General features: G+C 39.3%; 1 protein-coding gene across 2 annotated transcripts; it reads left to right on the top strand.

Moving 5' to 3' along the window:
• Nucleotides 1–24,665: 24,665 nt before the first annotated feature.
• Nucleotides 24,666–62,927, top strand: Vom2r52 (vomeronasal 2 receptor, 52). 2 transcript variants are annotated; one of them, XM_087656993.1, is made up of 6 exons: nt 24,666–24,877; nt 26,026–26,323; nt 35,583–36,392; nt 44,013–44,237; nt 47,320–47,443; nt 61,978–62,927. In XM_087656993.1, exons 1-6 carry the CDS (start codon nt 24,666–24,668, stop codon nt 62,868–62,870), a joined length of 2,562 nt encoding a protein of 853 aa, XP_087513119.1. In that variant the 3' UTR covers nt 62,871–62,927.
• The last annotated feature ends 9,162 nt before the right edge of the window (nt 62,928–72,089 follow it).

The following is a 72,089-nucleotide window of genomic DNA, read 5'->3' as shown; positions in this document are numbered from 1 at the left end:
TTCAATCTTTGTGTTGGGAAACTCAAACTAAAATATGCTTAGGGATTTGGTCTCTGTATAACTCTCTGACATTACCTCAAACATAAATGTTTTAATTCAACATATATTTTAAAATCTGAGTAGACTATTTTTAACACACACACGCACACACACACACACATGTTTGAAGTGTGACAAAGCACATCCAAAAATAAGGCAATGGTCTGTAGTGGAGAGACCTGTTGATAGGACAAGCCCAGGGTTCTTTCAGGTCTTTAATCTAGGTGTTGCTCTCAGGAAGACAGCTGTTCCTCCAGAGAGATGGTCTGACCAAGCACAAGGATACTAGTTTGTCACTCACTATGACTCAGAAGGCTGTGGCAAGCTACCATCTCAGAAGAGAACAGGTCTTCTAACACTGACCCACTGTGGGGGGCTGAGAATGGGGAGTAGCAGCACCTCACATAGTCTGCATGCAAGTGATCAGGCCTGGATGAGGCTGCCTTAGGAGTAAGGTCACAATGGCAACAAACTGAATTGTTCAATAGGAGAAGGCTTGGCTCAGGCAGTTTGTGGAGGGAGAGATAGTTCACTGTCTTGCTGACTAGGATCTGACCTCATAATCAGACAATAACAGTAGAGCCTGAAAGGATAAAGCCTGAGGGAACTGAAAAACAATGTATAATGCTATATACAAACATTATAGAAGACAAGCACACAAACATAGTCTCACCTTCAAATACCAATATAACAGGAAGCAACAATCACTATTCCTTAATATCTCTCAACATCAATGGACTCAATTCCCCAATAAAAAGACACAGATTAGCAAACTGGATACACAATGAGGACCCAACATTTTGCTGCCTATAGGAAACACACCTCAGAGACAAAGACAGACCTACCTCAGAGTAAAAGGCTGGAAAATAACTTTCTAAGCAAATGGTCTGAAGAAGCAAGCTGGAGTAGCCATTCTAATATCAAATAAAATCAATTTTCAACAAAAAGTCATCAAAAAAAGATAAGGAAGGATACTTCATATTCATCGAAAAATCCACCAAGATGAGCTCTCAATCCTAAATATCTATGCTCCAAATACAAGGGCACCTACATACATAAAAGAAACCTTACTAAAGCTCAAAGCACACATTGTACCTCACACAATAATAGTAGGAGATTTCAACACCCAACTCACATCAATGGACAGATCATGGAAACAGAAATTAAACAGAGACATAGACAGACTAAGAGAAGTCATGAACCAAATGGACTTACAAGATATTTATAGAAAATTCTATCCTAAAGCAAAAGGATATACCTTCTTCTCACCACCTCATGGTACTTTCTCTAAAATTGACCATATAATAGGTCATAAAACAGGCCTCAAACACAAGTGACCACAAACCCTTTTGCTCTATCTACAGTGGTGGCTTGCCTGTAAGATATGTTATGGCAATTCTGGCACAAAACTTAGAGTAACCAACTAAAAATGATTTGATTTAATGCCCACTCCCCAAGATAGAATTCATACCTGATACTTCTGTGACTGAGATCCTGAGACTAGATGGCCCAAGAGACTAAGAAAAAATAAATAATACTGGTCTAGACAAATCTTACTAATGAATGACTCCTATGGATATTCTATCATGCTCATATATCAGTGCCTTATTCAGTCATCATCAGAGATGCTTTCTCCTGCAGCCTATGGGAACAAACACAGAAACTCACAGCCATATGTTATGCAGAGTGAGAGTCCTTGGAGCACTCAGCCCTATATGAAATGTCTCCATAAAATCCCTCGTCTTGGAGCTCAGGAAATACTTCAGGAAGCAGAAAGAATGTAAGAGACAGAGGGTATTAAAAACACAAAGAATACCAGGCCCTCTAAAGCAACTGAGTAAAATTCATATGAACTCACAGAGACTGAAGCAGCATGCACAGGACTTTCATGGGTTAAGACCATATCCTCTGTGTATGTATCATGGCCTCTAGTTTAGTGTTTTTATGGGATTCATGAACATGCAAACTTGATCTCTCTTGGATTCTTTTCTTTTTTCTTTTATTGAATATTTCTTTTTTTTTCTTTTCTTTTTTTTTCGGAGCTAGGGACCAAACTCATGGCCTTGCGCTTGCTAGGCAAGCGCTTTACCACTGAACTAAATCCCCAACCCCTTATTGAATATTTTTTTATTTACATTTTAAATGTTATTCCCTTTCCTGGTTTCCCAGATATAACCCCCATCCCATTCTGCTTCCCTTCACTTTGGTGTTTTATTTTATCTTATTATATTTTATTATGAAAAGAAAAGCAAAAGACATGTATGAAAGAGTGAAGATTAAAAAAAATAAGAAATAAAGCCAAGAAAAACAAAAGAGATAAACAAACATTGTACCACCAGTCAGCATAGTTTTCATAGTGGGATGTTTTTAAATTCCTCACCACATTGTGATGTCTTATACAAAAAGCAGTTCTGATGGGAAAGTGTAGTCTGTGGCTCCAGTTTCAATCTGGAAAATAGGAGTGAAGCTTGGGCAGTGTCCCAGAGAATGTAAACAAATGAATTGAGGTGAGTTGCTGCTTAATCAACAGCAGGTATCTGTCCTTCCTCCAGTTTGCCCAACCCCTTCATGAAATGTTTCTTTAAAAGTTTTGTACCCATTCTTTTTTGAGCATGTTGGAAGTCATGAGTCTTCCCCCTGCTAGGGTGTCTAAGACTGAAGAACAGGTATGACCACACCCATATATGTTCCTATGTCCACACCTATGACCATGCCCATGTTTCGGTTTTGCTGGAAATATTTCTTACCAGGTTTCTGCCTGCCTCTTCAGCAGTCATTGTATCCACTTATTAAGGGTTGGTATTTCTGGAACATTCAGTCCTTTCTCAAACATGTCTTCTTGAAGCTCAGGAAGATTCTGCAGAGCAGAAGCAGAAAGATTGTGAGAGCCAAAGGCAAGGGATGATTCTGAGTAAAAATAGCATTTTCCAGATACAAGGGACTGATGTGCAACACATGAACTCACAGAGACTGTGGCAACATGCAGAAAACCAACAAAAGTTCAAGCCAGATGGAGCCCATTACCAAGGAGAGGAAGTGAAAGTTCAGTCCGACCCCTAACTGAGAAGCCATTTACAATTGATATCTGAAGGCAAAGGGAAACCAGTTTTTTTTCCAAAACAATGTCTCTCAACCACAGAGGTCCCTATGAGTGAAAGTGGTGCTTGGCTGTTGTGTGGCCATCTCATAGGCAATGCATCTAGACATGAGGTTGAGTGTGGCTCTGGTTGAGTCTGCTGGGTTTGTGTCCTAGTATCATGTGCCTTGAAGTAGGGTGTACTTACTGGCAACTCTGTCTGTACAGTTTTCTTGCAAATCCTGCCAAAGGGCAGGTCCTCTGAATAGAGAACTCCAGGGCCTGTCTCTCTACTCCTATTATGTGATAGAGGGAGAATTCAGATTCATATCACTTTACTTTTTTCTGATATACTTTACTTACTATATTCCACTCTAGAGAGCACTCCTTAGAGATTGCCCAGGGCAAGAACAGTAAACAACCACAAACAGCTATAGAATAAAGACTACTGTCTGACTTTCCACCTAACAAAGCTTTGAAAAGAGCATGAAAATCTGGTGGGATAGATTGGTGGCAGAGAGTTTGACTGATTTGTACAGGCCCTGGATCTTATCTTAAGTATGGAAAACAAAATGAACTGGAAAGAGATTTACTGTTTAAAATTTTATTCAACTTCTTTTTTGTTCTACTTAGAGTAGTCTCTATTATAAAGGACAAAAATTGCATCTTGGTTGGTGATAAAAGAAAATAAACACCCAAGGATGAGGTAAGAACACAGATGAGCAGAGACAGAGAGGAGCAGGGACTGAGGGATTGGCCAACCAATGACTGCCCCAAATTGAGACTCATCTCATGGGTAAGAATCAATCCCTGACACTATTAATGGTAGTCCTTTATGATTGCAGTCCGAAACCTATCATAACTGTCCACTGAGAGGTCCCACTCAGCAGCAAATTGAAAGGGATTCAGAGAAAGCTGAACCTGTCTCACAGCTCTCTGTACCCAGATCCCCTGGGGAGAGAGCTGAACTCTAGAAGTGCAGACAGTGCTGAGAACTCAGGGGAGACTTCCAATTCTGCTCACATTTCTGGCCCAAGAGGAACCTGTCTAGTGCCCTCTGGATACAGGAACCAAGGAGCAGTCAGGGGCAGGACACTTCTGGTTTCTGCATGAGCTCATAACTGAAAGCCAGTCACCAGGAACGCTGACATATCTGAGATCAGAGGTAAGACCAACTCTTCTACTCTGAGCAACCTGACTGGTGGCCTCAGAACACACAAAAGCAGGAGCAGTATGAGATAGGACGCTTCTGGTTTCTGCCTGCACCCAGAGCTGACCGAGTCCTACAGCTCTCTGTTTCCAGATCTGGCTGAAAGAAAACAGGTCTACAGAGATGCTGACACACAAGCTTACAGGAGAGTCAAGACACTATCAAAGACAGCAAGACAAGCTAACACCAGAGACAATCTGATGGCGAGGGGCAAGCATAGGCACACAAGCAAGAGAAGCCAAGACTACTTGGTATCATCAGAGCCCAGCTTTCCCACCAAAGCAAATACTGGATATCCAAACACACCAGAAAATTAAGACTTGGATTTAAAACCACATCTCATGAACAACCCAGGAGATAGAAAACCTAGGAAAGAGATCAGCAGTCATAGATACAAGTATTACCAACAGCATACAAGAGTTAGAAGAGATACTCTCAGACATTGACACAACTGTCAAAGATGATAGAGGACATTAAGAAGGACATAAACTCCCTTAAAAAATACAGGGCAACACAGGTAAATAAGTAGAAGCCTTTAATGAGGAAACACAAAAATACCTTAAAGAATTGCAGGAAAACACAACCAAACAGGTGAAGAAATTGAACAAAACCATCCAGGATTTAAAAATAGAAATAGAAATAAAAGAAATAAAGAAATAACAAAGGGAGATAACCCAGGAGATAGAAAACCTAGGAAAGAGATCAGCAGTCATAGATACAGGTATTACCAACAGCATATAAGAGCTAGAAGAGAGACGCTCAGACATTGACACAACTGTCAAAGATAAAGAAAAGCACAAAAAGGTCCTAACCCAAAATACTCAGGAAATCCAGGATACAATGAGAAGATTAAACCTAAGGATAATAGGCATAGAAGAGAGAAGACTCCCAACTTAAAGGGCGAGTAAATAGTTCCCTAACCTAAAGAAAGAGATGCCCATAAGCATACAAGAAACCTACAGAACTCCAAATAGATTGTACCAGAAAAGAAATTTCTCCCATCACATAACAGTCAAGACACAAAATGCACAAAACAAAGAAAATATTAAAGCAGTAAGGGGAAATGTCAAGTAACATATAAAGGCAGACCTATCAGAATTACACCAGACTTCTCACCAGAGACTATGAAATCCAGAAGATCCTAGGCAGATGCATACAGACACTAAGAGAACACAAATGCCAGTCAGGGCTACTATATTCAGCAAAACTGTCAATTACCATAGATGGAGAAACCAAGATATTCCATGAGAAAACCAAATTTACACAATATCTTTCTACAAATCCGGCCCTACAAAGAATAATAGATGGAAAACTCCAACACAAAGAGGGAAACTACACCCTAGAAAAAACAAGAAAGTAATCTCCTTGCAATGAAACCAAAAGAAGAGAGACACACAAACATAATTTCACTTCTAACAACAAGAATAACAGGAAACAACACTCACTATTCCTTAATATCTCTTAACATCAATGGACTCAATTCCTCAATATGAACACATAGACCAACAGACTGGATACATAAAGAAGACCCAGTTTTTTCCTGCATACAGGAAACACACTTCAGTAACAAAGACAGACACTACCTGAGACTAAAAGGCTGGAAACCAATTTTCCAATCAAACAGTCGCAGGAAACGAGCTGAAATAGCCATTCTAATATTGAATAAAATCAACTTTCAACCAAAAGTTATTACAGAAGACAGGAATGGCCACATCAAAAAATATAAGGAAGGACACTTCATATTCATCAAAGGAAAAAAAATCTACCAAGATGAACTCGCCATCCTAAATATCTATGCTTCATATGCAAGGGCACCTACGTTCATAAAATTACCTTACTAATACTCAAACCACACATTGAATCTCACAAAATAATAGTGGGAGATTTCAATACCCCACTCTCATAAATGGATGGATTATGGAGCTTGATCTCTAAGAAAATCAACAGACAGATTAACCAGAGGGCACAGAGAGAGTATCCAAACTACCAAATCAGAAATGAGAAAGGAGACATAACAGAATCTGAGGAAATTTATAAAATCATCAGCTCCTACCACAAAAGACTATACTCAACAAAAATGGAAAATCTGGATGAAATGGGCAATTTTCTAGACAGATACCAGGTACCAAAGTTAAATCAGGATGAGATAAATCATCTAAACAGTCCCATAACTCCTAAAGAAATAGGAGCAGTTATTAAAAAGTCTCTGAACCAAAAAAAGCTCAGGACCAGATGGGTTTATTTCAGAATTCTATCAAATCTTCATAGAATACCTAATACCAAAAGTGTCCAAACTCTCCCACAAAATAGAAACAGAAGAAATACTAAGTAATTCCTTCTATGAAGGCTCAATTATGCTTATACCTAAACCACACAAAGACCCAACAAAGAAAGAAAACTTCACAGCAATTTCCCTTATGAATATCGATGCAAAAATACTCAATAACATTTTCACAAACTGAATCGAAGAACATATCAAAATCATCAACCATAATGACCAAGTAGGCTTCATTCCAGGGATGCAGGGACGGTTCAATATATGGAAATCCATGGACATAATCAACTATATAAACAAACTCAAAGGAAAAAACCCACAATGATCTCATTAGAAAAAGCATTTAATATGAAAATTCAACACCTTTTTATGTTAAAAGTCTTGGAAAGATCAGAAATTCATGGCCCATACCTATACATAGTAAAAGCAATATATAGCAAACCAGTATCCAACATCAAACTAAATGGAGAGAAACTTGAAGCAATCCCACTAAAATCAGGGACTAAACAAGGCTGCCCACTCCCTCCATACTTATTCAATATAGTATTCGAAGTCCTAGCCAGAACAATTGGACAACAAAAGGAGGTCAATTTTGAAAGGAAGAAGTCAAAATATCACTATTTGCAGATGATATGATAGTATACATAAGTGACCCCAAAAGTTCCACCAGAGAACTACTAAACCTGATAAACAACTTCAGCAAAGAGCCAGCTCCTGGTTTTGTTGATTCTTTGTATACTTCTTTTTGTTTCTACTTGGTTGATTTCAGTCCTGAGTTTATTTACTGCCATCTTCTCTTGAGTGTATGTGCTTCTTTTTTTTCTCTTCTTCTTCTTTTTTTTTTTTATTAACTTGAGTATTTCTTATATACATTTCGAGTGTTATTCCCTTTCCCCGTTTCCGGGCAAACATCCCCCTCTCCCCTCCCCTTCCTTATGGGTGTTCCCCTTCCAACCCTTCCCCCATTGCCGCCCTCCCCCCAACAGTCTAATTCACTGGGGGTCTTAGCAGGACCCAGGGCTTCCCCTTCCACTGGTGCTCTTACTAGGATATTCATTGCTACCTATGAGGTCAGAGTCCAGGGTCAGTCCATGTATAGTCTTTAGGTAGTGGCTTAGTCCCTGGAAGCTCTGGTTGCTTGGCATTGTTGTACATATGGGGTCTCGAGCCCCTTCAAGCTCTTCCAGTTCTTTCTCTGATTCCTTCAATGGGGGTCCTATTCTCAGTTCAGTGGTTTGCTGCTGGCATTCGCCTCTATATTTGCTGTATTCTGGCTGTGTCTCTCAGGAGCGATCTACATCCGGCTCCTGTCGGTCTGCACTTCTTTGCTTCATCCATCTTGTCTAATTGGGTGGCTGTATATGTATGGGCCACATGTGGGGCAGGCTCTGAATAGGTGTTCCTTCTGTGTCTGTTTTAATCTTTGCCTCTCTATTCCCTGCCAAGGGTATTCTTGTTCCCCTTTTAAAGAAGGAGTGAAGCATTCACATTTTGATCATCCGTCTTGAGTTTCCTTTGTTCTAGGGATCTAGGGTAATTCAAGCATTTGGGCTAATAGCCACTTATCAATGAGTGCATACCATGTATGTCTTTCTGTGATTGGGTTAGCTCACTCAATGTGCTTCTTTTTGTTCTTGACATTTTAGGTGTGCTCTCAAGCTGTTAATGTATGTTCTCTCCAGTTTTTTTTTAGAGGCACTCATAGCTATGAGTTGTCCTCTTAGCAGTGTTTTCATTGTGTCCCATAATTTTGGGTATGTTGTGCCTTGATTTTCATTAAATTCTAAAAAGTCTAATTTCTTTCTTTAATTCTTCCAGATTATCATTGAGTAGAACATTGTCTAGCAATCATGTGTATTTGGGCTTTTGGTAGTTTTTGTTGTAAATGAAGACCAGCCTTAGTTCATAGTAATCTGGTAGCATGCATGGGATTGTTTCAATCTTCTTGTATCTGTTGAAACCTTTTTTTGTGACAGATTGTATGGTCAGTTTTGGAGAAGGCACCATGAGGTGCTGAGAAGAAGGTGTATTCTTTTGTTTAGCATGAAATGTTCTATAAGTATCTGTTAAATCCATTTAGTTCATAGCTTCTGTTAGTTTCTCCGAGTCTCTATTTACTTTCTGTTTCCATGATCTGTCCATTGATAAGAGTGGGGCATTGACATGTCACATTAATATTGTATGAAGGGCAATGTGTGCTTTGAGATCTAGTAAAGTTTCTTTTTTCAATGTAGGTGCCCTTGTATTTGAAGCATAGATATTCAGGATTGATAGTTCATCAAAATCTTCCATTGATTTTTCCTTTGATGTATATGAAATATCCTTCCATATCTTTTTTGATAACTTTTGGTTGAAAGTCTATTCGATGTTAGAATGGCTACTCCAGCTTGTTTCTTGTGATCATTTGCTTAGAAAATTGTTTTCTAGCCTTTTTCTCTGAGGAAGTGTTTGTCATTGTCACTGAGGTGTGTTTCCTATGTGCAGCAAAATGCTTGGTCCTCTTTATGTATCCAGTCTATTAGTCTATGTCTTTTTATTGTGGAATTGAACCCATTGATGCTGAATCTTATTAGGGACCAATGATTGTTGTTTCCTGTCAATTTTGTTGGTATAGGTGGAATTATGTTTCGCTGGCTATCTTATTTTGTGTTAGTTGAAAGAAGATGACTTTTTTGCTTTTTCTAGGGTATAGTTTCCCTCCTTGTGTTTGAGTTTTCCATCTATTATCCTCTGTAATGCTAAATCTATGGAAAAACATAGTGTATATTTGGTATTGTCATGGTATATCTTGCTTTCTCCATCTATGTTAATTCAGAATTTTGCTGGATATAGTAGCCTAGGCTTTCTCTTAGGATCTGTATGACATCTGCCCAGGATCTTCTACCTTTTTTTTCTATTCTTTTTTTTGGAGCTGGGGATCGAACCCAGGGCCTTGCGCTTGCTAGGCAAGCGCTCTACCACTGAGCCAAATCCCCAACCTGATCTTCTACCTTTTATAGTCTCTGTTGAGAAGTCTGGTGTGATTCTGATAGGTCTGCTTTTATATGTTACTTGACCTTTCCCCCTTATTGCTTTTAATATTGTTTCTTTTTTGGTGCATTTTGTGTTTTGACTATTATGTGACGGGAGGAATTTCTTTTCTGGTCCAATCTATTTGGAGTTCTGTAGGCTTCTTGTACGTTTGTGGGCATCTCTTTCCTTAGGTTAGGGAAGTTTTTTTCTATAATTTTTTGAAGATATTTACTGGCCTTATAAATTGGGAATATCTGCTCTCTTCTATACCTACTATCTTTAGATTTGATCTTCCATTGTGACATGGATTTGCTGGTTATTTTGACTTACAAGCTTTTTATATTTTGTCTTTTTTTTGGATGGTTGTGTCAATGTTTTCTATGTTGTCTTCTGTCCCTAATATTCTCTCTCTCTCTCTCTCTCTCTCTCTCTCTCTCTCTCTCTCTCTCTCTTAATTGGATAGTTTTTTACTTACATTTCAAATGTTATCCCCTTTCCTGGTTTCCTGTCCACAAACCCCTTGTCCCTTCTCCCATTCCCCTTCTCCTATGAGGGTGTCCCTGTACCCAACCACCTACCATTTCCCACCTCCCCACCCTGACATTCCACTACACTTCTTTTTTATTTCTCTGTGTAATGCTTACATCCATGACTCCTGATCTCTTTCCTAGGTTTTCTGCCTACAGGGTTGTCTCCTTTTGTGATTTATTTTTTGCTTCTATTTCCATTTTTAGATCCCAGATAGTTTTGTTCAATTTTTTCACCTGTTTGGTTGATTTACGTGTTTCCTCTTTAAGGGCTTCTACCTGTTTTCCTGTTGTTCTGTAGTTCTTGGAGGGAATTATTTATGTCCTTCTTAAAGTCCTCTAACATCATCGTGAATTGTTATATTAAATCAAAATCTTGCTTTTCTGGTGTGTTGGGGTATCCAGGGCTTGCTGTGGTGGTGAACTGGGTTCTGATGATGCCAAGTTGCCTTAGTTTCTGTTGCTTAGGTTCTTGCCCTTGCCTCTTGCCATCTGTTTATCTCTGGCATTAGCTGATCTTGCTGTCTCTGACATTGGCCTTGTAAGCTTGTGTGTCTGCACTACTGGGAGACCAGTTCTTTCCCAGTGGCATCTGTGTACAGAGAGCTGTGGTACAGTGTCAGCTCTAATTGCCAACAGAAACTGTAAGGATACTATCCCAGACTGTTTCTCAGTTCCTGTGTCCTGAGGGCTCCACCAGGTTCCTTTGGGTCAGGAACGTGAGCAGAAGTGCTTGTCTCACATGTGCTCTCAGGACTGTCAGCAGTTCTGGAAGACTACCTCTCTCCCAGCCAGATCTTTGTACAGAGAGCTGTGGTACAGGGTCAGCACAGGGTACAGACAGAAATTGGAAGGATCCTGTCCAGGACTGCTTCTTGATTCCTGTGATCTGAGGGCTCTTGGCAGGTCCCTTAGAGCAGATGTAGTGGTTTTACCTGTATTTTCAGGTGTGTCAGCACTCCTGGGAGGCCAGCTTTTGCACAGCGGGATCTGGGTACAGAGAGCTGTGGTACAGGGTCAGCCCTGGGCGCAGGTAGAAATCCTGCCATAGCCTTTATCATGCTTAGTTATACACCTTTTGTTCCTATACATTTTTGGGCCTTTAACATAAAGAAACTTTGGGTTTGTCAGAAGCCTTCTCTATATGTATGAAATGATAATGTAATTTCTGTCTTTGTGTACATTTAGGTGACAAATTTCATTTATTGATTTATGCATGTTGATTCATCCCTGAATCTCTACCTCAAGGCCAACTTGATCGCTATGAATGATTTTTTGATATGATCTTAAATTCTGTTTGCAAGTATTTTACTGGCAATTCTTTTATCTGTATTCACCAAGTAGATCAGAGTCTAATTTTCCCTTTTCTGTTGTATTTACCTAGGCTTGTTACCAGGGTAATATGGTCTTCTTAAAAGGCTTTGGAAGGATTCTGTCTCATTTGAAGTAGTTTGAGTAGTATTTGGTATGTTATTCCTTGAAGTTCTGTTAGAATTCACCAATGATCTATATGTTCCAAGACTTGCTTTTGCTTGAAAATTTTGTTGTTGTTTTTATTATTATTGCTTCAATTTTGCTTCTGATTATAGATTTATCTACAGTTTCTTTTTTTTTTTTATTAACTTGAGTATTTCTTATATACATTTCGAGTGTTATTCCCTTTCCCGGTTTCCGGGCAAACATCCCCCTCCCCCCTCCCCTTCCTTATGGGTGTTCCCCTCCCAACCCTCCCCCCATTGCCGCCCTCCCCCCATAGACTAGTTCACTGGGGGTTCAGTCTTAGCAGGACCCAGGGCTTCCCCTTCCACTGGTGCTCTCACTAGGATATTCATTGCTACCTATGGGGTCAGAGTCCAGGGTCAGTCCATGTATAGTCTTTAGGTAGTGGCTTAGTCCCTGGAAGCTCTGGTTGCTTGGCATTGTTGTACTTTTGGGGTCTCGAGCCCCTTCAAGCTCTTTCAGTTCTTTCTCTGATTCCTTCAATAGGGGACCTATTCTCAGTTCAGTGGTTTGCTGCTGGCATTCGCCTCTGTATTTGCTGTATTCTGGCTGTGTCTCTCAGGAGCGATCTACATCCGGCTCCTGTCGGTCTGCACTTCTTTGCTTCATCCATCTTGTCTAATTGGGTGGCTGTATATGTATGGGCCACATGTGGGGCAGGCTCTGAATGGGTGTTCCTTCAGTCTCTGTTTTAATCTTTGCCTCTCTATTCCCTGCCAAGGGTATTCTTTTTCCTCATTTAAAGAAGGAGTGAAGCATTCACATTTTGATCATCAGTCTTGAGTTTCCTTTGTTCTAGGGATCTAGGGTAATTCAAGCATTTGGGCTAATAGCCACTTATCAATGAGTGCATACCATGTATGTCTTTCTGTGATTGGGTTAGCTCACTCAGGATGATATTTTCCAGTTCCAACCATTTGCCTACGAATTTCATAAACTCATTGTTTTTTATAGCTGAGTAATATTCCATTGTGTAGATGTACCACATTTTCTGTATCCATTCCTCTGTTGAAGGGCATCTGGGTTCTTTCCATTTTCTGGCTATTATAAATAAGGCTGCGATGAACATAGTGGAGCATGTGTCTCTTTTATATGTTGAGGCATCTTTTGGGTATATGCCCAAGAGAGGTATAGCTGGATCCTCAGGCAGTTCAATGTCCAATTTTCTGAGGAACCTCCAGACTGATTTCCAGAATGGTTTTACCAGTCTGCAATCCCACCAACAATGGAGGAGTGTTCCTCTTTCTCCACATCCTCGCCAGCATCTGCTGTCACCTGAGTTTTTGATCTTAGCCATTCTCACTGGTGTGAGGTGAAATCTCAGGGTTGTTTTGATTTGCATTTCCCTTATGACTAAAGATGTTGAACATTTCTTTAGGTGTTTCTCAGCCATTCGGCATTCCTCAGCTGTGAATTCTTTGTTTAGCTCTGAACCCCATTTTTTAATAGGGTTATTTGTTTCCCTGCCGTCTAACTTCTTGAGTTCTTTGTATATTTTGGATATAAGGCCTCTATCTGTTGTAGGATTGGTAAAGATCTTTTCCCAATCTGTTGGTTGCCGTTTTGTCCTAACCACAGTGTCCTTTGCCTTACAGAAGCTTTGCAGTTTTATGAGATCCCATTTGTCGATTCTTGATCTTAGAGCATAAGCCATTGGTGTTTTGTTCAAGAAATTTTTTCCAGTGCCCATGTGTTCCAGATGCTTCCCTAGTTTTTCTTCTATTAGTTTGAGTGTGTCTGGTTTGATGTGGAGGTCCTTGATCCACTTGGACTTAAGCTTTGTACAGGGTGATAAGCATGGATCGATCTGCATTCTTCTACATGTTGACCTCCAGTTGAACCAGCACCATTTGCTGAAAATGCTATCTTTTTTCCATTGGATGGTTTTGGCTCCTTTGTCAAAAATCAAGTGACCATAGGTGTGTGGGTTCATTTCTGGGTCTTCAATTCTATTCCATTGGTCTATCTGTCTGTCTCTGTACCAATACCATGCAGTTTTTATCACTATTGCTCTGTAATACTGCTTGAGTTCAGGGATAGTGATTCCCCCTGAAGTCCTTTTATTGTTGAGGATAGCTTTAGCTATCCTGGGTTTTTTGTTATTCCAGATGAATTTGCAAATTGTTCTGTCTAACTCTTTGAAGAATTGGATTGGTATTTTGATGGGGATTGCATTGAATCTGTAGATTGCTTTTGGTAAAATGGCCATTTTTACTATATTAATCCTGCCAATCCATGAGCATGGGAGATCTTTCCATCTTCTGAGGTCTTCTTCAATTTCTTTCCTCAGTGTCTTGAAGTTCTTATTGTACAGATCTTTTACTTGCTTGGTTAAAGTCACACCGAGGTACTTTATATTATTTGGGTCTATTATGAAGGGTGTCGTTTCCCTAATTTCTTTCTCGGCTTGTTTCTCTTTTGTATAGAGGAAGGCAACTGATTTATTTGAGTTAATTTTATACCCAGCCACTTTGCTGAAGTTGTTTATCAGCTTTAGTAGTTCTCTGGTGGAACTTTTGGGATCACTTAAATATACTATCATGTCATCTGCAAATAGTGATATTTTGACCTCTTCTTTTCCGATCTGTATCCCTTTGATCTCCTTTTGTTGTCTGATTGCTCTGACTAGAACTTCAAGAACTATATTGAATAAGTAGGGAGAGAGTGGGCAGCCTTGTCTAGTCCCTGATTTTAGTGGGATTGCTTCAAGTTTCTCTCCATTTAGTTTAATGTTAGCAACTGGTTTGCTGTATATGGCTTTTACTATGTTTAGGTATGGGCCTTGAATTCCTATTCTTTCCAGGACTTTTATCATGAAGGGGTGTTGAATTTTGTCAAATGCTTTCTCAGCATCTAATGAAATGATCATGTGGTTCTGTTCTTTCAGTTTGTTTATATAATGGATCACGTTGATGGTTTTCCGTATATTAAACCATCCCTGCATGTCTGGGATGAAGCCTACTTGGTCATGGTGAATGATTGTTTTGATGTGCTCTTGGATTCGGTTTGCCAGAATTTTATTGAGTATTTTTGCGTCGATATTCATAAGGGAAATTGGTCTAAAGTTCTCTTTCTTTGTTGGGTCTTTGTGTGGTTTAGGTATAAGAGTAATTGTGGCTTCGTAGAAGGAATTCGGTAGTGCTCCATCTGTTTCAATTTTGTGGAATAGTTTGGATAGTATTGGTATGAGGTCTTCTATGAAGGTCTGATAGAATTCTGCACTAAACCCGTCTGGACCTGGGCTCTTTTTGGTTGGGAGAACTTTAATGACTGCTTCTATTTCCTTAGGAGTTATGGGGTTGTTTAACTGGTTTATGTGTTCCTGATTTAACTTCGATACCTGGTATCTGTCTAGGAAATTGTCCATTTCCTGAAGATTTTCAAATGTTGTTGAATATAGGTTTTTATAGTAAGATCTGATGATTTTTTGAATTTCCTCCGAATCTGTAGTTATGTCTCCCTTTTCATTTCTGATTTTGTTAATTTGGACGCACTCTCTGTGTCCTCTCATTAGTCTGGCTAAGGGTTTATCTATCTTGTTGATTTTCTCAAAGAACCAACTTTTGGTTCTGTTGATTCTTTCTATGGTCCTTTTTGTTTCTACTTGGTTGATTTCAGCTCTGAGTTTGATTATTTCCTGCCTTCTACTCCTCCTGGGTGTATTTGCTTCTTTTTGTTCTAGAGCTTTTAGGTGTTCTGTCAAGCTGCTGCCATATGCTCTTTCCTGTTTCTTTCTGCAGGCACTCAGCGCTATGAGTTTTCCTCTTAGCACAGCTTTCATTGTGTCCCATAAGTTTGAGTATGTTGTATCTTCATTTTCATTAAATTCTAAAAAGTTTTTTATTTCTTTCTTTATTTCTTCCTTGACCAGGTTATCATTGAGTAGAGCATTGTTCAATTTCCACGTATATGTGGGCATTCTTCCCTTATTGTTATTGAAGGCCAGTTTTAGGCCGTGGTGGTCCGATAGCACGCATGGGATTATTTCTATCTTTCTGTACCTGTTGAGGCCCGTTTTTTGACCAAATATATGGTCAATTTTGGAGAAAGTACCATGAGGAGCTGAGAAGAAGGTATATCCTTTTGCTTTAGGATAGAATGTTCTATAAATATCCGTTAAGTCCATTTGGCTCATGACTTCTCTTAGTCTGTCGACATCACTGTTTAATTTCTGTTTCCATGATCTGTCCATTGATGAGAGTGGGGTGTTGAAATCTCCCACTATTATTGTGTGAGGTGCAATGTGTGTTTTGAGCTTTAGTAAGGTTTCTTTTACGTATGTAGGTGCCCTTGTATTTGGGGCATAGATATTTAGGATTGAGAGTTCATCTTGGTGGATTTTTCCTTTGATGAATATGAAGTGTCCTTCCTTATCTTTATTGATGACTTTTAATTGAAAATTGATTTTATTTGATATTAGAATGGCTACTCCAGCTTGCTTCTTCTGACCATTTGCTTGGAAATTTGTTTTCCAGCCTTTCACTCTGAGGTAGTGTCTGTCTTTGTCTCTGAGGTGTGTTTCCTGTAGGCAGCAGAATGCAGGGTCCTCGTTGCGTATCCAGTTTGTTAATCTATGTCTTTTTATTGGGGAGTTGAGGCCATTGATATTGAGAGATATTAAGGAATAGTGATTATTGCTTCCCGTTATATTCATATTTGGATGTGAGGTTATGTTTGTGTGCTTTCATTCTCTTTGTTTTGTTGCCAAGATGATTAGTTTCTTGCTTCTTCTAGGGTATAGCTTGCCTCCTTATGTTGGGCTTTACCATTTATTATCCTTTGTAGTGCTGGATTTGTAGAAAGATATTGTGTAAATTTGGTTTTGTCATTGAATATCTTGGTTTCTCCATCAATGTTAATTGAGAGTTTTGCTGGATACAGTAACCTGGGCTGGCATTTGTGTTCCCTTAGGGTCTGTATGACATCAGTCCAGGATCTTCTGGCCTTCATAGTTTCTGGCGAGAAGTCTGGTGTGATTCTGATAGGTCTCCCTTTATATGTTACTTGACCTTTTTCCCTTACTGCTTTTAATATTCTTTCTTTATTTTGTGCGTTTGGTGTTTTGACAATTATGTGACGGGAGGTGTTTCTTTTCTGGTCCAATCTATTTGGAGTTCTGTAGGCTTCTTGTATGTCTATGGGTATCTCTTTTTTTAGGTTAGGAAAGTTTTCTTCTATGATTTTGTTGAAGATATTTACTGGTCCTTTGAGCTGGGAGTCTTCACTCTCTTCTATACCTATTATCCTCAGGTTTGATCTTCTCATTGAGTCCTGGATTTCCTGTATGTTTTGGACCAGTAGCTTTTTCTGCTTTACATTATCTTTGACAGTTGAGTCAATGATTTCTATGGAATCTTCTGCTCCTGAGATTCTCTCTTCCATCTCTTGTATTCTGTTGGTGAAGCTTGTATCTACAGCTCCTTGTCTCTTCTTTTGCTTTTCTATATCCAGGGTTGTTTCCATGTGTTCTTTCTTGATTGCTTCTATTTCCATTTTTAATTCCTTCAACTGTTTGATTGTGTTTTCCTGGAATTCTTTCAGGGATTTTTGCGATTCCTCTCTGTAGGCTTCTACTTGTTTATTAATGTTTTCCTGTGTTTCCCTAAGGGAGTTCATTTCTTTCTTGAAGTCCTCCAGCATCATGATCAAATATGATTTTGAAACTAGATCTTGCTTTTCTGGTGTGTTTGGATATTCCATGTTTGTTTTGGTGGGAGAATTGGGCTCCGATGATGGCATGTAGTCTTGGTTTCTGTTGCTTGGGTTCCTGCGCTTGCCTCTCGCCATCAGATTATCTCTAGTGTTACTTTGTTCTGCTATTTCTGACAGTGGCTAGACTGTCCTATAAGCCTGTGTGTCTGGAGTGCTGTAGACCTGTTTTCCTCTCTTTCAGTCAGTTCTGGGGACAGAGTGTTCTGCTTTCGGGCGTGTAGTTTTTCCTCTCTACAGGTCTTCAGCTGTTCCTGTGGGCCTGTGTCTTGAGTTCACCAGGCAGCTTTCTTGCAGCAGAAAATTTGGTCTTACCTGTGGTCCCGAGGCTCAGGTTCGCTCATGGGGTGCTGCCCAGGGGCTCTCTGCAGCGGCAGCAACCAGGAAGACCTGTGCCGCCCCTTCCAGGAGCTTCAGTGCACCAGGGTTCCAGATGGTCTTTGGCTTTTTCCTCTGGCGTCCGAGATGTGTGTGCAGGGAGCAGTCTCTTCTGGTTTCCCAGGCTTGTCTGCCTCTCTGAAGGTTTAGCTCTCCCTCCCACCGGATTTGGGTGCAGAGAACTGCTTATCCGGTCTGTTTCCTTCAGGGTCCGGCGGTGTCTCTGGCAGGGGTCCTGCCGCTCCTGGGCCCTCCCCCACGGGAGCCCAGAGGCCTTATACAGTTTCCTCTTGGGCCAGGGATGTGGGCAGGGGTGAGCAGTGTTGGTGGTCTCTTCCGCTCTGCAGCCTCAGGAGTGCCCACCTGACCAGGCGTTTGGGTCTCTCTCTCACCGGGTCTGGGAGCAGAGAGCTGCTGCGGGCCGGGATCCGCGGGTGTGGGACTTCCGGTAAACACAGAATGTGCCCGGTCCTGGAGAAATTCTGCTTCCGTGTGTCCCAAGCTCACCAGGCAGCTTTCTTGCAGCAGAAAATTTGGTCTTACCTGTGGTCCCAAGGCTCAGGTTCGCTCGTGGGGTGCTGTCCAGGGGCTCTCTGCAGCGGCAGCAACCAGGAAATTATCTACAGTTTCTTGGTTTAAATTTGAGTATGTCATATACATCTCAAAATTAATCCATTTCTTTTATGTTATTCAATTTAGTGGCATAATGTTTTAGAGTTTGTATGGTGTGGAATTTCATTTGTGACTATCACAATGTCTAGCTTCTCATTTATAATGTTAATTTGAGTCTCCTTTGTCTTTCTTTTTGTTAAACTGGCTAGGAATTTGTCAACCCTAATTTTCTATTCAGTGAAATTTTTTTCTTATAACAATTGTTTCTTATTTTTCACTAATTATCATCCAAGCTAATTTTTGGGTTCTTGTTTGGTTTTGCTTTTCCAATTCCTTAACGATTTTCATTAATTTATTCATTGAGCTCTCTCAAATAATTTTATATGAATATTGTGTGGTATAAGCTTTCTTTAATACTGTCCTCTTTATGTCTCAAAGAATTTTGACTTATTTTCTGTTTTAATCAATTCTGGTAATTTTTAAAAGTTTATTTATTTTATTTTACATGTATGAGTGTTTTGACTGCATGTATATTTACCACTTTTGTGCCCATTGTCCACAGGAGTCAGAAAGAGTGTCAGATACCCTGAAACTGGATAATTTTGTGCTAACCTGTGGGTGCCAGGAAAAAAAAAATCTAGGTCCTCTGAAGGAGCAAAAAGTGCTATTACCTTCTGAGTATTTCTCCAGCCCCAGTTCCAGAAATTTTATAATTTCCTTCTAATTTCTTCAGTGGACCATCCAGTATTCAAAGGTGTGCCCTTTATTAATTACTCTTGACTTTATGCATTGTCTCCAGTTTCTATTGCTCTTGTTTTCTAGCTTTATTACATTGTTGTTAGTGGCTTTTTACAAGTGTGTATCAGTTTTCTTTTTTTTTTTTGAGTTAATTTTTTATTAGACATATTTCTTTATTTACATTTCAAATGTTATTCCCTTTCCCAGTTTCCTGTTCATAAGCCTCCACCCCCTTCTCCTCCTCCATACGGGTGACTACTCTCTCCCAATTAATTGAGACTAGAATATTATATTTGCCACACCCACTCCAGTAGAGTCTGTGTGACATGAAGCTATTGTGCTTCGTTTCTATCCAGAACAGAGGCCTGTGCCTGGAATGGCTTGGCCTCCTGCAGGTCCTGGCCGTCTCCCTACAAATAGATGATGACTGGGGTCTATGCTTGCGGTGGAGGTGCCTTCTGTGTTTTAGCCTTGGTGATCTTAGCAACTTTAAGCCTGTCAACAATATCTGATTTTAAGAATATAATAGTGTGGGAAGATGGTCATGTACTCAGGATGTCTCAGGAACTGAAAATTCAGAGACAGAAACGTCTCACACCATCATGATCCTGATGAACTCAATGGCTGCGATGAATTCAACTGCTGCACCCATTAGTTCCCAGCAAATAGGAGAGAAATTAATTGCAGCTATTAAGAATATGACTGCTCCAGAAAAATCTTTTCCCCCTTTTTAAAAAGTTTTGGTTAGCATGATTTAAAACAGTAATGATTCTTTTAGAAAGATCATAGACAAGTTCCAACAAGTTGAACAAACTTATCAAGAGTTAACTATGGTTACAAAAGTTTCCTTACTATTCTGAGGGGCCATAAATATAGAGTTTAAACTTTATTAAAACAAAGATAAATGATGAATACATACCTGGTGCCCACAAGTCTGGCAGTATAACTGCAGTTTTTTAAACTATTGTTTGCAGTTAAGAATTGTTTCCTAGACTGTACATTCTGCTTTCCTCCTTGCAAGGGACATTTGGTGGGGTGTTGAATAAGAGATGGATGACTGCCAATTATGATGTACCTATTCTAACTGCTTAAATCTATGCCAAGAAGTAAAGCTTTTTGCAGAAACACACACCTCGAGTTTGTTTCTGTCTGTCGTGCCGAATCCATTCTCTACCTGAAATCCAAGCCTTGGTCCCTCTGCTGACACACTCCCCTGGGTGGTCTGCGGCAATATTCACTAAACAAGCTTTAAGTTCATAACAACTGCACAGTATTACTCTGTTTTAATCCTCTAAGTTAGTATGGCTAACTCCCAGTCAAAATCCCAGTGATACTTGCGTTTTAGCACTGATTTGGCCATCTGGGATCCAGGGGTTTTCTCATGGTGACTCCTGGATTCTCTGTGGTTAATCTTTAGTCCCTCTTCCTCTCCCTCTCTCTGTCTTCCTCCTCCTCTTAACTAGATGCAATTCCAGCCCTATTTTCTTGCCTGTTCAATAACTGACTGATCAACTAGCTTTATTGATCAATCAGGGAATAATTAGGGTGCAATGTTTAGACATCATTGAGACAGAAGATTCTCAGGATAAGATTGAAAGCAGACATGGGTCAATGAAATCAGCATTTGAATAATACAATTGAATTTGTCCGTGTCTGTCACAGCTTTTGATGCCCTTTATTTTGTTTTTCCTGTATTTTATCTACAGTATATCATGTGAAGTTTTTGTTCTGGTCCTTTTTACTTGTTTTCTGTATGCCTTTTGTACCTAATTGAACATCTATTTCTGTAGATTTGGGGACCTTTCTACTATGACTTTATTGCAAATATTTTCTGTGCTTTTGTTATGGTTTTTGTTGTGGGAGGTGTCAGGAATGGGTCCCACTGATGGCATAGGTCTTAACCTGGACCAGTCATTGGTTAGCCCCTCCCACAATTTCTGTTCCACCCTTACTTCAGCCCATCTTGTAGGCAGGATAAATTGAAGGCTGAAAGACTTGTGGCTGTACTGGTGTCCCAATCACACCCCTGGAAGTCTTTCCTGGTTACAGGATAGGTCCAGTTCAGGTTCCACATCTTCCAGTTTATAGAAGTCTTAGCTAGGGTAACCCTCATTGAAACCTGGGATTTTCCATTACGCTTGGTTTCCATTTTGTCTCAGGGATACCCCTTCCATTCTCCTTAACTCTCTCTTTTACTCTTTCCCTCTATCCTGTCCACATATGATCTCTCTTATCCCCCTTAAACATGAAATCACCAAATCCCTTTAATATCCAGCAAAATACAAAAAATAGGGGAAGGAAATTAGTAAGACTGTTCAAAGCCTAAAAAAGGAAATAAAACCAATAAAGAAAACACAAACTAGAGGATTTCTGGACATGGAAAATCTAGATAACTGAACAGGAGTTACACATACAAGGAACACCAATAGAGTTCAAGAAATGGAAGGGAGAATCTGAAGCAGAGAAGATATGATAAAAGAAATTGACACATCATTCAAAGAAAATGATGAATCTAAAACGTTTCTGACACAAAACTTCTGTGAAATCTGGGACACTATGAAAAGACAAAACCTAAAAATAATAGGAATAGAACAATGAAAGATTCCCTATCAAAGACCCAGAAAATATTTTCAAAAAATCGTGGAAGAAAATTTCTCTTACATAAAGAGATGTCTAAAAACGTATAAAAACTTACAGAATACCAAGTTGGGCACGAAAGGAAAGTCCTCCTATCTCATAATAATCAAAATACTAAATATACAGAACAAAGAATATTAAAAGCTGCAAAGAAAAATGGTCATGTAACATATAAAGGCAGACCTATTAGAATTACACCTGACTTCTCAACAGAGACTCTAAAAGCCAGAAGGGCCTAGACAGATGTCTTTCGGAGTCTAGGATAACACAGATGTTAGCCAAGACTCCTATACCCAGCAAAAATTTCAATCACCACATAGGGAGAAAACAAAATATTCCATGAGAAAACTAAATTTAAACACTGATTTACAAACCCAGTCCTAAAGAAGGTTCAAGAAGGAAACTCAAATCCTAGGACATTAACTACATGTAAGAAAATACAGGAAATAAATAATTGCACACCAGCAAAGCCAAAAGAAAGAATCATGCATGTACATGCACACGCGCGCGCGCGCGCGCGCGCACACACACACACACACACACACACACACACACACACACACACACACCACCACCACCACCACCACCATCAAAATAAGTATTAACAATAATCGTTCACTAATATCTGTCAACCTTAATGGACATAAATAAAAAACACAGGCTAAGAGAGTGCATGTGAAAATTGTATTAATCATTATGCTGCATACAAAAAGCACACCTCAACATCAAAGGTGGGTATTTCCTTAGAGTACAGGGCTGAAAAAATATTTTCCAAGTAAACAGATATAAGAAGCAAGTTGGTGTAGCTGTTCTAATATCTAACAAAATAAACTTTCATACAAAATTAATCAAAACAGATGGGGAAGGACATTTTATATTTATCAAAGGAAAAATCCACCAGGAGGACATTTACATTCTCAACATCTATGCCCTAAATGCAAGGACTCCCACATTTATAATAGAAACATTACTAAAGTAAAACCACTCATCCATCCTCGCACATTGATAGTGAGATACTTCAACACCACAGTCTCACCAATGGAAATGTCATCCAGAGAGAAAGAAAATGGTGAAATAATAGAGCTAACAGATGTTATGATTCAGATGGACCTAACACATACATACAAAATATTTTACCCAAACGCAAACGAAATAACCTTCTTCTAAGGACATTATGGAAACTTCTCCAAAATTGAGAGGACACAAAGCAAATCTCAACAGATACAAGAAACTTGAAATATAATGGGTCTACCTCAGGATCAAGTTATATTGTTTCTGGGCATATACTAAGAGCATGGTCCACTGTACCACAGGGACACTTGCTCAGCTATGTTCATAGCACCTTTATTCATAATAGCCAAGAATTGGAAACAACATAAATGTCCATCACCTAAAGAATAGATAAAGAAAATATGGTACATCTGCACACTGGAATATTACACAGTTACTAAAAACAATGGCATAAATTTGCAGTCAAGTAGATGGAAGTAGGAAACATCATCCTGAGTGAAGAAACTCAGACCCAGGAAGACAAATGTGGTGTGATATCACTTATATGTGCATATAAGCTGTAAAGGTTAACCATGCTACTATCTACCCAAAGAACTTAGCTGAGGAGAAGGTGTGATTTTCTTCATGTTCTAACCAACAAAGCCTCCGTTAACATTCTTACATAAAGCTTCTTAGCCTCTTAAGGGCTTTGATGAAGTGGATTTTCTATGTGAATGGATTTAATATGATTTGCAGAAAGTGGCATATGTCTTTACACATCTGAATTTATCATTACAATTATGTATTTTTTCACATCAAAATATGTTAACAGGCTTGGTGATGCATACCTGTAATCTTGGCTGATGGGAAGATTGAAAGAGGATGGTCACAAATTCACAGACAACCTGGGAAACTTAGTTCCTTAAAGATTTATAAAGGCTAAGATGTGACACTATGGTAGAGTACTTGCCTTCCGTGTACCATGTTCTAGGTTGAGTATCCTACAGTGCCTGCACCAAAAATGAATGAATGAGTGAGTGAGTGAAATACATACATACATACATACATACATACATACATACATACATACATACATAAATACATAGAAAAAGGTTTAAATGGGCCGAAGGAGGTATGGGATGGGGCGTGGTTGGGGGAAGTCCAGGAGGGGGATGAAATCTGAATTGTAAAACAGGACTAAAGAACAAAAAAGAAGATTAACACATTACACCTCATGCACAATAGACATAATTAAAGCTATTAATATCCTTTGATTTACTTTCTTTGAAGAACATAAATTTGAAATAATGCCAGTGTGGGAAAAAATCTATATGAATTAAAATTATATTTAAATTTTACAAATTATATGCATTCCAAAACATTGTATTCATAAGTATATACAAGGTAAGATATTAAAAAATATACAAGTCAATAACTGACTCTACAAAAGTAATCAGAAATAGTGTTTTCTAATATAAGGCTTTGGCTTTGCCTTACAGAAATAGGTACCTCCTTCAGATGATCCTTCATGACTTAATCATGTTTCCTCTGGTTAGTCTCTCTTTACTTTGGGACCTTGAGAAGTCTCAGCTTGCTGAGTGTACACACCCCACAGGTGTTTTAGAGGACTTCACACTTGTTCATAATTATGTGTTTTCTGCTGAGAATCAGGATTCCCAGGTGCCAAGTGAGAGGTTCCTGGGCCTTTGGAGACTCACAATGACCCTGTGAAGGGGACATGATCTAGGGCTAAGTATGTGCAAAGCAGATTATACTCCCAGGACCTGAGGGAGTGTTTGGACACTGGTGGGCCTGTATCAGGACAAAACAGTGTTTTATAAACTTGCTCCACACTGAGCATTCAGCCACATGTTTTATCAGTTTGTTGATGTGCTTTCAAGGTTGATTAGTTCAAGATTCTCAACAGATATCTGAGTTTTATCAATTATCATCAATGTTAGTATGAAATTATTCATTGCTTTCTCTCTCCTTATTGTTCCCATTGTATTCCAGAAACAAATTTGTTTGGCCTTAAGTATACCTGCTTCTCCTGGCTACTATCAAGATGGGGATTTTGTTATTGGAGGACTCTTTTCCCTTAGAGTGACTTCTGGAGACACTAAAAGTAAATTTGGCTTCAAAGATACAATCTATATACCGGATATCATTTATGCGTAAGTGACTTCTCTCTTTAAAAATGATTGTTTCAGGATTTCATCATGTACAATATGTGTTGATCACACCAATATCTACTGCTTCCCCTGCAATGTCTCTGTCTTCAACTCCATGGAGTCTCTCTGTCTCTATCTCTGCCTCTCTTTGTATGTGTCTGCTTCTGTCTCTGTCTCTCTGTCTCTGTCTGTCTGTCTGTCTGTCTGTCTCTCTCTCTCCCTCTCTCTCTCTCTCTCTCTCTCTCTCTCTCTATCTATCTCACTCACTCACTTTTTAATCTACTGAGTTCATTTAGGCATGCCAGTACTACAGGAGTATAGGACATCATCTGGAATCTCTTCCACAGTATACTAGGGCAACCTCCCTAGGGAAACTGACCCTCCTTTCTCCAGTAGCCACCAAATGCCAGTAGCTACTCATTTTTGTACCTCTCCTCTACTCATACTGAATTCTCTTAATAATGTAACATGTTGAAAGCACTTTGCAGCTGAAAACATGTTTTCTCTGTACTTACTTTGTGTATTGTACTGAGAACACCTTATTTTTCCTGCTTAAATTGACTTGACACTATTTTTTGAAATTTTATGCTTGATATGTACTGTATATCCTGAGGTTTATCCTATTTTTGAAGACCACATGAAATATTAAGTTTTAATGTTTGCTACTTCCTGCATTCTTTACTCCTCCATTTCACTTTCTCACACAAATTGTACAGAAAAAGTGAAAAATTTATATTTGATAGTATGTGGTGGTTCAAACCTTTAGTCCCAGAATTTAAGGAGCAGAGGCAGGTGGATCTGTGTGGGCCTCTGGTTAATATATTCTACATAGTGAGTTTCAGTCTAGCCTGGGGTGAATGATGTGACTCTGTATCAAAAAATTTTCAAAAATAAAAATTGTGAATTTGGTAATGAGTTGTACTATGAACCTTCTTTTTATGGCTAGTTTCTGTACATTTTTAATATAGAATATTCTGCCTGTTTCTTGGAATATCATGTATATTCTTTATATGACTTAGATTGTTATAAATAAAAATCCAGACTTTGAGAGGGAGCAGGGAGAAAAGAGATGGAGGTAAGTGATACAATTACATTTTAATTTAAAATTAAAATTAAAAGGACAAAAATTGTCTTTCCAATTTTTTTCCTAGGGATTTCACCAAACATTATCAGCACATTTTGGCAATGGTTTTTGCTATAGAAAAAATCAACAAGGACCTAAATATTTTATTCAATATGTCCCTGGGATTCTATCTCTTCAATGTTGACTTTATTGAGATGAAGGCCGTGGAGAGTTCTATGGCTTTGCTCTCAGGAGAGAGCCCCCCAGTTCCTAACTACAGCTGCAGGCCTGAGAAGACTGATAAGCTGGTTGCAGTGATAGGAGGCATTTCAACAGGAATATCAACCCAGATCTCCAGAGTTCTAAGTCTCTACAATGTCCCTCAGGTACGCAGAGAATCCTGGCTCCTTAGGTTAAACACAGAATCGTAGTAATAAATGCTAATTAATTTAGTTATTGTTTACTGATGAGGTATGGAAATAGTTAAAACTTTACTATTTAGTTATAATTTTTAACTCTAAAGTATAATTTGTTCATAGGATGGAATCATGTTTGTATAATAAATTTAATTCCAAAACCTTTAAAATTGAAAAAATATGAATAAAAGTAATGATAACCTGTATTCCTACCACTCCAAGAAAATGTCCTTTGCCATGTACCATTGTTAATACTGTCTTTCTTTCGCATGATGATTTAGAACATCACAAAGCATGAAGATTAAAATAATTCTACTCACAGTATTTTATTGTACCTAGTGTGGAAACATGCCTTATTATTTTTCTTCAGTATCAGTTCAAATTGCCACATAACATTTATTTTTACAATGAACCATGCATGGGTCAGACCATGGCTACTCAGGCTAGACGTTTGGTCTGTTTGAAATTTTCCTTTGTTGGCAGGAGAGTTTCATACTTTGGTATTTTTTTTTTTATTAACTTGAGTATTTCTTATTTACATTTCGAGTGTTATTCCCTTTCCCGGTTTCCGGGCAAACATCCCCCTAATCCCTCCCCCTCCCCTTCTTTATGGGCGTTCCCCTCCCCACCCTCCCCCCATTGCCGCCCTCCTCCCAACAATCTAGTTCACTGGGGGTTCAGTCTTAGCAGGACCCAGGGCTTCCCCTTCCACTGGTGCTCTTACTAGGATATTCATTACTACCTATGAGGTCAGAGTCCAAGGTCAGTCCATGTATAGTCTTTAGGTAGTGGCTTAGTCCCTGGAAGCTCTGGTTGCTTGGCATTGTTGTACATATGGGGTCTCGAGCCCCTTCAAGCTCTTCCAGTTCTTTCTCTGATTTCTTCAACGGGGGTACCGTTCTCAGTTCAGTGGTTTGCTGTTGGCATTCGCCTCTGTATTTGCTGTATTCTGGGTGTGTCTCTCAGGAGCGATCTACATCCGGCTCCTGTCGGCCTGCACTTCTTTGCTTCATCCATCTTGTCTAATTGGATGGCTGTATATGTATGGGCCACCTTTCTGTTGATAAGTAATGATTTCTTATAAGCAATACTATAGAGGTAGCATTTATAAGTCAAATTCATTTTTATTAGTAGTAAACCTGAAAAGGGCTACTTAGAAATATATTAATTTGCAAATAACTGATTCAGCATGAACTGTTTCCCTGATATCAATGAAGTAACTTAAATCTTAGTGAAATGAACTAGGCTCCCATGTCGATACATTTCTTATTTTTAATTTTTACCTATTTGTTCATTTTTAAGACATGTTCTTCCCATGCCGACATGCCTGGTATTGAACATTCTTTGTAGCCCAGGATAGCCTTATAGAGATTCTCCTACCTTTGCTTCTCAGGGCTGGGATAAAAGGCATGCACAGTCATACTTGATCAGATTTTTATTTTTATGAGATTTTATGAGTAAATTTTTAAAATTGAAATTTGCATTTCAAATTTGTCCCCCTTCCAGATCTCCCCTCTGCAAACTCCCATCATGTTCCCCCTCCTCATTGCTTCAAAGAGGTTGCTCACCCACTCACTCTAGTCACACTCCTTCAGCATCCCCCTTCACTGGGGCCACAAGCCTCCACAGGACCCAGCATCTCCACTTCCACTGATGCCAAATAAGTCAGTCCTCTGCTTCCTAAGTAGCGGGATCCATGGACTCAACCCATGTACACTCTTTGGTTGGTAGTTTAGTTCTGGGAGCTCTGAAGATCCCATTACTTGATAATCTTGTTCTTCCTATGTGGTTGCTATCTACTTCAGCTCCTTCGGTCCTTTCCCTAACTCTTCCACTGTGGTCCCTGTGCTCAGTCTAGTGATTGGCTGTAAGAATCTACATCTGTCTAGGTCAGGTGCTGTCAGAGCCTCTCATAGGACAGCCATGATAGGCTCCTGTCTGCATGTACAACACGGCATCAGTAATAGTTTCAGTGTTTGGTTGCCAGCCCTAGAATGGATTCCAAGGTGGGCCAATCTCTGGATGGACTTTCCTTCAGTCTCTTGCTCCATTTTTGTCCCTGCTTTCTTTTAGACAAGTTCAACTCTGGGTTAAAAAGTTTGAGGGTAGTTCAGTGACCCCATCTTTCTACTGGAAGCCCTGTCTATCTACCGGTGGTCATCTCTTCAGGGTCTATCTCCCCACTGTTTGGCATTTCTCCTAAGTTCATCTCCATTTACATCTCAGGTCTCTGGAACATTCTAGAGGATTCCCCTGCCCTCTAGCACCAGAAGCTGCATATTTCCATCCATTCTCCTCGCTCTTTGCTCTTCTCTCTTGTCTCCTCACACACACCTGATCCTGCTTTCCTTTTCACTTTCCCTTTTCTACCCAGGTTCATCCCTCCCTCTGCCTCCCATGAATACTGTGCTTTTCCTTCTAAGTGGGATTGAAGTATCCTCACTTGGGTCTTCCTTCTTTTTAAATTTCTTATGGGTTGTATCATGGTTATTTTGTACTTTTTTGGCTAATATCCACTTATTAGTGAGTAAATACTTTTTTGGTATGTTCTTTTGGGTCTGGGTTACCTGACCCAGGTTGATATTTTCTACTTCCATCCATTTGTCTACAAAATTCATGATGTCCTCATTTTTAATCTGAAATACACATTTTGCTCTTCAACCTGTGGCCAGAGGGATGACTGTGTCCACTGATAGTTATGCACATGGTCTAACACAACAACTTCAATATACTCATAACATCGTGAAACATTTTTTCATTTCTTTTAGTAATTCTCTTGCACACAGCTTAAGCATGAACTGTGGGGCTGGCAGTTTTTATACATGCTAACCAGGTTTTATACATGTTTTCTTTCCTTATCACGTTGGAATTTTTGATTTTTCCTGTGTAGGATAAGTAAATTGTTTCTAGTATATGCAAATGAATCCCTAATATATGAAAATTATTCCAACTTTACATAAGATAGATAATCCTGTCTTTCCATTTCTTCTCTTTGACAGCCTGAGTACCCTGTGTCTATTCTCTAATATTTCCATGTGTTGGGTACTCTGTGTGCTAAGTCCAGATCTTTCTTGATTCATTTTCACATTTTCCAGAGTGCATCCTTGAGTTGAAGAAAATTTACAAAGTTTGTTCAGTGGTGGTTTTCATTTGACTGACTTGCATTTCAACTTTTAGCAACTTTATTTGGATGTTTTGTTTTATCAGAATCTTTCTTCCACATTTTAAGATTTATCCACTAAATTCTTGGTTGCTAAGTTCTATTTCGATTCAGAATTGATTCTCTTATTGCAGCTACCTGCTTATGTGAGCTCTGTTTGTGATTATTGGTCACTCTATACAACAAAACATCTCTGATATCTTCTCTCATTTCACTTTTCTTATTCTCTTTGATTTCTAGTACAGAGGAATTATGAGCTCATGGAGGTGCACAGTGGTTTTCTCTCTTTCTTGCTCTCTTTCACCCCATTTCACTCTATTTTTCAGTGTGTATATGAATATGCATGTGCTTGCACATGTATGTGCATGCATGCGTGCGTGTGTGTGCGTGTGTGTGTGTGTGTTTGTGTGTATGTGGTATGTGAAACATGTGGTGTGTGTTTGGTTTGTGACACTTGCAAACGAATCATAAGACTATGCAGGTAGGTGTGTTAATACACCCACACATGGAGGCCAGAGAGTCTTCCTCTATCACTTTCTACACTGCAACCTTGAACTGGGATCTTTCACTGAAGACCCTGATTTCACAAGCTTGAGATTTTGAACTGGCTAGTCAGCAAGCTCTTGGGATTTAACTATCTCTATACTGACAAAAGCAGTTATGTCTGACTTGTTATGGGGATGCTGAGGATTCTAATGCAGGTCCTCGTGCTTGCAGAGCAAGCAAGGAGCTACCTTCCCAGCCTCATGATCTCTATATTTATGTCTCTATAGCTATATCCCTCTATATCATCTATATCTATGTATCTCCACCTACATCTATTTATTTCTATTTCTATCTTTAGTGTACAAAATATTGGATTTATCATGGCACCTTCATACATGTGTACCATTATACTCTGTTCTTCAGTCCCCTCAGTCTTTGGCCTTTCAAACTCCACAGTTATCTCCTGATGTTGAGGTAAGCTTCTACTCAGCAAGACAACGAACTAAATCCTCCCTCTATAAACTGTCTGAGCCAAACCTCCTCCTACTTAACTCTTCAGTTTGTTGCCATTGTGACCTTCCATTTCCACACCTGTCTCCTGTGGCAGCTTCATGTAAGCCTGTTCAGGTGCCTACAGACTCTGTGAGGTGCTGTTACTCCCCATTCTGAGCACCCCACAGTAGATCAGTATTAGATCATCAGATTTCTCCTGAGAGGGCAGCCTGTCAAAGCCTTCTGAGTCACAGGAAGTGACAACCTATAGCTCTTCTGCTTTGTCAGCCCATCTCCCTGGAGTAATATCTGTCTTTCTGAGAGCAACACCTAGTTTGGAGACCTGAGAGAACCTTGTCCTATCTGCAGGAAAACGGTTCTCTCCACTACAGACCCTTGCTTATCTTTTGGATGTGATTTGTTACACTTCAAGCATTTTTTTTATTATGGGTTAAAAGTACTTCATTCAGATTTGTAGAAATATGTTGTATGAACATTTTAATGTTAATTAATAAAACATAATTCAAATTATATTTTATTTATTAATTACTTTTCATGGGACTAATGAACCCATTATCAAAGTTTATTGATATAAAATATTATATCATCACGTGTCATCTATTTAATTGCTTACTTTTGTCCATTTATTAATATCGAATATTTCTTTACACTACTGTTTCTTCCCCAAAATATTCATGTTCACTTCATTTTGTGATTTCTTCTTTCTTATTCCTCCTCCTTCTCCCCACCCATCCTTCTTGCCCAGTCAATTAACATGGATTGAGTGTCTGTTTTCAGTTGTCATGATTTTGGATTCAATAAATGAAATGTTTACTAAACATTCAAATTCAGATGCCTGGTGAAAAGGCAGTGAATGGAGCCAGGGTGTGAGCTGTGGATTGAGGCATGAACAAGTGGGCATCTGATATTAGGAGATTATTGAGGGAATTTATGTGGAAAGGAGAACGAGTCCCAATCTGAGCCATGAGACACCAGGATATTCTGATAACACTAGTGTAGACAGAGATAGAAGACTCAGTAAGGCAGACTGATACTGTTGGCCACACCTTGGAAATATGTTCCTTGACTAAAGAAAGAATCTTGGAGTTCTCTGCACCCAAATCCCGTAGGAGGGAGAGCTAAACCTTCAGAGAGGCAGACACGCCTGGGAAACCAGAAGAGACTGCACTCTGTGCACATCCAGATGCCAGAGGAAAACACCAAACGCCATCTGGAACCCTGGTGCACGGAGGCTCCCGGAAAGAGCTGCGCAGATCTTCCCGGTTGCTGCCACAGCGGAGAGGACTTAGGCAGTACCCCACGAGCAAACTTGAGCCTTGGAACCGCAGGTAGGACCAACTTTTCCCCTGCAAGAAACCTGCCTGGTGAACTCAAGACACAGGCCCACAGGAACAGCTGAAGACCTGTAGAGAGGAAAAACTACACGCCCAAAAGCAGAACACTCTGTCCCCATAACTGGCTGAAAGAAAACAGGAAAACAGGTCTACAGCACTCCTGACACACAGGCTTATAGGACAGTCTAGCCACGGTCAGAAATAGCAGAACAAAGTAACACTAGAGATAATCTGATGTCGAGAGGCAAGCGCAGGAACCCAAGCAACAGAAACCAAGACTACATGGCATCATTGGAGCCCAATTCTCCCACCAAAATAAACATGGATTATCCAAACACACCAGAAAAGCAAGATCTAGTTTCAAAATCGTATTTGATCATGATGTTGGAGGACTTCAAGAAAGACATGGAGAACTCCCTTAGAGAACAAGTAGAAGCCTACAGAGAGGAATCGCAAAAATGCCTGAAAGAATTCCAGGAAAACACAATCAAACAGTTGAAGGAATTAAAAATGGAAATAGAAGCAATCAAGAAAGAACACATGGAAACAACCCTGGACATAGAAAATCAAAAGAAAAGACAAGGAGCTGTAGATACAAGCTTCACCAACAGAATACAAGAGATGGAAGAGAGAATCTCGGGAGCAGAAGATTCCATAGAAATCATTGACTCAACTGTCAAAGATAATGTAAAGCAGAAAAAGCTACTGGTCCAAAACATACAGGAAATCCAGGACTCAATGAGAAGATCAAACTTAAGGATAATAGGTATAGAAGAGAGTGAAGACTCCCAGCTCAAAGGACCAGTAAATATCTTCAACAAAATCATAGAAGAAAACTTCCCTAACCTAAAAAAAGAGATACCCATAGGCATACAAGAAGCCTACAGAACTTCAAATAGATTGGACCAGAAAAGAAACACCTCCCGTCACATAATAGTCAAAACACCAAACGCACAAAATAAAGAAAGAATATTAAAAGCAGTAAGGGAAAAAGGTCAAGTAACATATAAAGGCAGACCTATCAGAATCACACCACACTTCTCGCCAGAAACTATGAAGGCCAGAAGATCCTGGACAGATGTCATACAGACCCTAAGAGAACACAAATGCCAGCCCAGGCTACTGTATCCTGCGAAACTCTCAATTAACATAGATGGAGAAACCAAGATATTCCATGACAAAACCAAATTTACACAATATCTTTCTACAAATCCAGCACTACAAAGGATAATAAAGGGTAAAGCCCAACATAAGGAGGCAAGCTATACCCTAGAAGAAGCATGAAACTAATCATCTTGGCAACAAAACAAAGAGAAGAAAAGCACACAAACATAACCTCACATCCAAATATGAATATAACGGGAAGCAATAATCACTATTCCTTAATATCTCTCAACATCAATGGCCTCAACTCCCCAATAAAAAGACATAGATTAACAAACTGGATACGCAATGAGGACCCTGCATTCTGCTCCCTACAGGAAACACACCTCAGAGACAAAGACAGAAACTACCTCAGAGTGAAAGGCTGGAAAACAACTTTCCAAGCAAATGGTCAGAAGAAGCAAGCTGGAGTAGCCATTCTAATATCAAATAAAATCAATTTTCAATTAAAAGTCATCAAAAAAGATAAGGAAGGACACTTCATATTCATCAAAGGAAAAATCCACCAAGATGAACTCTCAATCCTCATCTTCGGTTGGTTTATATACAAGTGTGCAATTTCTAGGCTTGAAAGTAAAATGATGCTATCTGGTGCTGGATAGAGGAGCCTTATTTTTTATTATGGCAGCTTGCTAGTTTTGTAACATGGTGATTTGGTCGAACACAATAAAGTACAGTAGTAACTGATCTCCCCTTCTTCCTGGATGAGTGAGGAGATGATTAAATGTTGATGTCAGCATCCTTGAGCATATTCAGATGAGCTTCTGCTTCTGTTGAAAAGGATGCTGTGTTTGATTGTGGTCCGAAGCTTTGAAGCACTACTTGGCATCTCCTTCCTTGGAGGTCTCACTGTTTAAACATAACAGATTTGATAGCTTGTTGGTAAGGTGAGGTCCAGCTTGTCTCCACTAGGTCATCTTCATGTGAATCCGGTGGTTATACGGTTTTGTTCTAGGGATATTTCATTTTTTTAATAACGGTTTTAGCTGACATTCATGGAGAGAATGAATCCTTAGAACTGTGCCACTAGTGAAAGGAAATCCTGTCTAGAGTATGTTTCTTTACAAAGCTGTGTCACACCATCCTTTGGGCCCTCTGCTGGAAAAGTAGAATCAAGTCTCAAATAATGCCTTTTAAATTGTATCCTCTAGTATTATAGATGTAGGACAGTACTGTATCATACCTCTGTGGATGTAAAATAGCTTGTACCTGCTTTATGATATGTAGTAGTGACCGTGCTTTATCAGAGCTGTTTTTAATGATGTTGCCCAGAATGTTTTCTTTCTAGATGATGATTGAGAAGCTAATTTAAAAAAAATGGTGCCAGGTACCACAAGAGTAACAGAACTGTGCTGTTTTCTCGGGTTTTGTTTTTTTACTTTTTTTTTTTAATGGAGTGTGCTGGATGTCTCTACAGTTTTGTTCAAATGACTGCAGAACCTGGAAAAGCTGTTGCTGCTGTTGATGCATAACACACTGCTATTATTGGTCTTTTTATATAAATATAAATATATATATATATACAGTTATATAATTTGAATTTTTTGAAACTTTAGCTGTGCTGTCAACTTTGGAAAAAAGTATCCCCGTTTACTGTGTTGAGTTGGCACTGTACAGAAATTAACAGCCATATTGGTCTAGAAATGTTGAACTTAAGTTTTTTCCATTTGTACAGGGGTAACACACTGTATTAAATATGTAAGGTCTTATCTACGTGGGTTTGATTACAAAAACTAATAAAGTAGTCTCTAAATTAAAAAAAAATGAATACACAGGGAGGGACCAAAAAAAAAAAAAAAAAAGAAAGAATCTTGGAACTCATTAAAGAGCACATTTTAAGAAAAAGGATTATTTCATGCCAATATTGGATTAAGTGAAGTGAATTTGATAATTTGTCATTTGAGATAGCAGATTAGGTAATTAATGTTCAAGTCTACTCCCAACCCCAGAAGGAATGCCCTAAAGTGCATAGGAATGACAGTGTAGACATTTCAATTGAAGTTTTTTGTAAGAAGGATAGCAATATGATAGAGTGTGCTGTTAAAGGAGAGACTTTATAATTGTTGAGGTAGATAAGTAAGTTTTCTATCCCAAGCAAGTGTATTTTAGGATAGTTGACTATGGATGAAACATTACAGAAAGACAAAAGACATTGGAACTTCACTAGTGGGTTTCACAATGCTTCATAGATTCCTCTTTATTGGTTAAGTAGTTATAGATTTGTGATTTCAAGTGAAAAGGCCTTAGTGTTAATGTTCCTCCAATTCTATTATCAGGAAGGTGGAGGTTTTGGTAAGGGAAGTTACAGATTTGCAAATGCTCTCATTTGACTGGTATTACCTGAACTGAAAGAAGGAGATAGACATTCTGTGGCTGTGTTTGATATGTTCTATAAAAGTGCAAAGAAAAAAGATACATCTTGTGTGAGCAGTGAGAAGAAAGTCTTGGATGATATTTTTAGCAAATTTATTTAGCTATTTAATTTCTCCTAGAGTGCATAAACAGAAAAGATAAACTAAATCATTTGAGAATAAAAATAATTGTCTTAAGTAGTAACTTTCTTTCTATTTAGATCAGTTATGCTCCCTTTGACCAGAGTCTTGGGACTGGAGTCCAGCTCCAGTCTCCTTACCAGTTTCCTGTGCACACCACAGCTCTGTATCAGGGAATTATTCAACTGCTGCTATACTTCTCTTGGGTCTGGGTTGGCCTGGTGGTTCCAGATGATGTGAGGGGAGAACTCTTCCTTAGGGACATCACAGAGGAGATGAACAACCATGGACTTTGTGTTGCATTTGCAGAAAAGGTTCCAGAATTTCCTGCTAAGGACACAGTAAACAGGGGACTTTTTATAGAAAGATTCACCTTGACCCGTGTTATTGTTGCATTTGGTGACACATATTCTCTTCTGAGATTTGCCTATAACATCTTTTGCAACACCCCTTTTGGTAATGTCTGGATCACAACTTCTGATTGGGATATCACCACATTATCCTTTCGACAAAATCTAAGTTATACATATTTTGGTGGAGAATTATCATTTTCTGTTCACACAGATGAAATTCTGGGATTCAAAGATTTTCTCAGAAGTGTCCAACCTAGGAAATACCCTCAAGATATCTTTATCCAGGATGTGTGGTCGATCTTATTTGAATGTCCATATACTTATCTATATGGAATCAGGGAACTAAGTCAATGTGAGCAAAATGGCAACCTGAGCACACGACTTCTGTATGTTTGGGATATGAATACCTCACCCTCCAGCTACAAAATCCATGATGCTGTATATGCCATTGCCCAGGCACTCCACGAGGAGCTGTCATTCAAACTGGAAGAAAACTCTCTCAATAAAGATGTATCTAAGGCACCTCATCTATGGAAGGTAGCAATAACTGGTCTTGTGTTTCCCTAGAGTGTTGAGCCCTGGCTTGTAAGTTCTGCATTTTGATTCATGATTTTTCATAGTGTTAGAGAAATATTTCTTATGCTAGCATATTTCTTTATGCTACTATGTCATTCCTCAAAGTATTCATGTTTATTTCAGTAGCATATTGTAGCATAGAGAAATAGTGTTAGAGAAAAAATAAAAAGCACATTGTAGTTAAAGTTGAACTAACATTTCTATCAGAAAACAACACATTCTCAGTAGTGCTGAAGAATGGTTATCTTAATTTTATGCACAAACAATAATATTTATGCCATTTAATTGCCATGTGCATTTTATAATTGCTTTTAATGCGTGAAGTTATAATATACAACTCAAGTGAATTGTAAACGTATAAATATGGCATGTTTTTAGGGATTTTAGCTACATTCGATGACAATAGCTTGTTTTGTTTTGATAAACAGATTCTAGAAGAACAAACAGCTTTTATGTTCTCCAGCCTCTCAGAGGCTGAGGCAGAAGGATCAGGAGTTTGAAATCAGCCTGGACTACCTAGACAGACCAAGTCTTAAAACTGAAATAAAAACAGCTTCTTTAAAATGAAGCTGGCTTGAATGCCGTGGTACTGACACAACATATCAACTTTCCACAGGTTTATCCACCTGTGCCTGCTTATCTTTTCAAACTTTTCATATTTCTGTGTGCCAGAGTCCTTTACTCTACATTGTTGTTAACACTTTATTTTTTTTGAGATTGTTTAAATTTGCTTATTATTATTTGGTACTTTCAAACATTTAAATAATGAATGTTGGGTATTTTCTACCCCCTCCCCCACCCCACTGCATTCCCTGTCCCTCCCTTCTCTGCTGGAGCCAACCAGCCCTGTCTCACTCTCATGACCTCTTTTTGTTGGTGGATCCTCTGAATTTAATTAGAGTTTCTCACCCTAGAGTGAGAGGCTATTACTAAACTAAGGGCTAATTATCTCTCTAGATCACAGACATCTTTTATGTGTTTGAATGTTTATATCAGGCATCCTAACACATAGAAAGGGGCATAGCTCACGGTGAGCTTCATTTGCCTTCCTCTGAGATCAGTGATGTGAAATGTCTTTCCACACACTTTAGTACCACATGTATCCCTTTCTTGACAAAAGTAAAGTCTAACGGACGCCTTTCCTGATTTTAAATTTTGCCTAAATACTTTCATTAGTTACCTATGCTCTGGGGATAATAACCCTTCATTAGGTATCTTGTTTGGAGACATCTTCCATTCCAAGAATTGTCCTCTTGCACGGCTGGTTGTTTGCTTTTGCTGTGCGGAAGCTTTCTTTTTTAGGAGAGTTTTTCTTAGCTTTCATTGACTGTTTCTGATGTCGTTTTTGAAAATATCATCATCAGGAACAAGGACATCTGTAGGTTGATGTCATTATGCGGGTGAAAGCAGACAAGATAAAACAAGGCCTGTCATTGGGCAACAAGGAAGGAAGGTGGGAACAGATGTTTCTCTCTTTTCCCCCATTTTCTTTTTTCTTTCTTTTTAAAAAGATTAATAAATAAAAATAATAAATAAAGGATTTATTAATTATTGAATTTTTTTGGATTTTTTAATTTACATTTCAAATGTTATCCCCTTTCCCAGTTTCCCATCCATAAACACCCTATCTCATCCCTCTCCCCCTTCTTCTATGTGATTGTTCCCCTTCCTCAACAATGCACCCCTTTCTGCTTCCCCACCCTGACATTTCCCTACACTGGGAGAGGTCCAGCCTTGGCAGGATCAAGGGCTTCTCCTCCCATTGTTACCCAACAAGGCCATCCTCTGCTACATATGCAACTGGAGCCATGGGTCAGTCCATGTATCTTTGGCTGGTGGTTTAGTCTCTGGGAGCTCTGGTTGGTTGGTATTGTTCTTTTGGGGTTGCAAGCTCCTTCAGCTCCTTTAGTCCTTTCTCTAATTCCTCCAATGAGGACCCTGTTCTTAGTTTAATGCTCAGCTGCTAGCATTCACGTCTGTATTTGTCATGTTCTGGCAGAGCTTTTTAGAAGACAGCTATATCAGGCTCCTGTCAGCATGCACTTCTTGGCATCAGCAATATTGTTTGGGTTTGGTGTCTGTATATGGGCTAGATCCCAAGGTGGGGCAGTCTCTGGATGATCTTTCCTTCAGTCTCTGCTCCAAACTTTGTCTCCATATTTCCTCCTGTGAATATTTTTGTTCCCATTTTAAGAAGTACTGAAACATCCACACTTTTTTGATCCTGTCCTTCTTCTTGAGCTTCATGTGGTTTGTGGATTGTATCTTGGGTAATCCAAGCTTCCAGACTAATATCCACTTATCAGTGAGTGCATACCATGTGTTTTTGGTGATTGGGTTACCTCACTCAGGATGATATTTTCTCGTTCCATCCATTTGCCTATGAATTCCATTAAGCCATTTTTTAAAAATAGCTGAGTAGTACTCCATTGTGTAAATGTACCACATTCTCTGAACCCATTCCTCTGTTGAGGGACATCTGGGTCATTATAAGGTTGCTGTGAACATAGTGGAGCATGTGTCCTTGTTATATGTTGGAGCACTTTTGGGTATATGCTCAGGGGAGGTGTACCTGGGTCCTCAGGTAGAGATTTTAGTAGGAGTGGGAGAAGCACGAGAGGAACTGGGAGAACATGGCAGCAGATGTTAAAATTCTTCCCTGTGCATAGATACAGGTTATTATGAATGTTTTTTTAAGATTTATTTATTATATGTAAGTACACTGTTGCTGTCTTCCAACACACCAGAAGAGGGCATCAGATTTCATTACAGATGTTTGTGAGCCACCATGTGGTTGCTGGGCTTTGAACTCAGGACCTCTGGAAGAGCAGTCGGTGCTCTGAACCGCTGAGCCATCTCTCCAGCCCATGAATGAATGGGTGTGTACAGGATTTTGTGCTGTGTAGATGGGTAAATTATATCTTATCAATTGGATCAGAGGTTATTGCGTGGTATATTCTTTCATGTGGCGACTTAACTGAGTTCAAGAGAAGGTGTGGTGGCAGGACACACCAAACCCACCACAGAATATTGGGTTATGTATGCCTGGTGTGATAACAACCCGCCAAGGGAACTGTGAGTGAAAGCAAAGCAGTGTGGCAAGGTGCCATGCTAGAACAGCTTGCAGACTGTCTGGGTTAGAAAGTACTATAAGGGCCAGTGTGGAGCCGCTGAGGTAAGTTAGTACTAATTTTTATGACCCACCAGAGCTGGAAGTAGTGAGAGAGTGACCACTGGGGTGCTTCGGAACAGGCTGCTCTGCTTCCTCCCTCCCTCCCTCCCTCCCTCCCTCCCTCCCTCCCTCCCTCCCTCCCTCCCTCCCTCCCTCCCTCTCTCTCCTTCCTTCCTTCCTTCCTTCCTTCCTTCCTTCCTTCCTTCCTTCCTTCCTCCTTCCTTCCTTCCTTCCTTCCTTCCTTTCTTTCCCATAACAGATAGTGATGGACTTCCCTCTGTTTTAGTAGTTTTCTAGTCTAGTAGTTTTTTATTCTGAGGTTTTTAATCTGTTTTTACCTTATTTGGTATATGAAACAGACAAAAATCCAACTGCAGTTTCTCATCCATTTTTGACAACAGCTTTTTGGAAGAGAGAAAATACATTTCACCCTTTGCTTGCTTTTGGTGTCTCCTGTATTCCGTTGTTTTCTGGATTCTGTTCAGCTCTTCTGTGATGTGTACATGTTATAGGCCATGTCTGTACTGCTGTAATTTAATAAAACTATTTGGAATGGGAAATGCATTTCTTTGCTTGTCTTCTTCTCGATCAAGTTTGCAAAAGGAGTGTGACTTCGTTATGGCTTCCCTCCCTAGGGGAATTTAGGCCTTGTTAGTATCTGAGGAAGGTATCATTTAAATTTCCATAGAGACTGCCATAGTCTGTGAAACGTTTTGCATAATAAACTATTTTAAACAATATAAACTCTTCTAATCCTTGAGGCTGTTACCTTTCTGTATCTCTCAATCTCTTTCATCAATCTCTGACACGTTTTACCATAGGGACACTTTTTCTTCTTGGTTAAATTAGTTTCCAATTAGCAAAATAATTAGAAATATTGTTTTATTGTTCTTATTGACATATTTATTATGCATTGTGTTGGGCTTCATAAAGATAATTACGTTTAAGTGTATGTAATATTAGTTTGACTATGTTTCCCCTTAACTCCTTCACTCCACTTTCTACTCCTTGTAGAGATGTGGTGGTTTGAATGAGAAATGTCCTTCACAGGCTTAGGATTTGACCAATAGTTTCCCATGGCATTTGTCTAGGGAAATTTGGATGATTCAGTTTTCCTAGAGGAAAGACATCAGTGCAGAAGGGTTTTGGCATTTATATATCTTCATCTTACTTCATGGCCACCTTCTCATCTTGCATGTGAGAATGTAACCATTCAGCTAACTATGCCATTACATGTGCCTGCTGCCATGCCCCTCACCATGATAGACTATGATCCCTCTGGAACCATAGGCCCAAATAAACTCTTCCTTGTGTCAGTTGCTTGGGCCATAGTGCTTTATCCCAGCAACAGAACAGTAACTAATACACCACTTGTGTTACATTTGTTTCGTGAACAGTTCTGACTTTAGTACTGAGTCTTCCATTTGTATGTATGTGTGTATGCACACATTTGTGTGTGTTCAAATGTGTGTGTGCATGTGTGCGTGTATGTATGTGCACATGTGTGTGTGTTGCTATGTGAGTGTAATTTTGTGAATCATAAAAGCCATAAACTTTATAAATGAGAGAAAACTGAAATATGTGACTTTCTGAGTCTGATTTTGCCTAATATATTTTCTTTGGACCAATTTCCCCATAAATGGCACAACTTCATTAATCTTTATAAATGGATATAATTACACTGTTTACATCAATTTTTAACACATCCATTAATTTATAGACACTATATTAATTACTTTCATTTTCCTGTTGCTGTGACAAAACACCATGACTAAGTACGCTCAGGAGAAAGGATTTGGCTTGCAGTTCCAGGAGGACAAGGGTTTATCATGGCAAGGAGGCATGGCAACAAGAACCAATCATGGTGACAGGGGAAGGAGACCATATTTCAACCATGAGACAAGGAAAAGAGTATACTGAAAAGTCTCTATACTTTCAAAGCACACCCCCCCAGTGACACACTTCCTCTAGAAAGGCTGCACGTCTAAAACTTTCCCAAAAAGTTAAACTTTTCTGGGTGTGATTTGGGTGCAGAGGGCTGTGGTACAGGGTCAACTTTCAGGGACGGATGGAATCAGAAGGATTGTGTCCCTGGCTGTGCTGTGGTTGATGAGTCCAGTGGGTCTGGCCAGGTCCCACTTGGACAAGGTATAGGATTCAGTCTGTAGCAGTGGTCTCACCTATGAGCTTGGGTGTGTCAACACTCCTGGGTAACAAACTTTCTCTGGGGTGTGGAGGACTATAGCACAGGGTCAGCTCCCAGGCACAGATGGAAACTGGAAGTGTCAGTTTCATTTTTCTAGCTTATATAAATTTCCTTTTCTTTGAATGTTTCCTTTAACATTCCTACAAAGCTGGGACATGAGAACAATTTTTCTCCTGTATATTTTTTATATCAGATCATACTCATTTCCCCTTTACTTTCAGAGGGTGATTTTGCTCATCCAATCTCAGAGGTAAATAATCCTCTCTAGTGAAAAGGTAGTTTTCACTTATTTCTTCAGAAATTTGTTTGTTTGTTTAAATTATAAGGTTAGCTGTGGTTGTATTTATATCTACCCTATATGGTCTATTAAAATAATGTATTCTTCAACAGTTACACACAAGCATACAAGTATATAATACCTTTCGTTCACACCCACTTTCTTCCTTCCCTTATCTCTCTCCATCCTCACAGATCCTCCAGTTTCCCACCAAGTTCCTATGCTTATTTCATCTCTTTTTCTTTTTTTCATGACCCACTGTATTTGTGACCCACATGACCTTTGATATGGGCATGAGTATGCAGTTATCCACTGGGGGAGAAGGAACCCAAAAGTGGCAGTATCTTTGACAACAATGACTTCCTCTCCCTCAGAATCTTTTGGTTGCTAACAGTCCTCATGTGAGGGGTTAGATCCCAAGATCCCCATCTCCCGTCTTTGGTTAAATATGTTTATAGGCTGAATCTTATGCTGTATCTATACAGGCAAACTTAGCTCCATAAGTTCCGTGACCATGTCACACCTAAAAGACAACATTTCACGGACTCCCTAACGAGCATCTTGCTCTTGCATTCTCTCCATCCTTCCTTCACAATGTTTCCTGTGCCTTGGGAACAGTCCCATGGCTGTTCCATTTAAATATGAGCACTTAATAGTCATTTTTCTCAAGCACTGATATTCTTGGCAAAGAGAATATTCTTCGATATAATCTGACAATGACACTATTCTATGTGTGTAAACACACAGGAAGCAGTTTAATAATATACCTTAGTAGTAGGCTCACCCATAGGGTGCCTGATCTCCCCAGACATGGACATTGAAGAGGTTTGCAGTAACTGGCATGTGTTCCTCTTGTAAAGAAGCTTTCAAATACAGTCAGTAAACACTTGTTTATCCCCATAACAATTGTGCTAGTATTACTCTAGTATGTACATTGTGTCTGGGAAGTTGGAATTATAAAATGAAAGGTCCACAATTGGGAAAGAATTCTGCTGACTTTTCTTCCCCAGCTGTTTGCAATGAAGCTTCTGGCAGTATGAACAGTGCTAGACAGACAGACAACCAGAACAACCAGAACGGATGACAGGGTGAAAGTTTTCAGCTTAGTTCCAGTCTCCCTACTGTGACCTGCAGCCTTGATATGTGGTGCCTTCAGAAACAGGGTCTTCCTATCTGGTTGCTGTGGGCAAGCAAGGGCAATGATCATAACTTGCATAGTCTTGGGATCTTTTGGGGGCTTTTTAACTAACAGGGGGATATCTCCATTTGTTGCAGGGAATTTTTATTTAATAAGCTGTAATATATTTGCTCAATATCTTTTAAAATTATATTTTCTTTCTAGTTGTCTTAATGTTGTAGCTTGACCTGTGACTTCTTCATATATCTTCAGGTTTAGAAAACTTATCCCCACTCTATTCTCTCTGACTTTCCCATCCATCTTTCCAGCTTTCCATCACACAATTTTCTCCATGTGTTCTGCTTTCCCCTCCCTCCTTAATTAAAACGTTTATATTTTAAAGGCTGAAAATTTTATTTAATTGGAACTTTCACAACCAATTTATAGTTGTAAAAGAAAAAGGTATTATTCCTAAAAAGTTATTATGCAAAAAGGTTAAAACCCCTTATTCAAATTGTTCTTCTTTTTCATAAAGACAGAATCTGATGGCTAAAGGCCGCATTTCATCATCTAGACATTGAGAAAAGCTTGTTTTTCAAGTTTGAAATCAGTGATAGTGTTGCTAAACAGTATACGACTATGCAAATGTCTACATATAGCCCTACTTTGTGCATGTATTAGCTCTATGATAAACAGAACAATAATGGAAGCCACAGGAACATAGAGGTAGTGAAAGAGTTAAAGTAGCCAGGTTTATTTGCATCTCAGTGACTTATACTATGAATTCTGACCATTATTTTTTCTTTTAGCTTCATCCATTCTTACAAAATGGCCAGCTTGGGAGAAGCACCAATGAGGAGGCTGTCATGAACAAGGAAGTTTCAGCAACCAAGCTTGACATCTTTAATTACCAGTCTCTGCAGAGTGGTACCAAAGCTCAAGTGAAAGTTGGCGAGTTTGTCTTTGAATCTTACAGTGTTCAGAATTTTTCCCTAAATGACAAACTCATAACTTGGGGTGAACACCACAATCAGGTGAGAGTATCTTTGAATTTAGCACTGTGTGCTGTTCTCAGAGTGGAATTCCTCAGAGAACAGGCTGAGGGGACTGCTGAGTGCCATCAGGCTGAGAGGTACCCTCACTTTGTCCTTTCCAATGCCAAATACCAGAACTTTCTGCCTGAAGAGTCACTGAAAGAAGAACTGATTCATTTTGGATTAATTATTCAGATGCTGTATCCTTACAATAACCAGGTACACCCATAGCCTACTTAGAAAGAAAAAAACCCAACACCTTGGGCAGTTATCTAGATGAATTATAGAGGTTAAGGCTTTAGTGGAAGTAATTGCCTTCAGTAAAGAAATAGAATAAAGATGTGTGGACAAAACCAGTCTTTGCAAATGGGTATTTGTAAATATAACTTTTATTTTCCTATTTAATTATCATCTCTGAGGCTTACTGCCTCTATTTCTTAACCTAGACCTGTTTCTGGTAGCTTCTAGACTCCTTACAGTGTATTCTATGCCTATAATGTTACAGCCGTTAACACTTAATGTTGAATAAGCTCACCTTCTGTACTTCTTTCTGAGCTCTGACTGGCTGACTCAACTCAGATATTTCTGCTCAAACTCTTCTCTTAAACTGGCTGGTTCAAGCTGACTTCTCTCAGTTTCTGACTGAATTTGTTCTGCTTGGCCTCATATTGATTTTTGGCATTATATTCTAATCTTTTGATTTCTTTTCAAATTCTGTCTGGTTCTGTCTTTACCTGTGTCTAGCTTCTCTCTGCAACCTATATGTATAACTGTCCCAGCAAAACTCACTACACCCCCTGTCACCAATCCTCATGCACTTTTCCCTTAAGTTGCTGACAGAAGACATCTAGGAAAGACTATGATAAGCAAGTACATTTTCTCAAGATAGCCCACAGTTTTGTGTGGCTACAATGGGCACACTCTAAGAGGCAAAGACCCCAGAGACTTTGACTCATGATTGCTTCTATTTCCTGTCACTATTACATAGCTTAAAGATTTCCTGGGCATTTACCTACTCTATTGGTAAGTATACTGTGCAACCAATAGGATGAGGTGCTTTTATGTAGTAATGCTGTTTAGATGAATTTATGATTTCCTAATTGCTGATAATGATTTTATAGAGCTACTAAATTGATACAAGTATTCTTAAGCGCCTTATGGAATAAAAGTTGCAAATAGAGCTCTGTATACCTTCATGTGTCATGGACTACTTGTGCTAGCAAAGCAAACCAAAACCAAAACCAAAAACAAAAGAACACAGGACTGGAATAAATTAATGATCAAGGACAAATATTTATCCATAAAATAGGCCACAGATATTTACTATGAAAAAGCAAGGTCATATGAAACTGTTGCTTTGAAATTGTAAGGAGCTCATGTAATGAAACACTGCTTTGAACTTACAATCTCTTTTTATGCTGTAATTCCCCTTTGCTTAACATTTTAGGTATAGAATTTTTAACTAAAAAGCTATAAAAACTGGAAACAAATATAAAGGTTTGGTCCCTTTCTGTTTCTCCCAATGTGTGTTGTTTGTCTTTGTGGCTGAGTTTTTCTTTCTTTTGTTCTTTCTTTCTCACTCTCCCTCCATCCCTCTCCCCTTCCCCCTCTCCCTCTCCCACTCTCTCCCTTTTTCTCTTTTCCTTTCTCTCTAGCTCAGGAAAAGTCAATCAAATTTGTGTCTCTTGCCTGGCTAACAAGAAGCTTCTGAGTCAAGGGGTAAAGAGCCCAAGTAATTAAGTTTCTGTTCTTAATCCCCTCCTGCTATGAGCAGGAGTATATTGCAAGAAGTAATCAACTTTTGGTCTAGGAAGAGCTAAACCAAGTTAATTGCAAAAGACATCAGCTTCTGGCCCCAGAATACAAGAGAAAGTTAAATCTCAAGATGCCATCAGTTTCTGGTCCTCAGACCAGGGAGAGTTAATGGCCAGGGGTCATTGGTCTTTGTTTTTCATCTATCATTGTGTCTCACCTCAATACTTGACTAGAATCTAGATCCCCATGAATTTTCCTCTCTTTTATTTCTATTCTTTTTTTCGGAGCTGAGGACCGAACCCAGGGCCTTGCGCTTTCTAGGCAAGTGCTCTACCACTGAGCTAAATCCCCAACCCCTTCATTTCTATTCTTATGAGAATTGGATTTGTCCTATATCTGACTCATTCTGTCAGGTCTTTCTCTGATTTGTCACTTTGTCCGTCTCTTGATTAGAAATTACTTTGAGGCAGAGGTGCTTCCTTTTACAAACTAAATTTACTTACTTTATTTGGATTAAAGATGTATTCTAAGGGATGAACCACACCACAACTAGAAACAGGATTTTCTTTTTTGTAAATACCACATTCTCAGGGTTCAGTGTAATTAAATATCCTGTGACAGGTATTTCTGTGTTTAAAATTTAAATTTATATGAACATTCATATCCTTAGCATTGGAATCATTTACCCTGAACATCTATGTGTGTGATGCATAGTGATGGGGAATATTATGGTCTTCAAGAGATCCAAGAAGTTTTCTCTAATGGAAGACATGGGTTTATCAACCACACTAAGACAGGTCTCATATCCAGGAGTAGTTAGGCAGGACAAGAAAAAAAATCCACTATATATATATTTAGATTGTAGTTTTGTGGGTTTGTTTTTCCTTTTGTGCTTTTGTATTTTATTTTCTAGGTTTTAGATTATCTGTTTTTTAGGACTTCATTTTTTGTGTGGAAAAGATCTTAAATTTGGGTGGATTGATAGTATTAGAAGATCTAGACAGACTTGGGGAAGGAAAAGTACATAATCAAAATATATGCAAACTTTAATATTGTATTAAGTATAAAAACATCATATAAAATTAAAAATAATAGGTCAATGAAATAAAATAAAGCAAGAGTTCAAAAGAGAGAGAGAGAGAGAGAGAGAGGGAGGGAAAGAGAAAGAGAGAAAGAGAGAAACCAACACTTGACTTCACACTCTCTAAATGCATGGAAGTTCTTGGTTATTATAGTACACAGATGTTCTGCTGAAATTTACCATCTGGATGCTAATACTGAGTGTCATGAATTGACAGCCTTCCCTTCTCCCATGTCTCCTATACAGACTCCTTTTTCTGTTTGCAGTCAAAGTTGTCCACTTGGATTTAGGAAAACACCTGTTGAAGGGAAACCCTTCTGTTGTTTTGATTGTCTCCTATGTCCAGATGGAGAGATTGCAAATGAAACAGGTATTTACAAAATGATTCTGAATGTGGAAGTTTCTAGAAATGGTTTGAATGTAGTAATTTGTAGAAATAATTCTGAATGTTGAAATTTCTAGGAGTGATTCTGAATGTGGACATTTCTAGAAATAGTTCTGAATGTTGAAATACCTAGAAATGGTTCTGAATGTAGACCTTTCTAGAAATGGTCCTGAATGTGGAAATGATGCACCACAGCATAGGGGTGAGTAACACAACACCTGAAGACATAGTTAGATTTATGTTGTGAACTCCCAATACTTTAAAACAAGTTTTTACTGGGTGTAGGTGGCAAAGATTTTAACCCCACCTCTCAGTATGTAGATATCTGAGTTGAAGGCCAGCTTGATCTACAGAATGAAATCCAGGACAGAGAGGGCTGAACAGGGAACACCTGTCTCAAAAAACAAACAAACAAACAAACAAACAAACAAACAAACAACCCCCCAAATCTTGATTTCAACTTAGTCATATTTGTTCCTGTTGTTTACCTGTTTGTTTTATTTGCTATGCTACCTGGATTGGCTCCAGCAATCCTCCTGACTTAGCTTCCTGGGTGACCGATACCACAGGAGTGTGCTCCTCCATCTGGCTTAGCTTGGTCTTCTGCACATCTGCACTGAGTTTAATGTGTTTTCTTTGTACCCCTCCTTTTCACTAGTAGTTCTATTATAGCTATAGCAGTGAGTAAAGTTAGTGCTTCCTGTATACCCTCAACTATGAGATGAATTATAAAGCATGACCTTATTTCATGTTTATAATACATATTACTAATAACCAACATTTTATTCACAAGGAAATTATACTTTCAGTATATGAATCACTATGATCATGCAAACTGGAGACAGCTGAAACAAACTACAGACTTGTCAAATTAGAGGAATTGCTTAAAAAATTGTATCAGTGTAACACTGATGGCAGATACAGCACTTCTTTCCTGGGATCCTGGGAGCCTTTGATGCCAAGAAGCTGGGACCTTAGGACCTTGGGACCCTGGGATTCTGAGATACTGATACCCTGAGATTCTAGGATCAATGATTGAGATACTTCCTATGATTAATAGTAGAAACTCCATAAATACTTTTATGAGTAAATACGTATTTGCCATATGATTTAATCCTTTTCCTTTGGAATTACTTGGATTCTTGTGGGAGCTCTCATTATACATTTCTTGGTACTGTAAGCTAAGCATGAGGTCCCTGTACAACCAAGCTCTGAGGGATTCCAGAGAATGAGTGATGTGTTGTGCAGTGCTGTGAGTGATATACAAAGATGCTCTGCCCACTGTCCTCTTACCGTCCAGCTGTCACTTCTTCCTCAAATTGATTCCATTGCAAAGCCTTGACAGAGCACAACAGCAATGCTACTACCAGTTTTCTGTATCCTTACTTCACATATAACATCTATTTCAAATCAGGTGCTCTGTTATGCCTATTTTAATCTCCTGAATGAAATCTTTACTTACTGAAGATGATTTAAAATGAGGTCCTTTGCTTTTTTGGTAGCAAAGTAGTAGTATACCAGACTAACTACTTCCTAAATACTATGATTTCAGATAAGCACTATCAAGTTCTTGATGATTATACTTTTTTCTTTTAACTTTATATTGCTTCTTTGTGAATTTCACATCATACACCCCATTAAAACTCATCTTCCCTTCCACTTGTATCGAAGCTCTACCCTAGCAATCTTCACCTGCCACAACAACAACAACAACAACAACAACAACAACAACAACAACAACAACAACAACAACAATGTCTCGTTGTGGAAGCTTTAATGTTTCACAGTGAGTCCCATGGTATACCCTTGTGTCTATTCTTCTTTGCTTGCCAATGTTTATTGCAATGACTTGTCAGTCTGTTCTAAGCCCCTGGCTTCTGCTACTCTATTAATACTGGAGCCTCACTGGGATTCCTCTTGGATATCCTGTTGTTCAGTGTCATGAGATCCTGTAGTTTTCAATATGTAGGACCAGCCCCTTCATGTACTCCAGCAGTTCATAGTCGGGTGGATGTGGGAGTGCACAAAGTCAAAGCAGTGAGTATAGGCTTGAAAATGATCTGAGATGGTTAGCCCACCAACTTTCCTGCTTTAATGCCTTTGGTACCAGCTTACCAGAAACCCCTACTAGGAGGGCCAGCTGTAAACCTGATGCCTCTGTGATGTTTAAGGCCTATTCTCCCGAATGCTGCAGCTGATGAGGGACATGGTCAGTTTTCCCACTCTCATTTTTCCAGTGCCAGCTCTTCTGCCTGTCAAGGGACAAGGGAGGTAGGAGGAAGTCTCTCCTTGGTTGCACCATTGTCCAGCAGATGTGAGACAGGGCTGGTTCTCCCACAGTCATGTCCTTGGGGCTGGCTCACATGCAGCTCTCACATCCAGGGCCAGCTGTACTCTGCTGATCAGGCAAGGTTCAATGCCTGCTCTCCTCAGTGCTGCAACAGGTGAGGGCAGGGATAGCTTTTTTGCTCTGATGATCTTGGGGGCAGCTATCCTGCTTTAGGTGGCAAGGGACAATTAGGAAGATATCTCTCCCGTATCCATGTCACTACATGGAAGTCAAGTGCTGGCCACTCTGCTATGCTATGACCTTGGGGCTGGCTCAGCTGTGTCCCACACCCCATGGCCAGAGTCAACTTTGTGGTGCTTCCCTCAGGTGATGCAGGGCTCTTTCCCCTGAGTGTGGCATCTGGTGTAGGACAAAAGGAGAGAAAGGTATCACTCCCTCATCCACTCCATTGCAGAGACAAGAGGTAGGGCTGGGTCTCTCATGGTAGAGTGTATGGTCCTCCTTTAACTCTAGAGGTGTACAGAGCCTACACTCCTGAGTAGTATATCTGGCCAGGCATGGTGTCACCTCTCCCCCTTTCATGTCCCCAGGGCCAGGTCTCCCATAAAGTCTTGGTAAGGGGTAGGGCATTTCTGCATAGCTCTCAGACATTAACATAACCCCAGGTGTCAGTCTAGACCAGGGACAGCTGCTTGACCTTGATAACAGACTCCTGTTGTTGGTAGGTCACACAAATGAATACGGTCTCCAGCAGCAGCACAGTCTAGGAACCAATCATAGTCCCAGGTGGCAACACCTTGTTCTCGATGGCTGTTTCTCACTACCTTTCAGTATCCAGTTCTGCCTAATTCATTGTGTCCACAGCTATTTTATCTTTCTCTGCCATTTCTGCACCACGTAACCACTTCTCTTTGTGGTGCCCTGAGTGTCTTAGGTCATCTCAGGAGTGGTCTCAGGTGCAATTTCCTTCTCATGCTTTATGGTGTCAGGCAAGCACTATCTCTGGCATGGTCTGCCCGCCCTCAGTAACCCTGCACAGTGCCTGATTCATGGTTGTCTCACTGTCCCCAGGGTAGCTTCCTGTCCAGGCTGGTGTCATCTTGGACACCCTCTTCATTGGTACTGTGACCCTCAGCCCCATAAAGTGTTCTTCTGGTCTCTGGCTTGGTCCCAGTCCTGGAGCTATTGGACTGGTGGTCTTTCAACCTCTCTTTTTTTCAGGAAGTGTTAGCCTACTAATGATAGGTCAGAACACTGAAGGTAACCTTTGCCTCTCCCTCTCTGCCACCTACTGATGCCACTCCTGCAATCATTCTAGGAGCAGTCCTTGTCTGTGCTGTTATGAACTTCAAATGCCACCATTTACTTAGAGAAGTAATACATTGAAAGATAGAAAGGCAAGAAAATGTATCTACCTCATATTCTCTAGGAATACTATCTCTTTAAGATGCCTTTAGTGTACCTAAGATGCTGTGGCAATCTTTCCCTCTTCATTCTATACTAGTATTTTTTTTTTCGGAGCTGGGGACCGAACCCAGAGCCTTGCGCTCGCTAGGCAAGCGCTCTACCGCTGAGCTAAATCCCCAACTATATTAGTATTTTTTGAGCAACCAACAGAATGCTTGGTGTTTACAAGTATATATGACTGGATCTCTTTTTCTTCAAAGTCTTACATCTACCAAGTTGAAGTACATTATCTTTATCCTTTTCATAATCTTCAACAATAATTGTTCCATACCTTAAAACATTAATTTTGAAAATTTTGCAAGTGTGCAATTTTACATTTACTGAAAGTTAAGAGTTTAATTGAGTGATATAATCTCATAGTACTAAATAATTCAGGGAAAATATTTCTATCACCATCATGCATTGAGCATATATTTGTGCTGGTAATAGACCCTTAAACCTTATATATGCTAGGCATTCCCACCAGACTCAGCTGTATCCACAGATCATACATTTATCACCATAAAAACGTTTCATTACATGGACTAAATTCAATCAGAGCTCACCATACCCTTTAAAATAGGTTCAGTCTGATTTCTATGTCCTACTGGTTTCTCACTTGCTTCTAATACTTTGTTATATGCTTCTTAGAACAATACATCTATTCTCCTATAGGAGTTCAGTTTTAGTTCCTGTATATAATTTTTTCAAACCACCCATGTCTAGATACTTATGCCAAAAGATATATTCTTCAGAATCAAAGGGGAGAATGATCAGAATCGATAGCCAAGCATATTGACTTTGGATCATGACCATGAAGGAAACACTGTCCCCGAAAATAACCTGTGTACACCACTGGAAAAATCTGGTTTGAATTACTTTTTTTTTTTATTAACTTGAGTATTTCTTATATACATTTCAAGTGTTATTCCCTTTCCCGGTTTCCGGGCAAACATCCCCCTCCCCCCTCCCCTTCCTTATGGGTGTTCCCCTCCCAACCCTCCCCCCATTGCTGCCCTCCCCCCATAGACTAGTTCACTGGGGGTTCAGTCTTAGCAGGACCCAGGGCTTCCCCTTCCACTGGTGCTCTTACTAGGATATTCATTGCTACCTATGGGGTCAGAGTCCAGGGTCAGTCCATGTATAGTATTTAGGTAGTGGCTTAGTCCCTGGAAGCTCTGGTTGCTTGACATTGTTGTACTTTTGGCGTCTCGAGCCCCTTCAAGCTCTTCCAGTTCTTTCTCTGATTCCTTCAACGGGGGTCCTATTCTCAGTTCAGTGGTTTGATGCTGGCATTCACCTCTGTATTTGCTGTATTCTGGCTGTGTCTCTCAGGAGCGATCTACATCCGGCTCCTGTCGGTCTGCACTTCTTTGCTTCATCCATCTTGTCTAATTGGGTGGCTGTATATGTATGGGCCACATGTGGGGCAGGCTCTGAATGGGTGTTCCTTCAGTCTCTGTTTTAATCTTTGCCTCTCCCTTCCCTGCCAAGGGTATTCTTTTTCCTCATTTAAAGAAGGAGTGAAGCATTCACATTTTGATCATCCGTCTTGAGTTTCATTTGTTCTAGGGATCTAGGGTACTTCAAGCATTTGGGCTAATAGCCACTTATCAATGAGTGCATACCATGTATGTCTTTCTGTGATTGGGTTAGCTCACTCAGGATGATATTTTCCAGTTCCAACCATTTGCCTACGAATTTCATAAACTCGTTGTTTTTGATAGCTGAGTAATATTCCATTGTGTAGATGTACCACATTTTCTGTATCCATTCCTCTGTTGAAGGGCATCTGGGTTCTTTCCAGTTTCTGGCTATTATAAATAAGGCTGCGATGAACATAGTGGAGCACGTGTCTCTTTTGTATGTTGAGGAATCTTTTGGGTATATGCCCAAGAGAGGTATAGCTGGATCCTCAGGCAGTTCAATGTCCAATTTTCTGAGGAACCTCCAGACTGATTTCCAGAATGGTTTTACCAGTCTGCAATCCCACCAACAATGGAGGAGTGTTCCTCTTTCTCCACATCCTCGCCAGCATCTGCTGTCACCTGAGTTTTTGATCTTAGCCATCGACACCGTCGATATGGTGTGAGGTGAAATCTCAGGGTTGTTTTGATTTGCATTTCCCTTATGACTAAAGATGTTGAACATTTCTTTAGGTGTTTCTCAGCCATTCGGCATTCCTCAGCTGTGAATTCTTTGTTTAGCTCTGAACCCCATTTTTTAATAGGGTTATTTGTTTCCCTGCCGTCTAACTTCTTGAGTTCTTTGTATATTTTGGATATAAGCCCTGTATCAGTTGTAGGATTGGTAAAGATCTTTTCCCAATCTGTTGGTTGCCGTTTTGTCCTAACCACAGTGTCCTTTGCCTTACAGAAGCTTTGCAGTTTTATGAGATCCCATTTGTCGATTCTTGATCTTAGAGCATAAGCCATTGGTGTTTTGTTCATGAAATTTTTTCCAGTGCCCATGTGTTCCAGATGATTCCCTAGTTTTTCTTCTATTAGTTTGAGTGTATCTGGTTTGATGTGGAGGTCCTTGATCCACTTGGACTTAAGCTTTGTACAGGGTGATAAGGATGGATCGATCTGCATTCTTCTACATGTTGCCCTCCAGTTGAACCAGCACCATTTGCTGAAAATGCTATCTTTTTTCCATTGGATGGTTTTGGCTCCTTTGTCAAAAATCAAGTGACCATAGGTGTGTGGGTTCATTTCTGGGTCTTCAATTCTATTCCATTGGTCTATCTGCCTGTCTCTGTACCAATAGCATGCAGTTTTTATCACTATTGCTCTGTAATACTGCTTGAGTTCAGGGATAGTGATTCCCCCTGAAGTCCTCTTATTGTTGAGGATAACTTTAGTTATCCTGGGTTTTTTGTTATTCCAGATGAATTTGCAAATTGTTCTGTCTAACTCTTTGAAGAATTGGATTGGTATTTTGATGGGGATTGCATTGAATCTGTAGATCGCTTTTGGTAAAATGGCCATTTTTACTATATTAATCCTGCCAATCCATGAGCATGGGAGATCTTTCCATCTTCTGAGGTCTTCTTCAATTTCTTTCCTCAGTGTCTTGAAGTTCTTATTGTACAGATCTTTTACTTGCTTGGTTAAAGTCACACCGAGGTACTTTATATTATTTGGGTCTATTATGAAGGGTGTCGTTTCCCTAATTTCTTTCTCGGCTTGTTTCTCTTTTGTATAGAGGAAGGCAACTGATTTATTTGAGTTAATTTTATACCCAGCCACTTTGCTGAAGTTGTTTATCAGCTTTAGTAGTTCTCTGGTGGAAATTTTGGGATCACTTAAATATACTATCATGTCATCTGCAAATAGTGATATTTTGACTTCTTCTTTTCCGATCTGTATCCCCTTGATCTCCTTTTGTTGTCTGATTGCTCTGGCTAGAACTTCAAGAACTATATTGAATAAGTAGGGAGAGAGTGGGCAGCCTTGTCTAGTCTCTGATTTTAGTGGGATTGCTTCAAGTTTCTCTCCATTTAGTTTAATGTTAGCAACTGGTTTGCTGTATATGGCTTTACAATGTTTAGGTATGGGCCTTGAATTCCTATTCTTTCCAGGACTTTTATCATGAAGGGGTGTTGAATTTTGTCAAATGCTTTCTCAGCATCTAATGAAATGATCATGTGGTTCTGTTCTTTCAGTTTGTTTATATAATGGATCACGTTGATGGTTTTCCGTATATTAAACCATCCCTGCATGCCTGGGATGAAGCTTACTTGATCATGGTGGATGATTGTTTTGATGTGCTCTTGAATTCGGTTTGCCAGAATTTTATTGAGTATTTTTGCGTCGATATTCATAAGGGAAATTGGTCTGAAGTTCTCTTTCTTTGTTGTGTCTTTGTGTGGTTTAGGTATAAGAGTAATTGTGGCTTCGTAGAAGGAATTCGGTAGTGCTCCATCTGTTTCAATTTTGTGGAATAGTTTGGATAGTATTGGTATGAGGTCTTCTATGAAGGTCTGATAGAATTCTGCACTAAACCCGTCTGGACCTGGGCTCTTTTTGGTTGGGAGACCTTTAATGACTGCTTCTATTTCCTTAGGAGTTATGGGGTTGTTTAACTGGTTTATCTGTTCCTGATTTAACTTCGATACCTGGTATCTGTCTAGGAAATTGTCCATTTCCTGAAGATTTTCAAGTTTTGTTGAATATAGGTTTTTATAGTAAGATCTGATGATTTTTTGAATTTCCTCTGAATCTGTAGTTATGTCTCCCTTTTCATTTCTGATTTTGTTAATTTAGACGCACTCTCTGTGTCCTCTCGTTAGTCTGGCTAAGTATTTATCTATCTTGTTGATTTTCTCAAAGAACCAACTTTTGGTTCTGTTGATTCTTTCTATGGTCCTTTTTGTTTCTACTTGGTTGATTTCAGCTCTGAGTTTGATTATTTCCTGCCTTCTACTCCTCCTGGGTGTATTTGCTTCTTTTTGTTCTAGAGCTTTTAGGTGTGCTGTCAAGCTGCTGACATATGCTCTTTCCTGTTTCTTTCTGCAGGCACTCAGCGCTATGAGTTTTCCTCTTAGCACAGCTTTCATTGTGTCCCATAAGTTTGGGTATGTTGTACCTTCATTTTCATTAAATTCTAAAAAGTTTTTAATTTCTTTTTTTATTTCTTCCTTGACCAGGTTATCATTGAGTAGAGCATTGTTCAATTTCCACGTATATGTGGGCATTCTTCCCTTATTGTTATTGAAGGCCAGTTTTAGGCCGTGGTGGTCCGATAGCACGCATGGGATTATTTCTATCTTTCTGTACCTGTTGAGGCCCGTTTTTTGACCAATTATATGGTCAATTTTGGAGAAAGTACCATGAGGAGCTGAGAAGAAGGTATATCCTTTTGCTTTAGGATAGAATGTTCTATAAATATCCGTTAAGTCCATTTGGCTCATGACTTCTCTTAGTCTGTCGACATCACTGTTTAATTTCTGTTTCCATGATCTGTCCATTGATGAGAGTGGGGTGTTGAAATCTCCCACTATTATTGTGTGAGGTGCAATGTGTGCTTTGAGCTTTAGTAAGGTTTCTTTTACGTATGTAGGTGCCCTTGTATTTGGGGCATAGATATTTAGGATTGAGAGTTCATCTTGGTGGATTTTTCCTTTGATGAATATGAAGTGTCCTTCCTTATCTTTTTTGATGACTTTTAGTTGGAAATTGATTTTATTTGATATTAGAATGGCTACTCCAGCTTGCTTCTTCTGACCATTTGCTTGGAAAGTTGTTTTCCAGCCTTTCACTCTGAGGTAGTGTCTGTCTTTGTCTCTGAGGTGTGTTTCCTGTAGGCAGCAGAATGCAGGGTCCTCGTTGCATATCCAGTTTGTTAATCTATGTCTTTTTATTGGGGAGTTGAGGCCATTGATATTGAGAGATATTAAGGAATAGTGATTATTGCTTCCCTTTATATTCATATTTGGATGTGAGGTTATGTTTGTGTGCTTTCATTCTCTTTGTTTTGTTGCCAAGACGATTAATTTCTTGCTTCTTCTAGGGTATAGCTTGCCTCCTTATGTTGGGCTTTACCATTTATTATCCTTTGTAGTGCTGGATTTGTAGAAAGATATTGTGTAAATTTGGTTTTGTCATGGAATATCTTGGTTTCTCCATCAATGTTAATTGAGAGTTTTGCTGGATACAGTAACCTGGGCTGGCATTTGTGTTCTCTTAGGGTCTGTATGACATCAGTCCAGGATCTTCTGGCCTTCGTAGTTTCTGGCGAGAAGTCTGGTGTGATTCTGATAGGTCTGCCTTTATATGTTACTTGACCTTTTTCCCTTACTGCTTTTAATATTCTTTCTTTATTTTGTGCGTTTGGTGTTTTGACAATTATGTGACAGGAGGTGTTTCTTTTCTGGTCCAATCTATTTGGAGTTCTGTTGGCTTCTTGTATGTCTATGGGTATCTCTTTTTTTAGGTTAGGGAAGTTTTCTTCTACGATTTTGTTGAAGATATTTATTGGTCCTTTGAGCTGGGAGTCTTCACTCTCTTCTATACCTATTATCCTTAGGTTTGATCTTCTCATTGAGTCCTGGATTTCCTGTATGTTTTGGACCAGTAGCTTTTTCCGCTTTACATTATCTTTGACAGTTGAGTCAATGATTTCTATGGAATCTTCTGCTCCTGAGATTCTCTCTTCCATCTCTTGTATTCTGTTGGTGAAGCTTGTATCTACAGCTCCTTGTCTCTTCTTTTGGTTTTCTATAACCAGGGTTGTTTCCATGTGTTCTTTCTTGATTGCTTCTATTTCCATTTTTAATTCCTTCAACTGTTTGATTGTGTTTTCCTGGAATTCTTTCAGGGATTTTTGTGTCTCCTCTCTATGGGCTTCTACTTGTTTATTTATGTTTTCCTGGAATTCTTTCAGGGATTTTTGTGTCTCCTCTCTATGGGCTTCTACTTGTTTATTTATGTTTTCCTGGAATTCTTTCAGGCATTTTTGCGATTCCTCTCTGTAGGCTTCTACTTGTTCTCTAAGGGAGTTCTTCACGTCTTTCTTGAAGTCCTCCAGCATCATGATCAAAAATGATTTTGAAACTAGATCTTGCTTTTCTGGTGTGTTTGGATATTCCATGTTTGTTTTGATGGGAGAATTGGGCTCCGATGGTGCCATGTAGTCTTGGTTTCTGTTGCTTGGGTTCCTGCGCTTGCCTCTCGCCATCAGATTATCTCTAGTGTTACTTTGTTCTGCTATTTCTGACAGTGGCTAGACTGTCCTATAAGCCTGTGTGTCAGAAGTGCTGTAGACCTGTTTTCCTCTCTTTCAGTCAGTTATGGGGACAGAGTGTTCTGCTTTAGGGCGTGTAGTTTTTCCTCTCTACAGGTCTTCAGCTGTTCCTGTGGGCCTGTGTCTTGAGTTCACCAGGCAGCTTTCTTGCAGCAGAAAATTTGGTCTTACCTGTGGTCCTGAGGCTCAAGTTCGCTCGTGGGGTGCTGCCCACGGGCTCCCTGCAGTGGCAGCAACCAGGAAGACCTGTGCCGCCCCTTCTGGGAGCTTCAGTGCACCAGGGTTCCAGATAGTCTTTGGCTTTTTCCTCTGGCATCCGAGATGTGTGTGCAGAGAGCAGTCTCTTCTGGTTTCCCAGGCTTGTCTGCCTCTCTGAAGGTTTAGCTTTCCCTCCCATCGGATTTGGGTGCAGAGAACTGTTTATCTGGTCCGTTTCCTTCAGGTTCTGGTGGTGTCTCAGGCAGGGGTCCTGCCGCTCCTGGGCCCTCCCCCACGGGAGCCCAGAGGCCTTATACAGTTTCCTCTTGGGCCAGGGATGTGGGCAGGGGTGACCAGTGTTGGTGGTCTCTTCCGCTCTGCAGCCTCAGGAGTGCCCACCTGACTAGGAGGTTGGGTCTCTCTCTCACGGGGTCTGGGAGCAGAGAGCTGCTGCGGGCCGGGATCCGGGGGTGTGTGACTTCCGGTAAACACAGAACGTGCCCGGTCCTAGAGGAATTCTGCTTCCGTGTGTCCCAAGCTCACCAGGCAGCTTTCTTGCAGCAGAAAAGTTGGTCTTACCTATGGTCCCGAGGCTCAAGTCCGCTCGTGGGGTGCTGCCCACGGGCTCTCTGCAGCGGCAGCAACCAGGAAGACCTGTGCCGCCGTTTCCGGGAGCTTCAGTGCACCAGGGTTCCAGATGGTCTTTGGCTTTTTCCTCTGGCGTCCGAGATGTGTGTGCAGAGAGCAGTCTCTTCTGGTTTCCCAGGCTTGTCTCTGAATTACTTTTTGAAAGAGAAAAGTAACCATATAGAATGATCAATCTTTAACTTGTATTTTCAGAATTATTTTGTGACATATACACTCACAATTGGATATGAGATTGTTTTCCCTCCTTCCTTCCTTCTTTCTTTTCTTTAATTTTGTTTTCTGTTAGTTTTTTTATTTACGTTTGAGACAAGGCCTCATTGCAAAATCTGTCTGGCTTGGCCAGGGATATGGTATATAGACCAGGCAGCCTGGTAATCATCCTGAGTGCTGGAATGACAGATGTGCAGTAATGTGCCTGCTGTAATTATACTTTTTACTTAAAGGTGGGTCTTATGCAAGTGTCTTTCAGAGTGAATAAAGTCTAAGCTTAGTTAATAAGACTTTTTATTTCACTGCATTTGTCTTAAATATTTTTTTTTCGGAGCTGGGGACCGAACCCAGGGCCTTGCACTTGCTAGGCAAGTGCTCTACCACTGAGCTAAATCCCCTACCCCTGTCTTAAATATTAAAAGACTTACTTGTGTCCTATTTATAAAGACACTATGTGAAGAAAATAAATAAATCTTTCTGGCAAACTTCAGGAAATTCAGGTAACAAATATATGTAATTAGTATTTATTGAAAATTAAGTGCAAAATTATTTTTCCTTTAGTAAACTTCTAATTAGAGTTAAATCAAAGAAGGATACAAAGGAAGTCATCAAAGTGAGCATTACTTATCCTAAGGAAAAATTCATCTAAAATGTATTGCCTTCAGCATTATTTCTAAAACAATTTTAATCAAGAACTAAAAGGAAATACCACAGATCCTAAACATAAATGTCAGTAAATATTAGGCAGTTTTACTTTCTAGTCCTCCCTGTCAGCCTACTCTGGCAGTCTGGTTGACTTTTAGAGGTAGCTGATAGGGAAAGTTGGCAAGACTTGATCTTGTGAGATATTTAGTGTTATTTTTTAATAAGAAAACATTTACCTGTTTTAAGTCTAAGTTACCTTGTGATAGTAGCTGGCCTACCTTTCTTAGTTTCTCTTCAGGCCAGAAGCTGCAGACACTTAGAACTTCATCATAAAACATCTGGGGATTAAGTAGAGTAGGCTCGGTCTTAGCTGCAGAAACTTGTAGGCTAACACTCTCAGCCTGTTAATGAAAGTCTCAAGAAGAAAACGGGGCCACTCTAAAAAGCAATTTTAATGTTTATTTCTAAGTTCTTCTCCAAAAAAATCCTCTCCTCCAAAAATTCTCTCTCCAAAAGTTCTTCATTTCAAAGTTCCATTTTAATTTCTAAGTTCCTTTTTAATTTCTAAGTTATTCTACTCTGCTGTCCTTCCTATCTTGCTCTCTCCCTTGCTTTGATCTAATAATGACCTACAAGGTATTTTTTCCTAGTTTTTTGTACCATTTCTATGGGAAAGATAACACAATTTTTCCAATCACCTCTTTTTTTTTTATAAAAGTTCAAACATAAATTCAAATCACAAATTGAATAAGTCTACAACAGAGATTGTTTACATATGTATCTGGTGAAACTCACCATTCAACTCATTATCTGTCATTAGCACTGCGGGTTCATTGAAATTTAACATCCATAATTTTTGTGACTAAGTTATTATTGAAGTTTTGTATATATAATCCCTGTCAATATTTTATCTTCTGTCCTTGCACTTACAGTAGATTATTAATTCCCTTTTCATAACCTTTGGCTAATTATTTTACAGCCTCTTGGGAATGTGTTCTAAGTTGTAGGTGCCTTCTTTCTATGTCAGAATCAATTAACTGGTGACACTTGAAGATTGGCAAAGTTCTCATTGCAGTTATAATATCAATAATATGGGGCTTAATAATTACTAATATAATTTCAGGGATTATAATTCTTATAGAATCATTAAGAATTAAGAAATTCTCTATTTGTCTATGTAGAATCGCTACATGAGGGTACATCTTCATTGATATGCAGGAATCTCCCATGAAGTGCTAATACTTGTTGATACATATGCATATGTATAATAAGAGGTTAAAGCATATTAATAACAGGAATCTTTACTCATGTGTAATTCATTCAGACTTGACTAGAAGGGCAAATCCATGTTGACTTTACTGTCAAAGTGAAACCATCTCAGGAGGTCACCTGCTAGTTTTTAGCTTCTCCTCCTAGATGTCTCCTGGAACCTTCCATAATAACCAAGAGCTCACAGGGATAAAAGCACCAATCAGAGTGGGGATATCTGTAGGAAAGCAGAATTTGTCAGACATGACAGGGTCCTGGAACACATGCACTAGATCAAGCCAGATCAAGGCAGATCAAGGCAGAAAAAAATTCCGGAATGGATGGGGGACAGGATCACAAACTCTCACTCCTAGCTAGAAGGTATTGGCAGTAGATGGCTGCTGAAGGGAAAGAGTCAGTTTTTTTTCCAGATATGTGGTCCTGATAGGCTGCCCACGTTTTGGTAGATGGCCCTATATTGACACACATACAGGGAGCATTAAGTGAACTCAGTGGGCAAAAGGAAAAAAAAGCAAATAAAGTTGAAAATGCTGGAGAGAGAGAGAGAGAGAGAGGGAGAGAGAGAGAGAGAGAGAGAGAGAGAGAGAGAGAGAGAGAGAGAGAGAGAGAGAAGGCGCAGCAATGGAAAGAAGTTAGTGGAAGATTTGATCAAACACATGATATGCATATATAATATTCTCAAGTAATAAACAATATTTTAATAAACAAATAGAACAAAAAGAAAATGCTAAAAGCTTCAAAACAAAATTCTGTTTCTTTCATATGTAATCAAATATAATTTTCACACTGTGTGATTTCCCGTCAACATTATCTCTAGATTTCTGATTATCTCATATTGTTCAATTCCACCTACTTTCTGAATATGTTATGGATACACTGTATGTGTACTTTTCACTAATGAAAGAAAACTTAATCATTTATTGTTTTTCAATATTACAGTTCAGTGAATATAACCAGGGATATCATCTTCAGAATCAAACAATCATTTTGCACAAGGTATATGCCACATATATACCTCTGGGGGGTGGCCAGTGGAATGTAATAAACCTATCTGTCTCTATTTTAGATATGGATCAATGCATCAAGTGTCCTGAAGATCAATATCCAAATACTCAGAGGAATCAGTGTCTCCCTAAAATTACAGATTTTTTGTCCCACGAAGATACTCTGGGAGCTGTTTTGGTCTTCATGGCCCTTAGTTTTTCTGCCTTTTCAGCTATGATTTTAAGATTATTTATCTGCTATCGGGACACACCCATTGTCAGAGCAAATAACAGAAATCTCAGTTATCTCCTCCTCGTTTCTCTAATGCTCTGTTTCTTTTGCTCATTAATATTCATTGGCCAACCTAAAACAGTCACTTGTGTCTTGAGACAAGTGATTTTTGGGGTTGTATTTTCTGTTGCTGTTTCTACTATCTTGGCAAAGACCTTCATTGTGGTTGTGGCCTTCAAGGCCATCAAACCAGGAAGTGCCTTAAAAATGTCGATGGTGATCCGACTCTCAAACACTATAGTCTTCTGTGGTTCCATCATTCAAGTGTGCATCTGTGCAGTCTGGCTGGGAACGTATCCCCCTTTCCCTGATGTCGACATGCACTCAGAGTTTGGGCAAATCATCCTCTGGTGTAATGAAGGCTCTACCTTTGCCTTCTATTGTGTTCTGGGCTACTTGGGCTTTCTGGCGAGTCTCAGCTTGCTTATTGCTTTTCTGGCAAGAAGGCTACCTGACAGCTTCAATGAGGCAAAAACAATCACGTTCAGTATGCTGGTTTTCTTCAGTGTGTGGATTTCTTTTGTACCTGCTTACCTGAGCTCCAAAGGCAAAACCATGGTTGCTGTGGAAATTCTTTCAATTCTGGCTTCCAGTGCTGGCTTACTGGGCTGTATATTTCTTCCCAAATGCTATGTGATCCTAATGAAGTCAGGTGACCATTCTAGAAAGAAGTTCTTTAAATGACTTCTTCTTTAAGACAAAGGAATTTATTGTGATTTGTGTTAAGTGAACCATGTACAAATATTAAAAGAAGTGGTGTGAAGTCAATGCATTTCACTGAACAACGGGAACTGCTATTTATTTAAGTGTCCTTGCTATCCTTGGAGCCAAGTAAACATAGTGTACAAAGGTACCATAGGTTAGAGAGTTGTCAACTAGAAGTGACTTTTGTGTGTCTACAAGCTGATCCTTTAAATCACGGTTTTCTTTTTTTTAACATAATGAAAGAGGACTGGAAATGATCAAGGGTAAGAATGAGAGTAAATCATTTGTGGGGAAACAGAAATAGCAGATGTTTAAAAACACGCTTCCATTTTGTTAATCATATGCAGGTTGACACTTTATATTCAATAAAATAAATTTAAAAATAATTGTGAGTTCTGCAACAGAAATTTCATGGTCTCTGCTTCTCCCTTTTGAGGTCCTCATAAGCAACAAAGAATAGGATGTAAGTTGCAGAGTCTTGTGAGGGCTTTGTTCTCTTCTCTATGCCCAGGTAGAACAGCATGGATTAGAGCTTAGGGAGAATCCCATTGGAAACACAGACATGTTTACCCTGAGGATGTCCAACACATCAGTGGATAGAGGGTCTCATGAGAGAGCAAACAACTTCCATGGGAAGTACTTTTCTCTATTAGAGTTAGTAGTTTCAAATTGTCTTCACATAGTGACTGCAGACATCATTTATATCCATTGGATATACTCAAGGATGGAATGTATCTGATGGTTTATGTATGTGATTGTAGAAGTATACAGGGATTCTACAGGACATGGAGAATCTGGGAATCATGCATTCTAGACTATTTGGAATTTTAGATATTTGCTTTTATCTAGCCAACAACTTCTTTAAACATGGTTGCCAGATTTTGCCAAGGGCAAACTCAAGTTGGAGCTTGCAGCATTGGGAGCATCACTACTCAATCATGGTCAAAAACATGCTCAGAAATGGCAACATGGCCAAAGTGGTTTTGCTTATGTTTCAAAACGAGACTTATGTCTTCCATAGTTTTAATACTGTAATGTTACTGTAATATTGGACAGAGTACCATTGTGAGATGAAGAAACACTTATGGTATTCCCAGTCTAATTTGAGTCTCAATTATTGTTTATCTTTCATTTATTTAAACTTCTATTGGACTGAGTTGCTTATGTTTGGCATAAAAACAGCACAGAACACTTCATTGGAATATTCTTTGATATTAGTGAAATAAAGTTTGTTCAAAAGGTATTACTCGAAGGGCATAGAAACATTTGCATTTAAAGTGTCTGAAACTGCACTCATAGTGTCTTACCACCTTAAAGAGGAAGACACTCACTCTGAAAAGCTGCCAAGCAGATTGATACCATGAGTATAAAGAAATCTCTTTTTTTCTAGAGTCAGTTCCTCCCTTGAATCCATGTACCACCATGTTGCAAGCCAAGCATTGCACTGAGAGACAGATAGAATACTTCAGGTGCAGTTCTGGGTGGATTGCAGGAATCTTACATCCTGGGTGGAGCTTATCTGAAAGCTTAAGTAACGGTTTATCAAGTATATGTTGCTAATTCATGTTCAAACATTCAAGTGTATTGAAAATGGACAGACTGTGGCAATCACTGTATGGTTAATGGAGACTACCCATTATCTAGTATTTTCTCAAAAATGATACAAATCTATTACTTGATTTTGACTTATAAGTACATGTAGGAATAATGTCATGCTCTCTCATAAATTATTTAGAAAAATTTCATTATATAAACAATCGTTTTGCATCAGTTTCCTTAAGAAATATTAGATTAGTTGAAACCCTCATTTTTCCTACTTCAAGCATATTCCCTTCATTGAAGTTTGCCAGAGGGAAGCATCATTGTAAGCTTTGAGTTGGTTTCTTGGATCTGTTTTAAATATCAATTTTCCCATCCTTAAATAATACTTCGCTAAATTTGTCAGTTTTCAGTCTTGTGTAAATGTGGCATACTTTATGTATTCTCTGAGTTACTGACTTCCTTAATCATTCTTTAGGTGTTTACACCTGTAGGGTTCTATAATGTAGCTATATTCAGTCTTTTCTAGTTATCATTAAATTTCTTACGGGAAATTATTTCATATAATAATATAATAATATTCTCTTCATGATAGAAATTGGGACTTTTGCCACTTTTTTATTATAAGTGAAGTTTCTTCTATTTCTAGATTAGTCTAGTGGTATAAATACATTACCTAAAATTTTGATTTATAACCATTATTGTAGTGTAAAATATTAATTTTCAGTAACAAACAAATTATTTTCTGAATTATGTTTGAGTAATTGGGGCCTCAACACAGTATCAAAATGTTGTCATCTATACAAATTACTTAGTTTTGTCACACTTAAATTTTATCATATGAAATGATGATTACACTTTGTTTTAGCTCACAATGACATGATGAATAAGCAGATTGCAATACATACTTTTTGGGAATTTCTGCAATTTCACAATTATATAAAATAGCTTCTTTTCATCCCTTTAGGAATTTCTGGGAAGAAATATCATCCTTAATATCTAGAATAATGTTCCCATTTTTCACAGCCATTCTCTGGCTTCATCACTGAACATTTTGTTTTCCTTGGTGTCTTACTCAGGGTTTCTATTCCTGCACCAAACAATCATGACCAAGAAGCAAGTTCGGGAGGAAAGGGTTTATTCAGCTTATACTTTCACAGTGTTCTTCATAAACAAAGGAATTCAGGACAGGAAATCACACAGGGCAGGAACTTGGAGGCAGTAGCTAATGCAGAGTTCATTGAGGGATGTTACTTACTGGCTTGCTTCACCTAGCTTGCTCAGCTTGCTTTTATATAGAGCCCAGAACCAACAGCCCCAGGATGGCACCACTCACAAGGGGCCCTCTATCCCCTTGATCTCTAATTGAGAAAATGCCTTACAGCTGGATCTCATGGAGGCATTTCCTCAAAGGAGGCTCCTTTCTCTGTGATAACTCCAGCTTGTGTCCAGTTGACACACAATACCAGCCAATACAATTGACCACCCGTCAGCTTGATACACAAGCACATCATGTTCACTGGGGGTTCAGTCTTGGCAGGACCAAGGGCTTCCCCTTTCACTGGTGCTCTTACTAGGCTATTCGTTACTACCTATGACGTTGGAGCCCAGGGTCAGTCTTTGGGTAGTGGCTTAGTCCCTGGAAGCTCTGGTTGGTTGGCATTGTTGTTCATATGGGGTCTCGAGCCCCTTCAAGCTCTTCCAGTCCTTTCTCTGATTCCTTCAACGGGGCTCCCGTTCTCAGTTCAGTGGTTTGCTGCTGGCATTCGCCTATTTATTTGCTGTTTTCTGGCTGTGTCTCTCAGGAGAGATCTACATCCGGTCCCTGTCGGCCTGCACTTCTTTGCATCATCCATCTTGTCTAATTGGATGGCTTTATATGTATGGGCCACATGTGGGGCAGGCTCTGAATGGGTGTTCCTTCTGTGTCTGTTTTATCTTTGCCTCTCTATTCCCTGCCAAGGGTATTCTTGTTCCCCTTTTAAAGAAGGAGTGAAGCATTCACATTTTGGTCATCCTTCTTGAGTTTCCTGTGTTCTGTGCATCTAGGGTAATTCAAGCATTTGGGCTAATAGCCACTTATCAATGAGTGCATACCATGTGTGTTTTTCTGTGATTGGGTTACCTCACTCAGGATGATATTTTCCAGTTTCCTCCATTTGCCTATGAATTTCATAAAGTCATTGTTTTTGATAGCTGTGTAATATTCCATTGTGTAGATGTACCACATTTTCTGTATCCATTCCTCTGTTAAAGGGCATCTGGGTTCTTCCCAGCTTCTGGCTATTTTAAATAAGGCTGCTATGAACATAGTGGAGCATGTGTCTTTGTTATATGTTGGGGCATCTTTTGGGTATATGCCCAAGAGAGATATAGCTGGGTCCTCAGGTTGTTCAATGTCCAATTTTCTGAGGAACCTCTAGACTGCTTTCCAGAATGGTTTTACCAGTTTGCAATCCCACCAAAAATGGAGGAGTGTTCCTCTTTCTCCACATCCTCACCAGCATTTGCTATCACCTGAGTTTGTGATCTTAGCCATTCTCACTGGTGTGAGGTGAAATCTCAGGGTTGTTTTGATGTGCATTTCCCTTATGACTAAAGATGTTGAACATTTCTTTAGGTGTTTCTCAGCCATTCTGCATTCCTCAGCTGTGAATTCTTTGTTTAGTTCGGAACCTCATTTTTAATAGGGTTATTTGACTCCCTGCGGTCTAACTTCTTGAGTTCTGTGTATATTTTGGATATAAGCCCTGTATCAGTTGTAGGATTGGTCAAGATCTTTTCCCAATCTGTTGGTTGCCGTTTTGTCCTAATAACAGTGTCCTTTGCCTTACAGAAGCTTTGCAGTTTTATGAGATCCCATTTGTCGATTCTTGATCTTAGAGCATAAGCCATTGGTGTTTTGTTCAGGAAATTTTCTCCAGTGCCCATGTGTTCGAGATGCTTCCCCACTTTTTCTTCTATTAGTTTGAGTGTATCTCGTTTGATGTGGTGGTCTTGATCCACTTGGACTTAAGCTTTGTACAGGGTGATAAGCATGGATCGATCTGCATTCTTCTACATGCTGACCTCCAGTTGAACCAGCACCATTTGCTGAAAATGTTATCTTTTTTCCATTGGATGGTTTTGGGTCCTTTGTCAAAAATCAAGTGACCATAGGTGTGTCGGGTCATTTCTGGGTCTTCAATTCTATTCCACTGGACTCTCTCTGTCTGTCTGTGTACCAATCCCATGCAGTTTTTAATCACTATTGCTCTGTAATACTGCTTGAATTCAGGGATAGTGATTCCCCCAGAAGTCCTTTTATCGTTGAGAATAGTTTTAGCTATCCTGGGTTTTCTGTTATTCCAGATGAATTTTCAAATTGTTCTGTCTAACTCTTTGAAGAATTGGATTGGTATTTTGATGGGGATTGCATTGAATCTGTAGATCACTCTTGGTATAATGGTCAATTTTCCATATTAATCCTGCCAATCCATGAGCATTGGAGATCTTTCTATCTTCCGAGATCTTCTTCAGACCAATTTCTCTTATGGACACTGATGCAAAAATAGTCAATTAAATACTGGCAAACTGATCCAGGAAGACATCCAAAATAACATCCATCATGATCAAATATGCTTCATCACAGGAATGCAGAGATTGTTCAATATAAGAAAATCCAACCATGTCATCCACCATATAAGCAAACAGAAAGAAAAAAATACTTACATGATCATCTCATTAAATAATGAAGGAGCCTTCAACAAAACCTTACATCCCTGTATGTTAAAAGTATCAGAGAAATCAGTTATACAGTGTACATACCTAAACAATCAAATCATTATACAGCAAGCCAATAGCCAACATCAAGCAAAATGGAGAGACACTTAAAGCAATTCCAAAAATTATGGAGAAGTCAAGGGTCTCCCCTATCTATTCAATATAGTACTTAAAAGAAAAAGTCAAAGTATTGCTATTTGTCGATGATATGCTAGTATATATTTGTGACCCCAGTAATTCTACCAGAGAATTATAGTTGATAATCCACATCAGCAAAGTATCTGGATTCAACATTAACTTAAAAAAATCAGTGTCCCTCCTTTATATAAATGATAAACTGGGTGAGAAAGAAATTAGAAAAAAACAACACCCTTTATAAACAGCCAGGAATAACATAAAATATCTTGTATCTCTAAACAAGCTAGTAAAAGATCTAAATGAGAACTTCAAGTCTTTGAAGAAAAATTTGAAGAAGATATTAGAAGATGGAAAAATCCCCTATGCTCATGGATAGGTAGGATTACCACAGTGACAATGTCCGTTGTACCAAAAGAAAATTCCTTATTCAATGCAACCCCCATCAAAATTCCAAAACATTTTAAACACATCTTATATGAGAAATGATCAACTTAGTATGGAAAAAAATACTCAGGATAGCCAAAAGTATCCTGAATAATACAAGAACTTCAGGAGGAATCACCATTTCTGACCTAAAGAGCTACTACAGAGCAATAGTGACAAAAACTACTGGTAGAGAAACAGACACATTGATCAATGGAATTGAATGGAACTCACAGAAATAAACTCACATACCTATGGACATTTGATTTTGATAAAGAAGCCAAAAAGCATATAATAGAAAAGAGAAAGCCTCTTACAAATAGTGCTGGTCTAACTCGATGTTTACCTGTGGAAGAATGAAAGTAGATCCATATATATCATTTTAAACTAAACTCAAGTGGAATGAAAACCTCAAGATAAAACTGGAGACACCAGGGTTGGGGATTTAGCTCAGCGGTAGAGCGCTTGCCTAGCAAGCACAAGGCCCTGGGTTCCGTCCCCAGCTCCGAAAAAAAGAAAAAAGAAAAAAAAACTGGAGACACCAAATCTCAAAAAAGCAAAGTGGAAAAAATACTCTTGAATTCATTGATATAGGAGACAATTTCCTGAACAGAACACCAATGGTTCAGACTCTAAGATCACCAATTGATAAATGGGACTTCAGGAAATCACAAAGCTTCTGTAAGGAAAAGACACTGTCAATAGGACAAAGCAGCAGCTTATAGATTGGGAAAGGATCTTTACCAATTGTACATCTGAAAGAGGGCTGATATCCAAATTTATAAACATGCAAGAAGTTAAACACTAAGAACTCAAATAACCCAGTTTAAAAATGGGACACAGAGATAAACACAGAATTCTCAACTGAGAAAATGTGACTGTCCACAAAGCACTTGATAAATCTTCAAAGTCCTTAGTCATCAGGGAAATGCAAATCAAAACAACTCTGACATTCCATCTTAAACTAATCATGATTGCTAAGATAAAATGCATATGTAATGACACATGTGGTGAGGATGTAGAACAAGGGAATAGCCCTCCATTGTTGGTGGGAGTGGCAACTTATACAACCACCTCAGCAATCAATTTGGCAGTTTTTCAGAAATCTTGGTATAGTTCTACTTCAAGACTGAGATATACCACTCTTTGGCAGATACACAAAAGATGTTCTACCATTCCATTTAGATTCTTGTTTAATTATGTTCTTAGGAGATTTATTTGCAATAGCCAGAAATTGGAAACAACTTGCATATCCCTCAACAACTGAAGAATGGATAAAGCAAAGGTTGTATATCTACACAATGGAAGAGTAGTCAGGTATGAAAACAAAGACATCATAAATTTTGCAGGTAAATGGATGGATCTTGAGAATATCACCCTGACTTAGGTAACCCAGTCCCAAAAAGAACATGCATGGTTTATATTCATTAATAAGTAGATATTACCTGTAAAATACAGAATGCCTATGGTACACGCCAAAGACCCAAGGAATATGGAGAGGAAGCAGGCCAAAACAAGGATGCTTAAGCCTCATTTCGAAGAGGGAATCAGATGATATTGGAAGACAGACGAAGGGAGGACACTGGGTGACAGTAGGGATAAAGAGAGGAGTGTTCAAGTAAATGTTGGGGAAAGGCAGGGAGGATGACAGGATGGCCATGAGCATGAATGGAAATCTGTAACTGACAGGGGGAAAGGGAGGTAGACTTAATTTCCAGGAAGAGATGGAGACCTGAGATAGGGGAGGCATCCAAGAATCAATGAATCATCATTAGCCGTGACTGATAGCATTGGAGATATTCTCAGGAGGTTGCTTCCTGTGGCCAGGCAAGAACCCTGGTTGAGTGATATGGACACCAACCAAGTCACAAAATTTTCAACCCCAAAATTTATCTTATGTACTTGAAATGCAGAGATTCTTGATGGAGCAGAGATTGGGGGAATAGCCCACCAATCATTGGCCAAATTTGAGTTACTTCCCATGGACTAGCACCAATCCCTGACACTACTACTAATACTCTGATATGTTTACAGACATGAGTCTAGCCTGGCTGTCCTCTGAGAGACCCCACCCATGAACTGACTCAGACAGATGCATACATCCACACTCAAACAATAGACAGAACTTGAGGACTCTTAATGAAGAATAGGAGGAAGGATCAGAACTTCAGGGGGGATAGAAACTCCATAGAAAGACCATCAGAATCAACTAATCTGGACTTCCTGTTTTCACCTGTCCCTGGAGCTGACCCTGTGACATAGACCTCTGTACACAGATCCCATGGGCGAGAGCTGGATTCTCAGAATGCAAACAGTACTCAGAGCACAGGTGAGACCTCCTCTTCTGCTCATATTCCTGGCCCAAGAGGAACCCACCTTGAGCCCTCTGGACACTGGAACTGAGGAGTAGTGTGGGGCAGGATCCTTCTTGTTTCTGCCTGTGCCAGGAGCTGAGCCTGTGACACAGCTCTCTATACCCAGATCCAGCTGGGAAAAAGCCGGTCTTCAAGAGTGCTGACACAAGGGCTTATGGGAGGGTCAAGTTACTGTCAGGGACAGCAAGTCCAGTTAACACCAGAGATACGCAGATGGCTATAGGCAAGTGCAAGAACCTAAGCAACAGAAACCAAGGCCACTTGGCAGCATCAGAAACCAGTTCCCCCAACACAGCAAGCCCTGAATAGCCCAACACACCAGGAAAGCAAGATTTTTATTTAAAATCACAACTCATAATAATGATAGAGGACTTCAAGAAGGACATAAGTAACTCCCTTAAAGAAATACAAGACAACACAGGTAGACAAGTAGAAGCCATTAAAGAGGAAACACAAAAAATCCCTCAAAGAATTACAGGAAAACACAACCAAACAGGTAAAGGAACTGAACAGAACCATCTAGGATCTAAAAATGGAAATAGAGACAATAAAGAAATAATAAGGGGAGACAACTCTGGAGATCAAAAACCTAGGAAGGAGGTCAGGAGTCATATACACAAGCACTACAAACAGAATACAACAGATAGAAGAGAGAATCTCAGGGGCATAAGATACCATAGAAAACATTGACACAACCCTAAAGGAAATGAAAAATTCAAAAAACTCCTAACACAAAGCATCCAAGAAGTCCAGGACACAATGAGAAGATCAAACCTAAGGATAATAGGTTTAGAGGAGAGCAAAGATTCCCAAATTAAAGGGCCAGTAGCTACCCTCAACATATTTATAGAAGAAAACTTCCCTAACCTAAGGAAAGAGATTCCTATAAACATACAAGAAGCCTAAAGAACTCCAAATAAATTGCATCAGAAAAGAATCTCCTCCTGCCACATATCAGTCA

Source organism: Rattus norvegicus, chromosome 4, assembly GCF_021556685.1.
Source record: "Rattus norvegicus strain SHRSP/BbbUtx chromosome 4, alternate assembly SHRSP_T2T, whole genome shotgun sequence".
NCBI lineage: Eukaryota > Metazoa > Chordata > Mammalia > Rodentia > Muridae > Rattus > Rattus norvegicus.
Note: the sequence above shows the minus strand (reverse complement) of the source record. Positions and strands in the feature narration are given on the sequence as shown.

Coding starts and splice junctions, on each gene's coding strand:
- Vom2r52 (XM_087656993.1), top strand. CDS start 24,666: ATGAAATTATTCATTGCTTTCTCTCTCCTTATTGTTCCCATTGTATTC. Junction 44,238..47,319: donor GGGGTGAACACCACAATCAG/GTGAGAGTATCT, acceptor TCTCCTATACAG/ACTCCTTTTTCTGTTTGCAG. Junction 47,444..61,977: donor AGAGATTGCAAATGAAACAG/GTATTTACAAAA, acceptor TCTCTATTTTAG/ATATGGATCAATGCATCAAG.